General features: G+C 47.5%; 1 protein-coding gene across 1 annotated transcript; it reads right to left on the bottom strand.

Moving 5' to 3' along the window:
- Positions 1 to 5,717: 5,717 nt before the first annotated feature.
- On the bottom strand, positions 5,718 to 54,836 carry HCK (HCK proto-oncogene, Src family tyrosine kinase). Its single transcript, XM_010352777.2, has 13 exons — positions 54,554 to 54,836; positions 34,588 to 34,708; positions 32,978 to 33,020; positions 32,523 to 32,622; positions 31,617 to 31,715; positions 26,870 to 26,973; positions 22,723 to 22,872; positions 22,214 to 22,366; positions 20,266 to 20,445; positions 18,435 to 18,511; positions 13,107 to 13,260; positions 8,467 to 8,598; positions 5,718 to 6,257 (listed from the first exon to the last, which is right to left on the bottom strand). The coding sequence occupies exons 1-13, from the start codon at positions 54,811 to 54,813 to the stop codon at positions 6,055 to 6,057; spliced, it is 1,776 nt and encodes a 591-aa protein (XP_010351079.1). The 5' UTR covers positions 54,814 to 54,836; the 3' UTR covers positions 5,718 to 6,054.
- Between the last annotated feature and the right edge of the window lie 5,053 nt (positions 54,837 to 59,889).

Here is a 59,889-nt window from a genome sequence, read left to right as displayed (position 1 = left end):
ATTTGAAAGTCTTTCCCTGATCAGCAAAGAATTTGCTCATATCATTGACTAAGTCAAGTTCTGATATATGTCTTCTTTATTTCACTTTCATCTTATTCCTGAATGTAACCAAAACTATCAACCCACATTCATGTTAATACTATACCGGGAAAGCCTATTTGTCAAGCAAGTTACCATTGTGGGCAACTGAAGCTTAATCCCATGGAGCAGCTCTGTGAAATGATGCAAACCACACATCTTAGAGTTACCCCACCGAGGGGCAAGGGAGCAAGGCTGTTTATACACCAACTCCTGGAAGTCATTAGCTGACTACTGTTCCCAGAGGGTGTTAATTCCTTGGCACTTTCAGCCTTCTGGGAACACTGGCAGCTGAAGCTTTTTGCAGTTTAAGGAAAAAGTCCTCAGAAACAGTGACGCGGGATAATGACCCCTGAAAAGTCCACCCCACTCTAAGAGATACGAGTGGGGCACTGGCAGTGCATGCTGTACCCTTGGAGGTGAGAGTCTAGAGGAAGATTGTCCAGGCTGATATGGTGGTTGTGCCCTAAAAATGCTGTGTTCCACCTATTCATCTCTCTCTCCCTCCCACTGCCAGACCCCTGGCAACAACTGATTTTATGACTGCCTCCATAGTTTTGCTTTTCCAGAATGTCATATAGTTGGAATCATGTAATATGAAATCTTTTCAGATTGGATTCTTTCTTAGCAATATATATTTAAGCTTCCTGAATGTCTTTTCATGGCTGGATAGCACTTTTTAAAAAATTTCTTTTCCTTCTCTCTCTCTCTCTCTCTCTTTCTTCCCTCCCTCCCTCCTTTCCTTCCTTTTTTCTCTCTCTCTTTCTTGCTTCTTGCTTTCTTTCTAGTTTTGCTCTTTGTTGCCCAGGCTGGAGTGCAGTGGCATGATCTCGGCTCACTGCAACCTCCACTTCTCAGGTTCAAGTGATTCTCCTGTCTCAGTCTCCTGAGTAGCTGGGGTTACAGGCACCTGCCACCACGCCAGGCTAATTTTGGTGTTTTTAGCAGAGACAGAGTTTCACCATGTTGGCCAGGCTGATCTCGAATTGTTGACCTCAAGTGATCCACCCGCCTCGGCCTCCCAAAGTGCTGGGATTACAGGCGTGAGCCACCACTCCCAGCCTATTTATTTATTTTTAAATTTTCTTTTTGAGACAGAGTTTCACTCTGTCGCCCAGGCTGGAGTGCAGTGGCGCAATCTCGGCTCACTGCAACTTCTGCCTCCCAGGTTCAAGTGATTCTTTTGCCTCAGCCTCCCCAGTAGCTGGGACTACAGGTGTTTGCCACCAAGTCTGGCTAATTTTTTTGTATTTTTAGTAGAGATAGGGTTTCACCATGATGGCCAGGCTGGTATCGAATTCCTGGCCTCAAGTGATCCACCCATCTCAGCCTCCCAAAGTGCTGGGATTATAAGTGTGAGCCACTGTGCCTGGCTATTTATTTATTTATTTATTTATTTATTTATTTATTTATTTTTTGAGACGGAGTTTCGCTCTGTTGCCCAGGCTGGAGTGCAGTGGCCAGATCTCAGCTCACTGCAAGCTCCGTCTCCCAGGTTTACGCCATTCTCCTGCCTCAGCCTCCCGAGTAGCTGGGACTACAGGCGCCCGCCACCTCGCCCGGCTAGTTTTTTTTTTGTATTTTTTAGTAGAGACGGGGTTTCACCGTGTTAGCCAGGATGGTCTCGATCTCCTGACCTCGTGATCCACCCGTCTCGGCCTCCCAAAGTGCTGGGATTACAGGCTTGAGCCACCGCGCCTGGCCTATTTATTTATTTTGAGACAAGGTCTCATTCTGTCACCCAGGCTGGAGTGCAGTGGTACAATCACGACTCACTGCAGCCTAGACCTCCTGGGTAGTTCTCCTACCTCAGCCTCCTGAGTGGCTAGGACTATAGGCACCCGCCACCATGTCTGGCCAATTTTTGTATTTTTTGTAGATACGGGGTTTCACCATCTTACCAAGGCTGGTCTCAAACTTCTGGGTTCAAGTGATCCACCTGCCTTGGCTTCCCGGAGTGTTGGGATTACAGGCGTGAACCACCAGTGCCCGGCCAACATTAATTAATTAATTAATTAATTATTTATTTATTGAGACAGGGTCCTGCTGTCTTGCTGAGGCTGGAGTGCAGTGGCACAGTCACGGCTCACTGCAGCCTCAATCTGCTGGGCTCAGGTGATCCTCCTTCCTCAGCCTCCTGTGTAGCTGGGACCACAGCTGCATGCCACCACAACCAGCTAAATTTTTAACTCTTTGTAGATATGGAGGGGTCCCACTTGTTGCCCAAGCTGGTCTCAAACTTCTGGGCTCAAACAATCCTCCCACCTTAGCCTCCCAAAGTGCTGGGATTATAGGTGTGAGCTACTGCACCTGCACCTGATCAGCTCTTTTTTCTTAGTGCTGAATAATATCCCATTATATGAATATACCACAGTTTGTTTATCCATTCACCTATTGGATGACATCTTGATTGTTTCCAAGTTTTGGGATTTATGAATAAAGCTGCTATAAATATCCATGTGCCATTTTGTGTGTGTGTGTAGATACAAGTTTTCAACTCATATGGGAGCACAATTGCTGGATTGTGTGGTAGGTTATGCTTAGTTTGGTAATAAACTGCCAAATACCTTCCAAAGTGGCTGTACCATTGTGCATTCCCACCAGCAATGAATGAGAGTTCCTGTTGCTCCACATCCTCATCGGCATTTGGTGTCATCAGTGTTTTGAATCTTAGCTATTTTAGCAGATTTTTTTTTTCAATTGTTGGGTTTTAAGAGTTTTTATATATTGTGGATACCAGTCCTTCATCAGAGATATTTTTTGCAAATATTTTTTACAAGCTCGGGGATCATGGTTTTCTTTTCTTTTTTTTAAGACAGAGGTTTGCTCTTGTCACCCAGACTGGAGTGCGATGGTGTGCTTACTGCAACCTCCGCCTCCTGGGTTCAAGCGATTCTCCTGCCTCAGCCTCCCCAGTAGTTGGGATTACAGGCACCTGCCACCACACCTGTCTAATTTTTGTATTTTTAATTGAGACAGGGTTTTACCATGTTGGCCAGGCTGGTCTCGAATTCCTGACCTCCGGTGATCCACCTGCCTTGACCTCCCAAAGTTCTGGGATTACAGGTGTGAGCCACCGGGCTCGGCCATGTTTCTGTTTTCTTAATAGTGTCTTTGGCAGAGCAGAGTTTTTGATTTTAAAGAGGTACAATTTATCTTTTTTTTTTTCTTTTGTGGATCATGCTTTTGGTGTTGTATCTATCCCCATGTTTTGACCTGTCTTTTCGGTGACCAGAGGGACAAATCAGTGTTGGTTTGGGCAGTATAAATTGAAAGAGCAGAAAGCAGAAATTGATCCCTTAACCTTGTCCATAAGCAATAGGCTTCAACTCCTGAGATCGTGCCTCATTCGCTGTGGCTGTCACACTTCTATGTAACAAAACAACCCCGGAACACAAAGGCTTATTATCATAAGCATCTATTTCTCTCTCACATGTCCACAGGTCAGATGGAGTTCAGTTGATCTAGGCTGGGCTCAGGCCTGCAGGTTGGTCTAGGTCTGCTCCATCTGTCACTCATCTTCCTTGGACCATGTTCTTTTCAGGGCAAAAGACTGGAAGGCAAGCCCAGCCCCACAAGCACGTTTCAAGCCTCTGCTTGCATCACATGTGCTAACATCCCATTGGCTAAAGCAAGTCTCATGGTCAAGTTCAACACTGGTGGCACAAGGAAGTGTATTCCTCCCATCAGATTATTATCACAAATCATAAGGGCAAATTTCCATCAGAAGACCCTGGGCTCTGCTTTCATGTACCCAAGCCACATCCCAAACTAGACAGCAAGAAAGAAATTACCAACTAGGTAAGTTGAAACACTACTAGCTTTATTTTCCACTGTTCTTATATTCAGTTCCTAAGGTCAGAACCCCACCCTACTCAGAGGTACAGAATCAAGTTAGTGTAGGATTCCCTGGGACCCGGCGGGTATGTGATGTACAACCTTCAGGGGATGCAATAATATGGAAAGGTGGTGTTTCCTTTTTAACCATTGTCCACCTCTTTCTGTCTTTCTCTGTGTGATAATAACTAGCTGCCAGGGACTCTCAGCTGAGGCAACATTCGGGAAGCCCCCACCACTTTGTCTTTTCTGCTTCCTACGCAGGTCTCCCACCTCTCCACTGAGAGCTTCCTCTGTAGGGTACTAGATACTCTCAGCAGCCATATCTCCAGACCAGGATTCCTGCAATGGCAAATACCACCCCAACAAGTATGATGGCTGCTTGACCATGGGAAATGTCAGGTCTGCAGGCAGCCCCCAGCCCTGGAGGCAGCCCCCAGCTCTGGGGAGCTGTAAACTGACCAGCTCTTGTAGTAATGTGGCCTAACAGGAAAGTCAGGGTCCCAAATCATGAGAAACCATTCCTGTCATCCTGGAAGGCCCAGCTCCTTGGAGGCAAAACCCATCCAGCACCTGGATACCAGTGGAGAAGGCAGGACAGCGCCCCCCGCCGAGAGATGTTCATGCCCTATCCCTCAGAGCCTATGAAAATGTTACCTCACATGGCAAAAGGGACTTTGCAAAGGTGATTAGGAATCCTGAGATGAAACGATTATTCTGAATTATCCAGGTAGGTCCAAGGAGTTCTTACAAATTAAAGAGGGGGAGAAGACTCAGAGTCAGAGGAGAAATGATGAAAGCAAAGTTTAGAGTAATGAGTGAAAGGGGCTGATGAGTGAAGGAATGGGAGCAGCCTCTAGAAACTGGGAAAGGCATGGAAACAAATTCTCCCCTAGAGCCTCCAAAAGGAATGCAGCCCTGCCAACCCATTTCAGTCCCTCTGACTTCTGGAACAGTAAAGTTATACTTGTATGTATGTATGTATGTATATATGTATGTATGCATGCATGTATGTATTGAGACAGGGTCTCATTCTTTTGGAGCAGTAAGGTTATACCTGTATGTATGTATGTATGTATGTATTGAGAAAGGGTCTCCATCTCTTGCCCAGGCTGGAGTGCAGTGGCACAATCTCGGCTCACTGCAACGTCCACATCCCAGGTTCAAGCAATTCTCCTGCCTCAGCCTCCCCAGTAGCTAGGATTACAGGCACCCACCACCACGCCTGGCTAATTTTTGTATTTTTAGTAGAGACAGGGTTTCAGCATGTTGGCAGGCTGGTCTTGAACTCCTGATCTCAAGTGATCACCCACCTCAGTCTCCCAAAATGCTGGGATTACAGGCATGAGCCATTATGCCTGGCCCGGTAACGTTATGCAGTTGTGTTGCCTTAAGCCACTAAATATGTGGTAATTTGTTACAGGAGCAAGAGGAAATGAATACAGCCAGCAACTATTTTAGGACAGTTAGAAAACCTCAAGCATTGAACCCCACTTTTCTTTCCTTTCTTTCTTCTTCTTCTTCTTCTTTTTTTTTGAAACGTGGTCTCACTCTGTTGCTCAGGCTAGAGTGCAGTGGCATGATCATAGCTCACTGTGGCCTCGACCTCCTGGGCTCAAGAAATCCCCCGCCCCTCAGTCTCCCAAAGCACTGGTATTACAGGTGGGAGCCACTGCACCCAGTCTGAACCCCACTTGTCTTTGTACTTCTGGTCCCCAGGAGAGTCCTTCACACTTTCTGACTTGTCATACAGCAAGACGGCAAATAGATATTCAGGCATTGGAAGGACAAGAAAACCAACCTTTTGGTAAAGACTTTGGCATTTATATCTTCTATTTAAATATTCATTTCACTATTTTGAAAGTTTCCCTTCCAAATCACAGCTGTAACTAAAATCCGACCATTCCAGGAAATAGAAATATCAACTTGGGGGCTTCCTGAGAATGTCAGATTGTGGATTGCGAGAGTCAAAAAGAGATTTTCCAGTCCAACCCACTCACTGGACAGATGAGGAAACCGTGGCTGAAGCGAGGGTGGGTGTCTGGGAGTAGGAAGGGGGCATGGACCCTGGTGGATGGTGCTGGAGCCACCTTGCAGCCACCACCTGGGCACCCCCTGGCCCTACCCTGGTCCTCCCCATCATGGCTGCTGTTGGTACTGGCTCTCTGTGGCTGTGTAGAAGTCATCCAGCACACTCTGGATGTATTCGAAGGTCGGCCGCTCCTCCGGACGGTTCTTCCAGCAGCGCATCATGATGTTGTAAAGCTCCTCTGGGCAGTTCTCTGGGCGAGGCATCCTGTATCCACGCTCCAGAGCTCGGATCACTTCGGGGTTTGACATCCCTGAAAAGGAGCCGTGGAATTAAAAAAGGAAGCGGTTGGGAAATGAGAGCCCAGGGGTGGCAGGCCCTGTGGCCTCCCCAGCAGCCATCACTCCCCACCTCGCTTGCAAGCTGAGCCCCTCCCACTGTGAAAGCCAGAGACTTCCACCCTCAGCTTCACTTGCAGCTAGGTCATAGGCCTGGGACTCAGTCTGGGCCAATGGAAGCTGATGGGGAGGTCTGCTGGGAGAGTGCCAGGAAAGGTTTTCCTCCTGCTTAGAGGAGAGTCTTTGGAGAATGCACCCTTTCTGTCTTCCTTTGAACACTGTGAGATACTTATGATACTTGGAGCTGCAACAACCATCTGACAACATGGAGAAGACCATCACAGAGACAGGAACCCAGAGTCCTGACAGCTGCTGAACTGCTGAACTAACCAGTCACCCATGACAAATGGGGAGTAATAGCTTGCTTCTGTTTCAGTTACTCTTTGTCTGTTATTTTGTTGCTTGCTGCGGAACACATCCTAATGGATTTAGCTTCTATTGTGTGTTGCCTGGTTTTGACTAGTGCACCCTCAAGACAAAACAGTCAGGTGGCCAGATTCAATGTCAACCTATGGATGGGACTATTTTCTTGTTCAATTTAAGTTTTTATTAGTTATTAATAAGAATAGCCATTCAATATATGTGATCCCCAATTTTATATTATTAGTCTCAAACTCCAAACTCATGAACTCAAGTGCTTCCTTTACTTGGATGTCTCTATACTTAAGTCATCTCAAATTTAACAGAGCTAAAACAGAGGTCTCCAATTTCTGTCCCTAGACCATTACCCACCCTATGGTGCAAAGCCAGGGTAATCATCCCTGATTCTCTCTCTCTCACCTCCTAAGTCAGCAAGTCAGATCTTCTCTTCTTTTGAAACAGTAGCACCAGTTCATCAACGTATGCCAGTCACGAATGCCACCACCCTGTCCAGACCATCATCACCTCTGCCTGGGCCACTGCTGTGGCCTCCTCACTGGCTGCCACCCTGTTCCCCTTCCCTCCCATTCACTCTCCATGCTGAACCAAAGCATCGCTTAAAAATGGAAATCACCAGCCTGTCAACATAGCAACACCTTGTCTCTCAAAAAATTTAAAACATTAGCTGGGCATGGTAGTGTGTGTCTGTAATCCCAGCATTTTGGGAAGCCAAGGCTGGAGGATCGTTTGAGCCTGGAAATTAGAGACCAGGCTGCACAATGTAGTGAGACCAAGTCTCTACAAAAATATTTAAAAAATAAAAAATAGCCAGGCATGGTGGCACATGCCTCTGGTCCCAGATACTCGGGAGACTGAAGTGGGAGGATCACTTGAGCCTAGGAAGTCGAGGCTGCAGTGAGCTATGTTCGCACCACTGCACTCCAGCCTTGGTGACAGAGTGACACCTTGTCAAAAAAAAAAAAAAAAAAAGAAAATGTGGAGAAAGGACAAGATCTGAGTCACAGTTTAGAATTATCCTTCTGGCTGTAAGTGGAGAATAGGCTGTAGGATGAGGAGGGAGAAAGCAGTAAGACTGATGAGGAGGCTGCTGCCCCATCCATGGGAGATGACGCTGGCCTGGATGCAGTGGAGACTGTGGGGTTCAAAGTGGTGAGATGTGGGATATGTTTTGGAGTTGAGTGGCCAAAATCTTGTGACTGCTCCATTGTCACAGGGGTGCAGCCAGGCACGGTGGCTCACGTCTGTAATCCCAGCACTTTGGGAGGCTGAGGCAGGCGGGTCGCCTAAGGTCAGGAGTCGAAGACCAGCTTGGTCAACATGGTGAAACCCCATCTCTACTAAAAATACAAAAATTAGCCAGGCATGTTGGCGGGTGCCTGTAATCCCAGTTACTCAGGAGGCTGAGGCAGGAGAATCGCTTGAACCTGGGAGGCAGAGATTGCAGTGAGCTGAGATCATGCCATTGCACTCCAGCCTGGTGACAGAGCGAGACTCTGTCTCAAAAAAAAAAAAAAAAAAAAAAAAAAAAAAGTCATAGGAGTGAGAGAGAAGGAAGGGCCAAGGAGGCCCCCAGATTTCAGGCATAAGACATTGGATGGATGGAGGTGCCTTTAATTAAGATGGGAAAGGTGAGGGAAAGTTGGGGGTGAGGGTCAAGAACTCAGTTTGAATGGACATGTTGTCTAGATGAACCCATTGCCAGGATGCCCTGGAAGCAGCCTCAAGCTGATGTCCCTTCCCTACCTGGGTAAGGGATGCGGCCGTAGGTGACGATCTCCATCAGCAGGATACCAAAGGACCAGACGTCTGACTTGATGGTGAAGGAGCCAAAGTTGATGGCTTCAGGAGCTGTCCACTTGATGGGGAACTTGGCCCCTGCAGGGTTGAACAGAGCAGAGTCAGGGGAAGGTTGGGGAGCTGTGAGGGCTGGGACTCTGCTGAGGTGGGGGAACAGGCAAGGGCAACAGTTGCCAACATCTGCTCATGCAGACCTGCAATTCCCCTGTTACGTGGCCTCCCTGTGGAACCAAGGGACATCCATCCTGAGGACAGATGGCTAAACAAGGAGGAGTGGGCAGAGGGGCCTGGGGTATGGCGTGGAAGTTCACTCTAGAAGCCTCCTCGTTGATTCAGCTGATACCCGAGTTAACTACAACTCCGAAGAGTCGAATCCCAGAGGCCACAGCTCTTTGGGGACAGAAGGAGACTTCAGAGGGCCTTGAGTCCAGGTTGCAGCCAATGTCTCAGTCCTCTCACCCCAGGCGATGGGAAAAGGGAGGATTCTGGCTCCCAGCCCATGAGGTTTCCGCCAGTCACTGTGTGTCTCCCCCTTTACCTGCCCCTCCTCCCACCTAGTCTGACATGGGTTTAGTTAGCCTTTTCATTTTTTTTTTTTTTTCTTTTAGAAGCAGGGTCTTACTCTGTTGCCCAGGCTGGAGCACAGTGACACAATCATAGTTCACTGAAGTCTCAAACTCCTGACCTCAAGCTATCCTCCTGCCTCAGCCTCTCGCGTAGCTGGGGTCACAGGTGTGCCCCACTTTTTCCAAGCTAATTAAAAATTTTTCTGGCCAGGTGCAGTGGCTCACGCCTGTAATCCCAGCACTTTGAGAGGCTGAGGAAGAGGATCACCTGAGGTCAGGAATTCGAGACCAGCCCGGCCAACCCCATCTCTACTAAAAATACAAAATTAGCTGGGTGTGGTGGCAGGTGTCTGTAGTTTCAGCTACAGGCTGAGGCAGGAGAATTGCTTGAACCCAGGAGGCGGAGGTTGCAGTGAGCTGAGATCGCGCCACTGCACTCCAGCCTGGATGATAGAGTCAGACTCCGTCTCAAAAATGAAATAAAATAAAATAAAATTTGTAGAGACAGTGTCTTATTATGTTACCCAGCTTGGTCTCAAAACTCCTGGGCTCAAGCAATCCTCCCACTTTGGCCTCCTAAAGCACTGGGATTACAGGTGTGAGCCACCGGACCGGGCCTAGTTATCCTTTTTTAATGTTTATCTTAATTATATCATGGTTGGTGAACATGGTCTATAGAATATTGTTCTCTGGAATTTGTTGAGACCTGCTTTATGACTGAGTACACGGTCAGGTTTTGAAAATGTTCTGTGTGTGTGTTTGTGTGTGTGTGTGAGAGAGAGAGTATGTGTGTGTATATGTGTTTTCTCCCTTCCTCCTTTGGATCTAGAGACTTTTCTTGATTTCCTGCTTATCTTTTTCTGGTTTAGACATTATACATTCTAGGCCGGGCGCGGTGGCTCAAGCCTGTAATCCCAGCACTTTGGGAGGCCGAGACGGGCGGATCATGAGGTCAGGAGATCGAGACCCTCCTGGCGAACACGGTGAAACCCCGTCTCTACTAAAAAATACAAAAAACTAGCCGGGTGAGGTGGCGGGCGCCTGTAGTCCCAGCTACTCGGGAGGCTGAGGCAGGAGAATGGTGTAAACCCGGGAGGCGGAGCTTGCAGTGAGCTGAGATCCGGCCACTGCACTCCAGCCTGGACGACAGAGCAAGACTCCGTCTCAAAAAAAAAAAAAAAAAAAAAAGACATTATACATTCCACTTTTATTCCTTTAGTCATTACATTTATTTATTTATTTATTTATTTATTTATTTATTTATTTTTGAGACGGAGTCTCGCTCTGTCTGCCCCGACTGGAGTGCAGCTGTGCCATCTCGGCTCACTGCAAGCTCCACCTCCCGGGTTCATGCCATTCTCCTGCCTCAGCCTCCCAAGTAGCTGGGATTACAGGCGCCCACCACCACGCCAGGCTAATTTTTTGTGTTTTTAGTAGATACGGGGTTTCACTGTGTTAGCCAGGATGGTCTCGATCTCCTGACCTCATGATCCACCCACCTCCACCTCCGAAAGTGCTGGAATTACAGTCATGAGCCAACGTGCCTGGCCCTATTTATTTATTTTTTTGAGACAAGGTCTTGCTCTGTTACACAGGCTGGAGTGCAGTGACATGATCTTGGCTCACTGCAGCCTCAACCTCCTGGGCTCAAGCAATTCTCCCACCTCAGCCTCCTGAGTAGCTGGGACCACAGGCTCACACCACCATGCCTGACTTATTTTTAAATTTTTTGTAGAGATGGGATCTTGCTATATTGCCCAGGCTGGTCTTGAACTCCTGGGCTCAAGCAGTCTGCCCATTTTGGCCTCCCAAAGTGCTGGGATTACAGTCATGAGCCACTGCCCGGCCTAAAATTTTTTTTTGTTGTGTTATAACATACATGAAATATATGCACAAATCTTTAATATCCATTTTGCTGCAGCTTTATATATGTATATACCCTTGTAATCACCATCAGGTTGGGGTTTGGAACATTTTCAGCAATTCAGAAGGCTCCTTTCTGCCTCCTTCCAGTTAATACCCCCTTACTTAAGGTGACTGCAGGCTGTGCATGGTGGCTCATGCCTATAATCCTAGCACTTTCAGAGCCTGAGGCAGGAGGGTCACTTAAGGCCAGGAGTTTGAGACCAGCCTGGGCAACACAGTGAGACACTGTTATCTACAAAAAATAAAAAAAATTAGCTGGGCATGGTAGCATGTATCTGTAGTTTCAGGTACTCGAGAGGCTGAGGCTGGAGGATTGCTTGAGCCCAAGAATTGGAGGCTACAGTGAACTGTGATCTCACCCCTCCACTACAGCCTGGGCAACAGAGCAAGCACCTGTCTTTTTTTTTTTTTTTTTTCCTTTTGAGATGGAGTCTCACTCTGTCACCCAGGCTGGAGTGCAATGGCACAATCTTGGCTCACTGCTGCAACCTCCACCTCCCGGGTTCAAACGATTCTCCTGCCTCAGCCTCCCGAGTAGCTGAGACTACAGGCACCCGCCACCACGTCCGGCTAATTTTTGTATTTTTAGTAGAGACAGGGTTTCACCATATTGGCCAGCTGGTCTCAAACTCCTGACCTTGTGATTCACCTGCCTTGGCCTCCCAAAGTGCTGTGATTACAGGCATGAGCCACTGCACCCGGCTGCACCCATCTCTTTAAAAAATAAATAGGACTGGCACAGTGGCTCACGTCCATAATCCTAGCATTGCGGGAGGGTCAGGTGGGTGAATCACTTGAAGTCAGCAGTTCGAGACCAGCCTGGCCAACATGGTGAAACCCCATCTCTACTAAAAATACAAAAATTAGTAGGCTGTGGTGGTACGTGCCTGTAATCCCAGCTACTCAGGAGGCTGAGGCACAAGAATCGCTTGAACCTGGTAGGCAGAGGTTGCAGTGAGCCGAGATTGAGCCACTGCACTCCAAAATAAAAGATTGCCTGTTCTGGACTTTTCATAGAAGAGGAATTATACAATATGTGGGCTTCATGTTGACTTTCCTTTAGCATCATGTTTTAAGGGCCATCTTTGTTCTAGCCTGGCATAGTACTTCATTCCATTTTATGGCCAAATAATATTCCATTGTATGGATTTACCACATTTTCTTTATCTGTTCATAAATTGGTGGACATTAAAGAGCGTTGTTTCCGTTTTTTTGGCTATTAGGAAGAATGCTGCCATGAATGTCCATTTACGAGTTTTGTCTCTTTTTGGATTTCACAAAAATGGAACCAATCGGCATCTACTCTGTTTTTTTTTTTTTTTTTTTTTTTTGGTGTAATTTATTTCATTTTTATATTATACCTGTGAGAGTTACCCATTTTGGTGCATTTAGCATTGGTTTGTGCTTTTTTCTTTCTCTCTTTCTTTTTTTTTTTTTATTTGACAAGATCTTGCTCTGTCCACCAGGCTGGGTGCAGTGGCACGATCATGGCTTACTGCAGCCTCGACTTCCTAGGCTCAAGTGATCCTCTCACCCTAACCTCCTGAGTAGCCACAACTACAGGCATGCGTCACCATGCCTGGCTAATTTTAAAATTTCTGTAGAGACTAGGTCTCCCTGTGTTGCCCAGGCTGGTCTTGAGCTTCTGGGCTCAAGCAGTCCTCCTAAAGTGCTGGGATTACAGGCGTGAGCCACTGAGACTGGCCGGTTTGTGCTTTTCCATCACTGCGTGGTATTATATTTTGTGAATGTACCACAGTGTATACATCCATCCTCCTGCTATGGACATCTGGATATCCTCCCATTTTTGTCTGTTATGCACAAAGCTGCTCTTACCCTTAATTTCAACATATATTTGCCCACTTCCTCTAAAATCTATCAGTACTTCTCAATCTGATCTAAAATCTCCTCAAAATTTCTGGGTGAGACTCTGAAGTTCAGAACATTATCCAGAAGGATCCACCAAGCTCAAGAATGCACAGCTAATACGGGGGCAGACCCTTACATTTTACCAATCGCTCTCACAAGTATCAACTCTCAACACTCACAACCATCCAAATGGGCAACGTGGGGCTGCTTGGCAGCGTTCCCTACCTTCCCGAGCTGTGTACTCATTGTCCTCAATGATCCGGGCCAGGCCAAAGTCAGCAATCTTACACACCAGGGATGCAGAGACCAAGATGTTGGCGGCTCGGAGGTCTCGGTGGATGTAGTTCCTCTGCTCGATGAAGGCCATGCCTTCTGCAATCTGCACCCCAAACAGAGACACCTTTGTCCTCAGACCTGGCCTACGCCAAGATGGCCCCACCAGAAAGCAGCAGAGAGGTGTTTAAGTGGAAGAAAATGGGAAATGTCTGCACCAGCCCTCCCTCTTTTGTCAGGAGGGCCCCAGGGCTCAGGGTGGCATTCGTCCATCAATCCATTCAGGTTAGGGGGATCCCTAAGGCCTGGGCCAGTTTGGGGGATTCTCAAGAGTTCCAAGACTTCCAGAGAGCACTTTGAAATGTTCTCAGGGAAAAAGCAATGGGACTATTTCTCCGGGACCTATTCTTCCAGGAACACACACACACACACACACACACACACCCTAGGATACTATGAAGAACTTTCACCTTCAACTGTCTTTCTGGGGACAACCTAGGCTCATGTCATATTCTGCTATACCTCTCATATCTTCCTCATGCCCCAGCCTGGGTAAGGAAAATTCACCTATTTACTCAAAAGAAATCTACTGAGTGTCTTGTGGGTGCCAGACATGTTGCTTGAACAGGTGACGAGGTAGGCAAAGCTCCTGCAGGTGGTAAGCACCATAAAGAAAAGATAAAATAGGCTGGGCATGGTGGCTTACACTTGTAATCCCAGTACTTTGGGAGGCCGAAGTGGGTGGATCACTTGAGGCCAGGAGTTCGAGACCAGCCTGGACGACATGGCAAAAACCCATCTCTACTAAAAATACAAAAAGAAGATGAGCGTGGTGGTGCATGCCTGTAATCCCATCTGCTCAGGAGGCTGAGACACGAGAATTGCTTGGACCCAGGAGGCAGAGACTGCAGTGAGCTGCGATCGTGCCACTGTCCTCCAGCCTGGGTGACAGAGCGAGACTCTGTCTCAAAAAGAAAAAAAAATAAAACAGAGTAACAAAATATGACCTGTAGAGAGCTTTTTCAGATTGGGCATTCAGGGAAACCTGCTTTGAGGGGGTGAGATTTTAGCAAAGATCTAAATGGTGATATTAATAAGTGTGTCACATAAGAATATTCTAGGCAGAGAGAACATCAGGTGCAAAGGCGTGGAGGTAGGAAAGAGCTTGGGTGTTCATGGAACAGTAGAGGCCAGTGTGGCTGCAGAAGATGCCACAGAGAGAGTGTGGAGAGTTGAAGTGGAGAGGAAGGCCACCAATCATGAACTGCCTTGTAGGCCAGGAGAGGCGGGTGGGTTTTATTCTGAGCGTGCTGGGGAGATAGTAGAGGCCTTCGAGCAGGAGCGTGACATGTTCTGATGTACATTTAAAGATCACCATGGCTGCTGAGAGAATAACAGACTGCGTGGAGGATTCTTATTCACACCAGGGGCCCTAGAAGCCTCTAATGAAAACACAGGGATTATATCTTGCAGACATTTTTACTTACAAGGGTTTGGACAAGAGAGGTTGAAGATGAACCCTTAGATGCCCAGAAAGCAGCACTTTTGCTTTGCAAACTGGGCTATGAGCTCTTTGAGGCAGGAATGACCATGATCTCTGTTTTACAGACATGCACTTGTTCCAGATTACACCACCAGGAAAATTGTGAATGTCAGACTCAAACCAGTCTGAGGACTCCCAATCCAGTGCTTCCTGCTGCCTCTAAATAACCCAGCACTCCAGAGCTCCAGCGGACTGCAGCTGGGTGCAGTCTGATGAAATTATTCTGGAAGCGAGGGCATCTGACCAGACAGAACAATCAAAGCACCACCGGCGGGCTTCTCAACGTCTGAGGCAAATGGGTGGCGCACTTGCAAGGAGTGGACAGCAGGGGGCACCCGAGGCAGTTAGAAAGGACACCCATGCTTTTCTTTTTTCTTTTCTTTCTTTTTTTATTTCTTTTGAGACAGGGCCTTTCTCTGTCACGGAGTACAGTGGTGGGATCACAGCTTACTGCAACTTGTGCCTCCTAAGCTCAAGCAGTCTTCCCACCTCAGCTTCCCAAGTAGCTGGTACTATAGGTGCATGCCACTATGCCAGACTAAATTTAAAAATAACTTTTTTTTTTTTTTTTTTTTTAGAGAGAGACGAGGTCCCACTATGTTGCCCAGGCTGGGCTCAAAGGCTCCTCCTGCTTCCGCTTCCCAAAGTGCTGGGATTACAGGCCTGAGCTGTCAAGCCCAAGGGAGACCCAGAGACCCAGATTTTTCAATAAAAACTTGGAAGAGACTCTGATTTTGTTTGAAATAGTGGGGGGTGGGGATGAAATGGGGATGAGGTTGCCAGGGTGGAGTGAGACAGCATCTTGGCCCTCGGAGTGTGGGAAATTTATGGGTCCTTAGATGAACAGTTAACAAAAATTATTTAGCTGATGGAAGGTATCATAGCTTATTTATAAGATGATACTTAAACACTTATGTGACATTTACCATGTGCTTTAGAGGAGGCACTTTTGCTATCAGCCCCATTTCCACAGATAAGAAAACTGAAGCCCAGAGAAATAGGTAAGTGGCCCCAGCTTACACAGCTTGCAAGTTGTGGAGCCAGGGATGGAGCTCCAAAAGCGTTGCTTGGGGTCCACACTTATCTGTTACTCGGCCCAGCCTTTTTGCCTCGCTTTTCTTCTGGAGCAAGCACTAAACCAATGCTGGTAGTTACCACTGTTTGATCCTCACCGGCGGATGCCCATATGCTACTGATTTTCACAGGAGCTCAATGGGGCAGGGATGACACCCCACTTAGGAGACAGCAGAGGGTAATCGCTTAATGGCTCTGGAGCTGGACCAACTCAGCTTGAGCACTGCCACTCTGTGATGTCTAGCAAGTTGTGTCATCTCTCTGTACCTCGCTTTTCTTCTCTGTAATAGCACCTGGTTCCAAGGGGTCATGTGACGATGAATCCCCTAAGCCTACATCAAAGGCTTAGTAGAGTGTTTGGCACATAGTTAAGTATTTATTTCAAGAGTGGCTCTCAGTGCTCCCAGTGGGGGAAAGTGGTACTCAGAGAGGTTAAGCAACTTGCTCGAAGCTACACAGGCAGAGGTGAGATCAAAACAAAACTCTATGTGACTCCTAAGCCCAGATGCTAATGGTGTTGCTTCTCAAGGATTTGCTGACTGAATGAATAACGAGTAGGTTTATTGGGCCCAGGTGTAAGCACTGCAGGTTGATAAGGTGGTAAGATTTCATGACCGTCAAACAGCGTGCCTTGGAACTTGGTTTTGCTTCCAAAGGGAGTCACAGCATCAGAGCTGGAAGGACCTGTAGAGCTCTTCAAACTGAATCCTATGGATGCCTCAAGGTTGTATGAGTGGGGGAGACAAAAGAAAGGCCACAGATAAGCCCCCACCCTGCTTCAGTCAGAGCAGCTCTGTTTTGACCTGTTTGTATATATGCAGCTACTGCATAACATTTCGACCACAGAGCTGTGACCACAAAAACACCACATGCATGGTCCAGTTCTCTTATTTCCACCTGCTGCTCCAAGCTGCCTCTCTGAGTCTGGAGGTGAAGGCCAAGGCCCCAGGTGGGCTCCTTTCTGTCCCTGGGCTCTGAATCTACCTCTGCTTCTGGACAGATGAAGGCCCAGATCCTCTTTTCCTCCCTTGGTTTGTTTTCCCCTCTGTGAAATGGGGAGAGTGGCTCTTTCACAGTCTGTAACTGCTGCCCAGCAGGGTTTCTGCTAGTTCGAAGATGATAATTTAGCAACAGACCAGTCTATTGTCTCCCAGAGGACCTGGCCCATTGGAGTGAAAACACATTTCTGTATGCCTCTGGCATTCCAGGCTCTGAAAATAGGGTCTTTTGTTACACCTTGTGGTGTCCTATGGGCCCCTGGAATTTGCATACTCAAATGAGCCCTGCCCTGGCCCATCTCCAGCAGGCCCAGCTGAGGCCCAGGCAGGGTCTCACTCAACTCCAGCCACCCTCTGGGCTCCTGCTGAGTAGGCTGGACTCCTTCACCTACTTTTGCACAGGCTGTTTCTTTTGTCTAGAAGACCCTTCCCTTTTCTCTTCATTTATTGAACTTCTACTCATCCTTCAGGCTCAGCCTAGAGGCCACTTCCTCCAGGAAGCATTCTCTGATTGCTCCTGGACCAGGCTAAATGCTCTAGCTATGCACTCTAATACCACCCAGTCCTTACACTCTGTTTTTCCATACATCAGAGAGAGCATGAGAGAGGACAGAAGTAAAAAACTGCTCAGGCTGGGGGTGAGAGGAGCTGCAAGGGGCACGGGGAACATTAGAAAGAAAATGAGGTTTTCAGCAGTGTTTCTGCGATTTGCGAACATCATTTACTTTGTTAGATACTGTGCTGTTTTGACTCAGCCAGGACCACTTGGGTCATGGTCCCTAAGAGATTCAGTTATTTAATACCCATCTTCCCTTCTGGACTGTGAACTCTATTAGGACAGGAACATTTTCATTTTGTTCACTGCTATATCCCCCATAATTAGCACAGTAACTTATGCAAGCCAGTTAACCACACTGGGGCTCAGTTTCTGCATCTGTACTTTACTTCTGCTCTATGCCTCAATTTCCTATTCTGTAAAATGGGTTGTTAATTATCTACCTGTGGCCAGACTGTTATATCGGTGGAGGGGGTGTCCCTGGGATTTGTGTTCTTGGTCAGTCCCCTCCCACACTGATTCTGGGCATGGCTATGTGACTTGGCCAATGGGCCATTAGCAAGCCTGATGCAGGCAGAGGCTTACTGAGAGCCTGCTCATGAAGGCTTGGCTCCTGGTCCAGCTCCGTTTTGGAACCCAGCTGCTGCGCTGTGAAGAAGCTCAGGCTGGGTGATTGGGTGGTTAGGGGCCATGTGGAGATACCCTGGAGGCTGAGCCATGTCTTGGACATTCTAGCCTGGGCAAGTGCCAACAGGATGCATCCGCACCTCATTTTACCACGACAAGCAGAAGAACCACCCAGCTGAACCCCAGGCAACCCACAGGATCATGAGAAATAACAATTGTTGTTTCAAGCTACTAGGACTTGGGTGGTTTGTTATACCAAAATAGATAACAAAAATCCCAGCCTATAAAACTTATAGGATGATTAAATGAATGAATACATGTATAATAAAATACATGCAAAAAGCATAGTTTTATACTGAGCTCTCAATACATTTTACCCATTATTATTACTGCTGTCATCACAGTATGTGGTCAGTAAATATTTGGCAAATACAAAAACTGAATTCCTGTTTTCCTTCCCCGTTTCCTCGTTAGGCTCTCACCTGGGCTGAGAAATCAATGAGTTTTGGCAAAGGCTGCTTGCTGCCCTCATCACTTTTCAGAAAGTCCAGCAGGCTTCCTATATGGGGGAGAAGGGAGGAACATTTACTACTTTTACTATTTAATGGCAAAAACCACAATTACTTTTGCACCAATCTGATACTTTAGTGTGTGGTGAAGATTTTTCATAGTAGTAGATTTAAATACAAATATTTGTTTGCAATTCCTAGTGTTTGAGAAAGAGAATTTGAGTTTTTGTGAAGTGACTTTTTGATTGCTAGATGAATTCTGTGACTGAGACAGCCCTTGGGCCTGGATGGCTGGGATCATGCCTTCACAGGACTGGCATAATTGCACAGTTAAAATGAAAAAGGCTTGAGGTTTCAAATCGCCCTAAATGGGATTGTGTGAAATGATTCTGTTTATCAAAAACTGGGCAGAGTGGCTAGGCATGAGGCTCACACCTGTAATTCCAGCACTTTAGGAGGCTGAGGTGAGAGGATCACCTGAGGCCAAGAGTTTGAGACCAGCCTGGGCAACATAGAAAGACCCCATCTTTAGAAGAAATTTACAAATATGTATGTTAGGCCAGGCTCAGTGGTTCATGCCTGTAATCCCAGAGCTTTGGGAGGATCACTTGAGCCCAGGAGTTTGAGATGAGCTGGGGCAAGATGGTGAGACCCTGTCTCTAGAAAAAAATTTTAGAAGCTGGGCATGGTGGCTCACGCCTGTAATCCCAGCACTGTGGGAGGCTGAGGCAGGCGGATCACGAGGTCAGGAGATCAAGACCATCCTGTCTAACATGGGGAAACACGGTCTCTACTAAAAATACAAAAAAATTGGCCAAGCATGGTGGCAGGCGCCTGTAGTCCAGCTACTTGGGAGGCTGAAGCAGCAGAATGGCGTGAACCTGGGAGGTGGCGCTTGCATTGAGCCGAGATCGCACCACTGCGCTCCAGCTTGGGGAACAGAGTGAGACTCCGTTTCAAAAAAAAAAAAAAAAAATATTTTTTTTTGGGATGAGCTGGATGTGGTAGGGCATGCCTGTAGTCCCAGCTACCGGGGAGACTAAGTCGGGAGGATCCTGGAGCCTCAGAGTTTGAGGGTACAGTGAACTATGATCATACCACTGCACTCCAGCCTGGGCAAGCAGAGGGCAACCCTGTCTCTAAAAATAAATAAGTAAATAAATAAATAAAATTAGCTGAGTGTGGTGGCATGGGCCTGTGGTCCCAGCCACTCGGGGGGCTGGGGTGGCAGGATCACTTGAGCCCGGGAGTTATGATTGCACCACTGCCTGAGTAACAGAGCAAGACCCTGTCCCTAAAAAACAAACAAAAAAAATGTCAGGGGTTGAAAATGGTTGTGAAACAGTGGCCTAAAAAAATTCCCCAAGAAATCCTGAGTTGTGGCAGGGTGGGGGTGGGGGCAGAACTGCTGCTTTGCCAGCTCCCTCTCCCAGGGCATTGGCAAGTACAGGGAAGACGGCTGATGCGGGAGAGTGGCACCCCCACCACCCCACCACACCCTGGCCCCTAAGGCTCACTGTGAACCATAAGCCCCTTCTCCCATCGCCCAGGAGTATTCTGGCCCCATTCCCTTCTCCTGGGAGCCCCTTGTTCTCCCTTCCCCGGTGACCCCTTAACATGATTTCACCGCACTAACCAGAAGGGCTGAATTGTTGCATATTAGATTCTCAATGAGTACTTGTTGGAAGAGCTCCTGGCCAGATTGGGGCCATCTCAAGGGCAAGAACCATGTCCAAGCTACCTTTGAGCCTGCAATTGACCAGTATAGGCCACAGCCTGCACCCCCGGCCCTAGCATGCAGCACCTTTGGCCATGAACTCCGTGATGATGTAGATGGGCTCCTTGGTGACCACCGCATGAAGTTTGACTAGCTTGTCATGCTGTAGAGTTTTCATCAGGTTGGCCTCTGCCAGGAAGGCCTCCACCGACATGCTCCCTGGCTTCATTGTCTTCACTGCCACCTTGGTGTGCTTGTTGTAGGTGGCTGGAGGGGGATAGAGAGCAGGGAAGGTGATCAGAGCCCACTGGTCTCCCTTACCACCATAGAAGGCCCAGCTGCAGACCTGCCTCCTCCAGAAAGCCTTTCCTGCTTATCTCAACTCTCAGAGAGGGAAGCGAAGTCATGGGCTTAGGCCTCAGACAAATGTGGGTTGAAAGGCGGGTTCACCACTTCCCAGCTGTGCACACTAGGGCAAGTCGCTTAACCTCTCTGAGCAGGTGCGAGATGTGCTTCCTCAGCTTCCTCATCTGTAAAGTGGAAATGGTAAGCCTTGCCTTTGAAGTGCTGTTGCAAGGATTTAAAAATAGCTTTAAAATACCGCTCAGGTTATATCACAGACACACACTGCCCACTTTAATCTTAACATTGCTCTTAAATAAATGCCAGACTCACTATGACCCCCAGGCCCTGCATGGCCCAGCCTCGTCCTCCTCTCTAGCCTCATCAGCCACTAAACTCCCCTTCCCTTTTACGTGCCAGTCACCCTGCAGGTCACTCAGTCCCTCAAGCACCCAACTCCCCTCCCACCACAGGCATTTGGCACATGCTGTTCCCTCACCTCACCCCACCCTGCTTCATTTGGTGGGTCTTGTCAGTTTTATAATTGCCTGGGTTTCTATTTTGCCTTGGCTTCCAGGAAGCTCCAATCTAGAACCGTGGGCTTCCTGTAGTAGGAGTCTAGGGCCTTATATGATATTTTTGGCTTTCCAATCTCACCACTCAGATCTGTCTTACCTTCCTTTCCATATTTTCTTTTTTGTCAAATTCTTTTTAATTGTATTATTGTTTTTTAGACAGAGTCTCACTCTGTGTCCCAGGCTGGAGTGCCGTGGTGTGATCTTGGTTCCCTGCAACATCTACCTCCTGGGTTCAAACGATTCTCCTGCCTTAGCCTCCTGAGTAGCTGGGATTACAGGCTCCCATCACCACGCCTGGCTAATTTTTGTATTTTTAGTAGAGATGGGATTTCACTATATTGTCCAGGTTTGTCTCAAACTACTGACCTCAAGTGATCCACTCGCCTCGGCCTCCCAAAGTGCTGGGATTACAGGTGCGAGCCACCGTGCCCGGCCTTGCATGCAGCAGAATCTCAATAAATGCAGTCAAAATACATGGATTTCAAACTTATTTTATCTGGCTGAGTTGTTTGCATCCCTGTAAGTTGTCTTCGCTCCCATTTGGAACGTAGTGGAGTATTAACACAGCAGGGTCCCCACACTGGGCTGGGCACTGCATCTATCCCACACCCCTGCAAAGCAGGCAATGTTGTTTTTAAATTCTTGGGGAAAATCAGCAGTTGTGAGATGTGCTTTTCTGATTTTCCCACAAGACCCTAACAGTGCTGAGCACACAGTAGATGCTCAGAATAACCTGTTCATCAGTTGCCTGGAAATCTCCAAGCTGCATTTCCCCATTCTTAATTTTCATTATCTGAAAAGGTCTCTGGTTATCTCATTCCTAAACTATTAGGCAGTCCCCACTCTGTATGAGGGAGGGATTCCTCATCCGTCACACCTGCTTCCCAGAAGGAAGTTTCTGACCCCTACAGGACTGGTCTCAAAGGCAAATCAGTGTTTGCACAGCAAGACAATTTGGTTTGCTATCAGAGAACTGTTTCTTTATGGCTATTATTTAAATCTCCACTTCTGCCTTGGGTAGCATTCCCACTTTGCCATAAGGTGCTCCTAGAAGCAAGTGACCTCCCTCTCCCCTCCACCCTCTGGCCCTGTGGGCTCTGGCCCTGGGTCCTTACCCATCCAGACTTCCCCAAACTGCCCAGCTCCAAGTTTCTTCTCCAGCTTGAGGGATTCCCGAGGGATCTCCCAGGCATCTTTCTCCCAAGGCTTCTGGGGCTTGGAAGACATGCAGGGCACCGACAGTTTCTGGCAGAGCCCATCGCTCCCCTCTGGAACAGAGTCCCTGGTCAATTGAGAGCAACAAGCACCGAGCCAGCTAGCCAGAGGTTGCTCCTCGGAGGCCGCCCTGCCTGGTCCACTGGATCTGTCCAGTGTTCCACCTGGTTGCCACCATCAGAGACATTCCCAAGCAAGCAGAGTGTGACGGGGTGCCACCTCTACATCCTGGCCACCCCACCCTCCTGCTCAACAGTCCTAAGCCTTCAGAAGCACCCAGAGCATCTGTCTGGGGATGGCCAGGAAGAACACAGCAGGTCTCAGGGGCTGCAGTGCATCCATGACTAGGAGTCTCCAGGCCCATCGTGGTGGGGATGCCGCCGCCCCCCGCTCCCGGGGTGGGACTCACTCTGGTAGTGGTCCACCAGCTCCTGCAGGGTGCTGAAGGTGCTTCGGGGGGATATGTAGAAGCCACCATTGTCCAGGGTCCGGATTTTGTAATGTTTCACAGTATCTCCCTGCCGAGGGTCGTAGTCTCGCACGGACAAAGAGTAGCTTCCTGAATTGACCAAAAAGAAACCCCTCAGAATGGCATCTTGGAGGTCTGTCACCTTGCATTAGCACTCTCACACCCCATAAGGCTACCGCTGGCACCTCGGCAGAAGTGCACGAGGGTCTGAGTGGGCTGTGGGAGTCAGGCATCCTGGGCTCTCATCCAGGCTCTACCACACCCCTGCCCGTGAAACCTTGGCCACGTGACTATGTCACTTCTCTATGCCTCATTTTCCTCATCTGTAAAATGGGAATCATTTTCATGCCTCCCTACCTGATCCTATTGCCTGATGGCTAAAATAAGTAACCCCTGTAAACTACTTGGAAACTGAACACTCTGCAAATGTTGGCTATCATCATCATTATCTTCATTATTTCTGATCTATTGATCCATCTTTCTATCATCTACTCTACCAAAAGTCAAGAAACCATACTGTATTTTTTACTTTTTCATAAGAACTCAGGCTATGACTTTTCTGGAAAAAATCCAGAAATCCAGTTCAGTTATTGAAATGTGAACACGCTGTGGTAGGCTCAATAATGGTCCCTCAAGATGCTTATGCCCTAAACCCTGGAACCTGAGAATGTTACCTTACATGGTAAAAGGGACTTTAGATATGTGATTAAGTTAAGGATCTGGATCTGGAGATGGGGGGATTATTCCAGATGATCCAGGTAGCCCCAGTGTAATCACTTGGGTCCTTGTTAGAGGGAGGTAGGAAGGTCAAAGTGGAAGAGGTGAAGATGGAAACAAGAGCTTGGACAGATGTCAGGAAGGGGCCATAAGCCAAGGAATGCTGTAGTCTCTGGAAGCTAAAAAAGGCAAGAAAATGAGTTCTCCCCTGAAACCCCCAGAAGGAACCAGCCCTGCTGACATTTTGAGCCCAGTGAGGTCAGACTACTGATCCCCAGAACTGTTAGAGAATAGACGGGTGTTGTTTTAAGCCAGTAAGTTTGTATTAATTTGTTACAGCAGCAATGGGAACCTAACATACATATTAGGCTAGTGCAAAAGTAATTGCAGTTTTTGCCATCGAAAGTAGTGGAAAAAACTGAAATTACTTTTGCACCACCCTATATTATCACATAGACCAGAAACACATAAGTCTTTCAGCTCATGACCACCGTTTTGCCATTTGTGAGCTGAATGCCCTTGGGCAAGTTATTAGTCCTTATATCTCAGTTTTCTCTACCATGATAATAGCACAATGCCATAGGATTTGGGGAAGTTTAAACTTTTTTTTTTTTTTTTTTTTGAGTTGGAGTCTCACTCTGTCACCTAGGCTGGAGTGCAGTGGTGCAATCTTGGCTCACTGCAACTTCTGCTTCCCAGGTTCAAGTGATTCTCCTACCTCAGCCTTCTGAGTAGCTGGGATTACAAGCATGTGCCACTGTGCCCAGCTAATTTTTGTATTTTTAGTAGAGATGGGGTTTCACCATGTTGGCCAGGCTGGTTGCCAGCTCCTGAGCTCAGGTGATCCACCCGTCACAGCCTCCAAAAGTGCTGGGATTACAGGCTTGAGCCACCTCACCTGGCCAGTTTATACTGTTGAATGAATACATGCCAGGCAAGTTCAAAGCACTCGGCATAAATAAACAATGAATGAATAAGAATAACATTCATTATAATGAATTATAACTACATAAATTATATTATTTATTTAATGAATGAATAACTTCCTGGGGTAGGGGTTTTATAATATCATCATCCTCATTTATAGATGAGGAAACTGAAGCCCAGAGAGGTGAAGTAACTCACCCACAGTCACACAGCTAGTAAGTGGCACAGCTGGGATTCAAATCCAGGCAGCTGGCTCCAGAGCCGCTCTTAGCCACTCTGTCCCAGTTGTGGGTGAGACTGGCTTGGTTGCGGCTGGATGGGGCGTGGCACGATCCAGGAAGCAGCAGGGTGGGATTCAGGGGCCTCATGCTGCAACTGTTATTACATCGGCTACACTTCCCACCATGCCCCATCTCACAGGGCTGTGAAAGCTGGACCGGGCTCATTTTCCTGCCCCACAGATCTGTGATGGTTTCTTTGATTTCTTTGCCCTTGTCTGCAGAATGGACCAGCCCAAGCCAAAAGCTGTCCTGGGCACAGCTAGAGAGGAGAAGCGTTGGGCTGTGCACAGCTTTGTCTTTTTGTCTCCTTTTTTTTCCCCCTGGGGGCTTGAACAGGGCTCGCTGGGTGGGAGGAGGCAAAGCCCCAGCATTTACTGAGCTGCCACACTGACTGTGAGTAGCATTATCCTAGCCACATGAAAGCGTCGCCAGTTCAGATAGCTGAGGGTCAAGTAGAGGGCCACACGAGGAACATGCCTTTAATCAATGTCCCCAAATCTGTTTGCTTCAGGGTACCGTGAGGTCACATTTTATACAATGTACTTGGCTTATTTGAGTCAAGCAGTTGTGAACCTAAATAGTAAAGGTGGACTTAGCGCATGGAATCTGAAATCACAAGAATCCTACTGATGTTCATTCCTTTGAGGCAGTGAGCCTCAATTGATGCCAGTTTGAGCTATGCAATGTTTTCCAGGCCTGTTCTTGCCATCCATGCACCCAACCAGCATGAATCCACCCTCGCAGCACAGAAATTCCAGGAAGCTGGTCACCTGACATTAAAACTTCCAAAAGCTTCCAAGGAGCATTTTCAGCAGAGTCCCAGAGAAGGCTGGCTTGATTCTCTTCTGGTGACCTCATCCTACCTCATTTCCTTACAGAGGAAGGAAAGGAGGAAGGAGGCTTGTGGATAAGATATATTGTAATAGGTATTTTATTTTTTTTTTTAGAGATGGGGTCTTGCTCTGTTGCCCAGGCTGGAGTCCAGCGGCTCCATTATGGCTCACTGCAGCCTTAAACTCCTGGACTTGAGAGATCATCTGAGCTCACCCTTGCAAGTACTGGGGAGTACAGATGTATGCCACCACGCTTGGCTAATTTTTCAAATTTTTTGTAGAGATGGGGTCTCATTATGTTGCCCAGGCTGGTCTCAAACTTTTGGGCTTAAGTAATCCTCCTGCCTTGGCCTCCCCTACTTGGTCTGTTATGGGTATTTTTAAAAAAACAAAGCAAAAAACAATCCTGATACTTTGTAATCCTGACACTTTGGAAGGCTGAGGTAGGCAGATTGCTTGAGTCCAGAAGTTTGAGACCAGCCTAGGCAACATGGCAAAACCCTATGTCTACTAAAAAGAAAGACAGACAGACAGATAGAAAGACAGAAAGAAAAGATTAGCCAGCGTGGTGGCACCTACCTGAAGTCCCAGCTACTCGGGAGACTGAGATGGGAGATCATTTGAGCCCAGGAGGCAGAAGTTGCAGTGAGGTGAGATTGTGCCACTGCATCCCAGCCTGGGCAACTGAGTGAGACTCTGTCTCAAACAGAACAAAACAGGCTGGGCGCAGTGGCTCACACCTGTAATCCCAGCACTTGGGAGGGCGAGAGGGGTGGATCACAAGGTCAGGAGATCGAGACCATCCTGACCAACATGGTGAAACCCCATCTCTACTAAAAATACAAAAATTAACTGGGCGTGGTGGCAAGTGCTTATATCCCAGCTACTTGGGAGGCTGAGGCAGGAGAATCACTCAAACCCGGGAGGCGGAGGTTGCAGTGAGCCGAGATCGCGTCACTGCACTCCGGCCTGGCAACAGAGCAAGACTCTGTCTCAAAAAACAAACAAAACAAAAACCAAAACAAATGAAAAACCAAGTTAGTGAAGATCAAGCTTCAGTTGGATGTTTCTTTGTTTTCAGGGCCTAAGCCACATGGCACTAGTGCCACTGACCTAAACTGGCAGCTATGGGGAATTAGAAGGGCCAAGCCAGGCACAGAGCCTCAACCCTCCTTGGCTCAGGTGGTCAAGAGCAGGAGAAACCTGGCAGCCACAGCACCTGGTTGGGTTTTTCAGCCTTTGCTAAGGCATTTTCCAAGGGAAGGGTGGTGGCCAGTCCCACCTGGGACACCTCTGCAGGGAAGACAGTGTGGGGCGGGCTGGTGTCACCTTTAGTGGTCTCGCTATCCCGGATCATGAAGGAGCCCAGCATGTTGCCAGGAGCCAGGAGTTGGCGTTCTGCGTCCTTCCGGCTGATGCCCTTGAAGAACCACCTGATGGAAAAGGGAGGGGACAAATGTGAACTTGGGGTTGTGCAGTCCTGTCCTGCCTACACAGGGTGCCTGTGGCCATGCAAGTCCCAGGGGGATGTCAGGATACAAAGGGTCTGGCTTCCTGCAGCATCAGTTTTACTCAAGGATTTTTTTGGGGAGAGAGGGGAAAGCAGCCACTCTTTTGATATCAAAATAGACATTTTACCAAGGTGAATTCTGTTGCTGAGACTGAAACCTATGCAATTTGGAGTGGGGGAGCTTCCTTTAAGAAAAATAATACAGCATTACAAGTGCAAAAAGCTGACGGGTCATTCCGGTGCCGCTTGCTGTGAGGGACAGGAAGACAGAGTGGAAACAGACAGCAGTCTTAACCAACTGTGGTCAAAGTCTTACTTTTGCAGATTTCACAAGGCTGCAGGCTTCTTGGGACCTTGGAAGCCTGTGAAGGGCCTGAGTTTTGTTAGCTTTACAACCAATCCTCCTCTGCATATACAGAGTTGAATGTAAAGTTGGCATGAACTTCTAAGCTACAACTTGAGATTGGAAAGAATTTTATACTTAGGATCATATCCTGGGATCTTTTCTTTATTCTTCCTGAGTATTGGAGATACTTGGGTGGAAAAGTTCAAGCAGCAGCAGCTGAATCCATTCTCATCTTCACTAGGGTGAGGAGCAGTTGGAAAAAAGCCGCAGACCTGACCTCAGCCCACCTTGGCCCTGCCACAAACCTGCAGTCTGACTTTGAGCAAGTTGCCTTCCTCTTTGGGCCTTTGGTTCCTCTGTTAACAACTGGGGAGAAAGTTAACATCTATCTTGCTGTCTACCCAACAGCTCTATGGAGTTATCACCTGTATCATTTCCCTTTTTTTTTTTTTTTTTTTTTTTGAGACTGAATCTTGCTCTGTCACCCAGGTTGGAGTGCGGTGGTATGATCTCGGCTCACTGCAACCTCTGCGTCTCAGATTCAAGCGATTCTTTTGCCTCAGCCTCCCAAGTAGCTGGGATTACGGGCATGCACCACTACACCCAGCTACCTTTTGTAATTTTAGTAGAGACGGGGTTTCACCATGTTGGCCAGGCTGGTCTCAAACTCCTGACCTCAGGTGATCCACCCACCTCGGCCTCCCAAAGTGATGGGATTACAGGCGTGAGCCACTGCTCCCGGCCCCATTTTATGGGTGATGAAATTGAGGAACAGAGAGGGCAAGTAATTTGCCTAGAGTCACACAGCTGGGAAGTTGTAGAGGCAGAATTTGAAGCTAGGCAGTCTAACTCCAGAACCCAAGATCTTAATCACCATGCTATGTTGCCCATCTACCTTCTTTGCTTTCATGTTGTAAAGTGACTTGTGCCATGGTAAAATATTCAACAATGTAGAAGTAAGAACTGTCTCCCTGACAATTCTGCTCCTAGGAAGTTATCCCATGTATCTTGCACAAGGGAGAAATGACATATACACCAGGGGATTCGCTGCAGTACATGACTGGAAACAACTTAAGAGACCACTGTATGGGGCAGAGGTTAAATGGACATCTACGGGACAGACCCCCTGTGGTATAAAAAGGAAGGAAGTGTCCGGGAGCAGTGACTCACGACTATAATCCCAGCACTTTGGGAGGCCGAGGCAGGCGGATCACCTGAGGTCTGGAGTTCGAGACCAGCCTGACCAACATGGAGAAGCCCTGTCTCTATTAAAAATACAAAATTAGCCAGGCATGGTGGTGCATGCCTGTAATCCCAGCTACTTGGGAGGCTAAGGCAGGAGAATTGCTTGAACCCGGTAGACGGAGGTTGCAGTGAGCTGAGATCGCACCGTTGCACTCCAGCCTGGGCGACAGAGTGAAACTCCGTCTAAAAAAAAAAGGAACGAGGTGCTGCATGGAAGGTCTGAACGAGAGGTATGGAACAGTGTGTGTGGTATCTACCACTTGTGTGAGACAAGTGGGAAGAGATGTCTGTTCTTATATAAGGAAGAAGCATCTGGGAGGACTCACGAGAAACTGGTTGCTTCTGGGGAGGGGAAGTGGCTGGTTGGGGACAGGGTGGGAAGAAGACTTTTCACTCTCTCTTCTGCATGCTTCCCCACATTTGCATTTTGAAACATTTGAAAGTATTGCCTATTTCAAGGGGGAATGAGAGAAACTAAGATTCCATCCCGCCCTGATTCCCAAGGTCCCAGTTGTGCTCCCCAGAGGCAACCTCTGTTAGCAGTTTCTTGATTCAGACATAAGGACCCCTGAGTGCCTTGAAGACAGATATGCATGTTCATTTTTAATTTTTATTATTATTTTTTGAGATAGAGTCTTGCTGTGTCGTCCAGGCTGGAGTGCATTGGCGTGATCTCAGCTCACTGCAACCTCTGCCTCCCAGATCAAGCGAATCTCGTGCCTCAGCCTCCAAGTAGCTGGGATTACAGGCGCCCGCCATCACACCTGGCTAATTTTTGTACTTTTAGTAGAGGCAGGGTTTCACCATGTTGGCCAGGCTGTTCTCGAACTCCTGACCTCAAGTGATCTGCCTGCCTCAGCCTCCCAAAGTGCTGGGATTACAGGTGTGAGCCACCACGCCTGGCCACATATGTGTATTTAGATCAGTGGTTCCCAAGCTGGGTCCTGGGAGCAGCAGCAGCAGCAGCTACCTCACCCAAGAACCTGTTAGAAATGCACATTCGGAATCTGACAGTGGGGCGCCGGAAAGCACTTGTTAGCCAGCAATCCGGGCGATGCTGATGCTGCTCATGTCTGAGAAACCCCCACCTAGGTTATTTTGCCTTTGTTTGCAAATGATAATCTCCCATTCATGTTGTCTACACTCTACATTTTCCACTTAGCAATTATGTTGCCTTTGAGAAATAATACCAGCCATGCCTCCTCCAAGGTTGCTGCAAGGACCACATGAGGTGACCCAGGCATTCTGTAAATGTTCAGACCCTGGAGTGGAGAAACAGAGAATGGGATGACCCAGGGCAAAGCCTGGAAGAAGGAGAGAGAAGCAGCTCAGAGCCCCCAGTTCCATGATCACTAAGAAGGGGTGGCATTATTATTATTATTTTTTCTTTTGACAGAATATCGCTCTTGTACCCCAGGCTGGAGTGCAGTGGCGTGATATCTCAGCTCACTGCAACCTCCGCCTCCCGGGTTCAAGTGATTCTTCTGCCTCAGCCTCCTGAGTAGCTGGGACTACAGGTGTGCACCACCACACCCAGCTACTTTTTTTGTGTTTTTAGTAGAGATGGGGTTACACCATGTTGGTCAGGCTGGTCTCAAACTCCTGACCTCAGGTGATCTGCATGCCTTGGCCTCCCGAAGTGCTGGGATTTCAGATGTGAGCCACGATGCCCAACAAGAAGGGGGCAGCTTTATAATGGGAAAAGCCCAAACGTTTTCATTTTTAACAGGCAAGCATCCCAAACCCATAGTACCATCTAGCCAGAAAGAGGAGGCAGAAGAGACAAAACAATGGGGACTGTCATTTGTCAACTTCTGATTGGCTGGTTTTTAATGGGATGCACTGCCACCCCTCAGTGTAGTCATCTTTTTACTCATCAACCTCATCCACCATACAGATAACATCTCCACCGGGGAGCCCCATCTGAGTCATCTTGTATCCCTGGAATAGGGAATCAACAGGTATCTGTTGGATGATGGATGGATAGATGGATGAATGGATGGATGGATGGGTGGATGGATGGATGATTGAAGTATATTTTTAGAGTCAAGCTAGACACAAGAAGAACCCACAGCCAAGAATGATGGGTTACGGGGAGCTCCTTGAGGGTAGGGAGATATCTTATTTGTTTCCACAGCCCTTAGCCTGGCACAGGGCTTGAAGAGTCATGGGCATGTGTTTGTCGAATGAATCAAATGAGGGATGGGCCAGGTGCGGTGGTTCAGGCCTATGATCCCAGCACTTTGGGAGGCTGAGGCGAGAGGATCACTTGAGCCAGGGAGTTTGAGACCAGCCTGGGCAACATAGGGAGACTAAAAAATTAGCTGGGCATGGTGATGCACACTTGTAGTCCCAGCTACTGGGGAGGCTGAGGTGGGAGGATCACCTGAGCCTGGGGAGGCTGAGGTTGCCGTGAGCTGTGATGGTGCTACTGCATTCCAGCCTGGGCAACAGAGTGAGACCCTGTCGTCTCAAAACAAAACAAAACAAAACAAAACAAAACAACAAATGAGGGATGACTGGCCAGGTGTGAGCTGTCTCACCTCTCCAGAGACCCTTCTTGGCAAGACTATATGCTTCATTCAACAATATTTACTGAGCACTGACTGCATGCCAGCCTGTGCTGAGGATGAAGCAGCAGACAAAGTCCTTGCTCTCACCAGCTCTCTTCCTTGCAGGGCAGGCAGGGAATGCACGTGTAACCAACCAAAGAAACAAGGTCGTTTTGCTAGTAAAACATGTTCGGAAGGGAATAAAACAGGTTTCCACAAGACAGAGTCACAGCGGGGACCCACTTTAGCCTCTCTTCCCTGACTGGAAGGATGAAACCTGAAGGAAGAGAAGGAGCCAGTCAAGCCCAGAGCCCTGGGAAGAGTATGTGCCAGGCAGTGGTACAGTGTGTGCAGAGGTCCTGAGTTGCAAACAAGGCTGACTTTGCTTGACTCTTTCTGGAAGGTAGGAAATAGGATACTTACTCCTCTGTCTCCAGAGAGTCAACGTGGGCGACATAATTGCTTGGGATGTAGCCCTCCTTCCGGGTGGCCAGGGATCGAGCCTTCCACCACTCCCCGGATCTGAGGGACAGGAGGGAGTAAAGGTGTTAGGGGCAGAAGGATCATTCTCCAGTCTCCTCAAGCTCCCCAGCATTGACCTAGAAAATCCCCTGCCTCCAGAAAGTCAGTAGGGTAAGGGACAGGGCTGTGACTATGTCAGCCCCCCAGCATGTGCCCATGATTAGGGTAGGGATCCTTACGACAGTTCCTGTTGTGCATCTGAGGGTCTGGAATCACCCTGTCCACAGCCCAGAGCCCTGGGTATCTGGCTCCACTCCTCTTCCCTGGACTTGTAACTTTGGTCTTATTGGCTATACCCATGGCAGGGTCCTGCGCCCATGGAGACTCAGAATGGTTCAGCTGGGGCTGATAATAGGGGAGAGTGGGCTTGGGGGCCCAACCAGGCATGACCTCTCCCGTTCTCAGGATTCAGCACATACTGGACACTATACCCACGATGGTGAAGGCTGTAGGAGATCGGAGGTGGCAAACTCAGAGATCCAAGGATTTCCGAATGCAAGGTCACCTTGATGGGGCCTGGTCCACAGGTAAAAACCGGTGGCTTAATCACAGGAGCCCTAGGAAGGCTTCCCTGAGAAAGCTTCACCTGTTCATCCCAGGCTGGATGTGCACTCTTAGTAAGTGCACAATCCCCTTCATCCAGGTTGACAGCAAACCCTTCCTCCACTATTGTGATTAGCTTCTCTTTAGACATTTGTACCCAGGATAAGATAGCCCATCTATCAGGTTCTTTATGGAAGCACAGAAGAGCACATAGTTGAGTAGAGGAGGCAGGTCTGTCTTAGGGGGAGTGGGATGGGGACTCACTCCTCTAGGACGACCATCTGGTCCCCCTTCTGGAAGCTGAGGTCTTCGTGGTGAATGGCCTCATAATCATACAGGGCAACCACGATGATGTCCTCAGAGCCTGTTGGGAAGGGAGACACACGGAGGGTGAGGTTTTGTCTAAGTGCATCCACAGGCCTGGGTGACCCTCGCCTGGCACCTGGCACAGCTCTGCACCCAAAAATATGTGGCTCCTAGTATAAGTAGGCATCTCACCATGCTGGGTGTGATTCTCAAGTTTAAAGCTAAATATGTTTTGTTCATGTTACTAAACAGCGTTCTAGAAACACAATAGCCTGTGCAAAGTACTTCAGAGGAAATTTCGGGGATTCTCGACGGGGGTTTGACTGTTTGGTATTTTTGCCTCAAGCTGAGTGAGCCTAGTGGAATCTTCTGCAGGACACATGACTCCACTGCATCTGCTCGGAGATACTTACCCTCCCCGATTCCTGGTGTGTTCCTGTTGTTGCTATTAGGCCCCTGCGGGGAAGAAATGGGAGAAGGGAATGAATCTGACCAATGTGTGGGGACCCACGGAAGGTCTGTCTTGAGAAGGATACCCAAGACCATCTTACCCTAGCCCTGTATGTCATGGGAGGAGGCCCACATAGGGCAGGGGACACGCCTGGCACCACACAGCACATTAGCGGCAGAGCCAGCAAACAAAATGATCCAGGTTTTTGTTTTTTGTTTTTGTTGTTGTTGTTTGAGATGGAGTCTCACTCTGTCACCCAGGCTGGAGTGCAGTGGAGTGATCTCAGCTCACTGAAACCTCTACCTCCCGGGTTCAAGTGATTCTCCTGCCTCAGCCTCCCAAGTAGCTGGGATTACAGGCGCACGCCACCATGCCCAGCTAATTTTCTGTAGTGTTAGAAGAGACGGGGTTTCACCATGTTGGCCAGGCTGGTCTCGAACTCCTGACCTCAGGTGATCTGCCCACCTCGGTCTCCCAAAGTGCTGGGAGAGCCACCGTGCCCAGCCAGGATCCAGGTTTCTTGAGTTGTGGCCTTGGCCTTCGGTCTTGGACATACTGGGGATGCTGCTTGACCCTTCCCCTCAAAACACAGTGAGGGGGTTGGTCCAGATCAGTGTTTTCTGACTACATTTGAAGAAATCATAGGCCCACCAATGATTTATAGTCCCTAAATAAAGGCTCCATTATGTATGTGAAATAATCTAAGTGTCCATGCATAGGGGAAATGACACCTAAACTGTGGTGTTCTAAGCAGCTTCTCTCTTTTTTTTTTTTTTTTTTTTTTTTTTTTTTAAAGAGACAGGGTCTCCCTGTATTGCCCAGGCTGGAGTGCAGTAGTGTGATCATAACTCATGCAGTCTCGAACTCCTGAGTTCAAGCAGTCCTCCCGCCTCAGCCTCCCAAAATGCTGGGAGTACAGGTATGAGCCACTGCACCTGGTCTGTGGTTTCATTTTTGAGAAGAATGTATTTGTGTGTCACACAGTAGGATTATTGTAAGGATTAGGGTGCTAATAACCGTAAAGGCTTAGAACAGTGCTTGGTTCATAGTGAGCTCTGTATAAACATAAAAGAAGTTGGTAAATACCTCTCCTAGCATGACTGCTTCTCTTTTTTCAACTCTTGCTGTTGTTCCTGCTGCTACTCTTGGTCTTATACTCGTGTAATTATGGTTGGTACTATTACTATGACAATTGTTACTGTATTTTTGCAGTGCTGCTGATACTGCCATTACATGGTCACTTCAGCTGCTATCATGACTGGTCACTCATTACTCTCAGCACTGCTTTTGCTTCCACCCAGGCCTGAGGCCTGAGATGCTCACTCAACCTGTTTGGTGGAGCCCAGGCTGACGGGTCAAACCTGGGCTGCAGGAAAAGAGAGGTGACTTCCTTGTCCCTATGCATGCTGGCACTGCATCCCGGAGAGTGGAGTCAGGTCACTGTTGGTGGCCAGTCAGCTCCCTTTCACTCCAAGCTCACCCTGCCCAGCCTTGGGAAGACAGGAGGCTGTTAGGGCAATGTTGGGGCAGCATCTGGCAGCCCACAGGGAAACTGGGACCTCCCCTACTCACCGGCTTGATGGTGGATGTGGGATCTGGCACGTACACAGGGCAGTGTGGGTTGGCGCTGGTTTCAGTTTTTGAGAATATATTGCCTCCGGCCTGGAGGAACTTGGATTTCATGCACCCCATCCTGCAGCAGACAGAAGGGAGGTGAGCCCCGGTTACCAAGAGCCTCACGCGGGGAAGTCTTCTGATGCTGGCATTCCAGGTCCCCTGCCCCCAGACTGGCTCCCACTGGCCTTCCCAGTATTAATTCCCCTTCCAGCTCCATGCACCCTCATCATCCCCACACGGAGCCCACTCCATCCTTGCCACCTCTGGGCTTCCCCATGTCCACGTGCCATAGCACTGGCCCAGGGCTGACAAGCTGTCATTGTCATGGGTACCAAGGACCAGCGTGATGGGTGTTTATTCAGAGGATGGCATGAGGATAACAGAAATGTAACAGGTCGGCCGGGCGCGGTGGCTCAAGCCTGTAATCCCAGCACTTTGGGAGGCCGAGACGGGCGGATCACGAGGTCAGGAGATCGAGACCATCCTGGCTAACACGGTGAAACCCTGTCTCTACTAAAAAATACAAAAAACTAGCCGGGCGAGGTGGCGGGCGCCTGTAGTCCCAGCTACTCGGGAGGCTGAGGCAGGAGAACGGCGTGAACCCGGGAGGCGGAGCTTGCAGTGAGCTGAGATCTGGCCACAGCACTCCAGCCTGGGCGGCAGAGCGAGACTCCGTCTCAAAACAAACAAACAAACAAACAAACAAAAAGAAATGTAACAGGTTGAGCTGTTGGGGGGCAGAGCAGGTGGTGGGCACTGCCGGCTCTCAGGTCAGAAAGCCTCAGCTGATCCTTGGCCCCTCCACCCCAGCAGCACCTCACTGACCACTTTCCTGCCCCCTACCCACCTCTTGGGTCTTCATCGGCAAAATGGGGACAATAATAAGACCTACGGTGGGGAAACACTCAGTGCAGTGTCAGGCTCAGAGCAAACACTACAGAAAAACTACAGTGTTATCAGATGATAAATTGCCATTTTTATATTAAATAACAAGATGAGGTCACATAACATGGCTCAAACAATCTAGTTTGTCAAGGCACTGTATTCCTGGTATCATTTTGTAAATGGCTTATAACTCCTTCCCTCCCTCCCTCCTTCCTTTCTTTCTTTCCTTCCTTCCTTCCTTCCTTCCTTCCTTCCTTCCTTCCTTCCTTCCTTCCTTCCTTTCTTCCTCCTCCCCCTCCTCTCCTTCCCCCCTCCTCCCTCCTCCTCCTCTCTCTCTTCTCCTTCTTTTTCTTCCTCTTCCTCCTCTCTTTCTCTCTGTCTCTCTCTGAGTTATTTGGTAATTCATTCATCCATTTACACAGCCAACATTTACTGGGCACTTTTCTAAACTGTGAACAAGGGAAGCAAGTTCATGCCCTCAGGAACTCAACTGCAGCCGAATGGGACACAGAGACAATAAACAGGCCAACAAATAAATAACAGGACAAATAACAGGACAAATTGAGTTAGTGAAAAGTGTGAGGACAGTAAGAGAGGATGCTACGGGAAACAACAGGTCTGGCCCTTTTAGGCAGGGCATTTGGGGAAGACCTCTCAGAGGAGGGGATACAGAACCTGCGGTCTAAATGACATGAAGGAGCCAGTCAGGGGACACTCTGAGGGAAAAGTGTTCCAGGCAGAGGGAACAGCAAATGCAAAGGCCCTGAGGCTGGCACGTGCTTGGAGAGAAGTTGGAGGCACTGAAAGCAGGAGAGTGTGGCTGAAGCTCATGGGCAGGGGAGAGGGTGGTGGTGATGAGGCCACCACACCCTGTAGGGGCAGTGAGGACTTTGGATTTTATTCTAAGGATGATGGAAAGTTTCTGACAGGAGAATGATGGAATTCAGTTTGCACTTTAAATAATCCCACCGGTGGCTGAGTGAGGCATGGACAGTAGGGAGCAGGGGAGGGAACCCTGTGAGAAATCTGCCGAAATGTTCAGGTATGAGATGATGGTGGCCCAGGGCAGGGTGAGGGCAGAGAGGAGTTAAGCATTGGACAGGTTTGGGGAACATTTTGGAGGTAGAGCTTGCAGACTTTGCTGCTGTATTCAATTAATTTAAGGATGCTTAAACAAAACACATTTACTCCGAGTAGAGTAAAAACATAATTGTAAAAGTGGAAGAAATGTTTCATTTCTTTTCTCAAAATGTGCACACACATTTGCTGAGAACGCAGGCTGTGACAACCACATAAGGAAGTGCTTGCTTTTCTCATCTCTGCACAATTGCCATTTTCTTCTAAAGCAGTTAGAACTCAGTTATATTTATCTTGTTAAAATAAACATGTGTTGTGGTTTAGGAAAAAAACAAAGAAAAAAAACGCCCAAATTTCTAGGCTTAGACGAGTTACTTTTTTTTTTTTTTGTTCTTTGTTTTTTGTTTTGAGACGGAGTCTCGCTCTGTCACCCAGGCTGGAGTGCAGTGGCCGGATCTCAGCTCACTGCAAGCTCCGCCTCCCAGGTTCACGCCATTCTCCTGCCTCATCTCCCAAGTAGCTGGGACTACAGGCGCCCGCCACCTCGCCCGGCTAGTTTTTTGTATTTTTTAGTAAGAGACGGGGTTTCGCCGTGTTAGCCAGGATGGTCTCGATCTCCTGACCTCGCGATCCACCCGTCTCGGCCTCCCAAAGTGCTGGGATTACAGGCTTGAGCCACCGCGCCCGGCCAGACGAGTTACTTTTAAAAACGAAAAAAGATTCCTTTTATTTACAAGGATTTGCCTCTTCTGGTGGGAACTGGGAAAGATTTGCCACTTCAAGACTTGAGCAGTTCTGCTTCATTTGTCTTTTGGAAATAAAGTAAGGAACACATTCAGACTCTTGGAGTGCTGGATCATTAATTTGAAAAATTATCACAATTAATCACAGATTTATAATGTACTTGCATGCAGTTAAAACTGAAACCAGCACCTCTCTTTGAGATAAATATCTATGACAGTTCTGGGAAATTAAACATGCATCTTGTGTGGCGTGTATGACATAAAATGATCTCACATTTCGTATGTTTTGGTCAGCATAAAGATGTTCTGGGAAGAGCAGCGCTGTGTGAGGTAGGACAGCTCACTCCGTCTCTCTGGGCACCCACCGATCTGCAGCTGCGAGCGTTGTAATTCCCAATCCACACATGTTGAGCACCTCGTATGCTTCACTTACGTGATCAATGTACATATTCAAGATGGTCACAGGGTCCCGAGGGAGGGGTCTCGGAAGACCTGTGTTCATTCACAATCCAAGGCCACCTCTGAGAAAGGGTGGCGAGGGTTCTACCTCACAGGGTGGTGGTGAGCATTGAGCAAGTTGATGAGTGTCAAAGTGCCCAGCATGCAGTAAGCACTGCAGAAACATTAACCACAACCATTTCTGTTTACTGGCAGACGTGGCACTGCCCCAGAGCATGAAGCAAGCACAGTTTGCAATTCCTCTGACTCACAAGCCTAGATACTGCAACACTGGAGAAGTTCGCTCTTTTTAAAATAGGGAATTCCCATGAGTTCCATTTTCTCACTATAAAGCGTGATTTCTTTTCTCAGAGACAGTCTCGCTCTGTCACCCAGGGTGGAGTGCAGTGGTGCTTACTGCAACCTCGACCTCCCAGGATCAAGTGATCCTCCCACTTCAGCCTCCTGAGTAGCTGGGACGACAGTTACAAACTACCATGCCTGGTCAATCTTTTAAAATGTATTTTCTGCAGAGACAGGAGGCAGAGAAGGGGGCAGGTCTCACAATGTTGCTCAGGTTGGTCTTGAACTCCTGACCTCAAGTGATCCTGCTACCTTGGCCTCCCAAAGTGCTGGGATATGAGCCACCACGCCCAGCTGAAAGTGTGATTTTTCTAAAAGTGATACACTGGCAGGAGTCAAATTTGTGTAAAATGTGATTGTCCCCCTAAATGAGAGAACCATGTCTACTGCCTGGTGTGGACCGGGCATCAGAAATGTCCATGTTCATGGTCACTAGGCCCAGAAATGTCATGCGAGCCACAAATATAAGTTGAAGTTTTCTACAGCCTGATTTTTAAAAATTAAAATTTTATTTTATTTTATTTTTTCCTTTTTAAAAAATTATTTATTTTTATTTCCCTTTTAAATTTATTTTTAGTTTCTATTTTTTAAATTGTATTTATTTATTTATTTTTTTGAGACAGGCTGGAGTACAGTGGTGCAATCTCCACTCACCACAACCTCTGCCTCCCGGTTCAAGTGATTCTCCTGTCTCAGCCTCCTGAGTAGCTGGGATTACAGGCATGTGCCACTACACCTGGCTAATTTTTGCATTTTTTAGTAGAGACACGGTTTCACCATGTTGGTCAGGCTGGTCTTGAACTCCCGACCTCAGGTCATCTGACTGCTTCGGCCTCCCAAACAACTGGGATTTCAGGCGTGAGCCACCACGCCCGGCCTATTTTTCATTAAAAAAAAATTTCTTTTACAGTCAGGTTTTTAAAAGTAAAAAGAAACAAGTGAATTAATTTCAAGATGTATTTATTTTACCCAATATATCAAAATTATTAACATATAATAAATAAAAAATTATTAATGAGATACTTTACATTCTTTTTTTTGTACTAAGCCTTCACATCTCAGTGTGGATTTTACTCTTGGAGCACATCGCAGTTATGACTCCATCTGTGCTCAACAGCCGTCTGTGGCTCAGAGCTACCGTATCCAAACATGCAGAGAGAGAATGCTCCCATCACTGCAGTACAGGAAAGGCTGGTGCTCACGCCTGCATTCCTCAGTGCTTAGCCCAGTGCCTCCTGGCACACAGTAGGAGTGTCATGCACAGTGAGTGAATGGCTGCATGCCTGGCGTGCCACGCTTTATGTAGTAGGAAGTAAAAGCGTCTGTCAGCACCATAAGACAGGGCAAAAACAAAAAAACAAACAAACAAAAAAGAAAATAAAAGCATCAGGACATAGTTCCTACGACCGAGTTGAAAAAGGGAGACTGGACACACAATTACATTCCGAAGCCACATACTAAGAAGCTATTAGGAGATACAGAAAGTAGAATGGTGGTTGCCAAGGGTTGGGGGAAGGGGGAATGAGGAGTTAGTGTTCAATGGGTGTAGCGTTTCAGATGAAATGAATTATGGAGATGGATGATGGTGAGGGTTGCACAACATTCTGAATGGATTGAATACCACTGAAGTGTACATTTGCAAATGATTAGGACAGAAAATTTGTTATATGTATTTTACCACAATTTTAAGAATGAAAGAAAAAGAAGCTACTAGGGAGTGCTAAAGATAGGAGGGGCCATGCAAAGATTGCTAAAATACTTATTGGGTGAAAAACGCAAACTGCAAACATGTACAACATCAAACCACTCTTGTAAAATGAATGTATGTGCCTATGTGTATGTTAATAAGTTCATATAAAAAGCAACCTGTTTATAATAATAATTGAGCAGCAAGATAATGAGTTGGGTTTTGAAGAACAGGGAGGATCTGAATGGATAAAGATTGGGGGAAAGTCAAGAATATTCCAAAGAAGAACTGACTTCCAAAAAGGATTTGAGGGAGCTTATAATATTAAACCATATACAGAGCACTGCAAGTCTAAAAAAGGGTTACTCTGCACCATATAGAAGGGAAAGATTATTGAACTAGAAGCCCAGGATGGGACTGCTACTACCATTGAGTACTAGATTTATCTCTGAGCTTCCTAGTAGCCAAGATAAAAATGGAAACTTGTACAACATCACCATAAGATCCCAGGAAGCACAACAATTTGTCTGTTGACAGAAACAAGTATTTTTTGAGTATAAATTCAAGACAATTTGTTCTGTGGCTCCTCATAAGAAGGTCACTGGGGCTGGGTGCGGTGGCTCATGCCTGTAATCCCAGCACTTTAGGAGGCCGATGTGGGCAGATCACTTGAGGTCAGGGGTTTGAGACAAGCCTGGCCAATATAGTGAAACCCTGACTCTACAAAAATGTAAAAAATTAGCCAGGTGTGGTGGCGCACACTTGTAATCCCAGCTACTCAGGAGGCTGAGGCAGGAGAATTGCTTGAACCTGGGAGGCAGAGGTTGCAGTGAGCCAAGATCATGACACTGCACTCCAGCCTGTAAAACAGAGCAAGACTCTGTCTCAAAAAAAAAAAAAAAAAAAAAAAAAAAAAAAAAAAAAAAAAAAGTCACTGGAGGGCACAATGGACAATTTCTTCAACTGTGATTTGTCAGCAGAATTTATGGTATGTTGGTGAGTGGTTCCCAAACAGATGGCGCTGATATTATTTGGGTGGGTTTGGGAACAGGCGATGGGGTGAAGGTGGGGAGAGAATGATGGAAGAAAGAGGTTTATGTAGTCCAGGGCCTCTCTGCAGAGTGCCTTGTGACAAAGTGGATTGAGTGACTTTAGAAATGCAATATGGTGCTCAGAGTGTGGCTAGCCTGAGAACCAACAGCCTCAACCTCATAGGGGAGCTGTAAGAAATGCAGAATCTCAGACCCCACTTCCCAAATCAGAATGTGCATTTTAACAAGGTTCCCAGGCGATTCATGTGAACATTCTAGCCAAGAAGCCTAGAGAACCTCTTTTGCTCCTGCCTCCTCAGCATCTGTCCCTCTTCAGATAACAGTACCTGGATTTTCCTTTGGAGCACCAGTCTTCTCCCACTTAGTGCATGAGGTTTGGTGGGGCGGATCCCACCCTTGCCTTCAGGGATTGGCAACTTGACACAGGCCTGGCCAATCAGAGAATCCCGTATCCTCTGGCCCCCTGGCTATAGATATTGGTTCAGCTATAGGCATATACGTCCTCCTCACTGAGGCAGTCTGCCCTGGGATTTTGCTGGAAAAATTAGGGAAAAAGCACCCTCTTTCTACAAGGATTGTTGAGATGTAGGAACCTCGAGTTCTTGGAAACCACCTCAACGTCATCAAGGTAAAAGCTGCTTTAGAGTGAAGCCACCAGAGAGGACAACAGAGCTGAGGTATGGAAATTAAGTAATTCCTGAAGATAAATTGAGCACCTGGGTCCAGCTGTGCCTGAAGCCTATACACCTCAGGATTTTTCCAGTCCACAAGCAAATAAATTCTCAGTTTTGCTTAAGCCAATTTGAGTTGGGTTTCTGCCATTTGAACTCAAAAAGTCTTCACTGATTCTTGCATATTCTTGGGTCACACTCTGGATTGAATGAACCAGTGTCTGGGAGTGAGGGCCTGGAATCTGTAGTTCTAACAATTCTGCAGGAAATTAATATATACACTAAAATTTGAGATCCACCAATGTAGCAGAATGAAGGCTGAACTTGGGAGTCAGAATACTTGAGTTTGGATCGCAGTTGTGCCACTGACTGGGGATGTGACCTTGAGCAAGTCATTTGCCCTCTCTGAGCCTTGTTTTTCTTTCCTGCTAAATAGCAGGCCTTGCTTCTCAGGCTTGGCCTGAGGTCCTATGTGACTAGGGATGTGAAGGATTGTGTAAAATCTCTGCATATGCATTTCTCGTCTAATGTGCTTCAAAAGCAGGCTCTGAGAGCAGAAGTAGCCCGCCTGGTTGCACACCCACTCAGAACTGCTGATCCCTGGTAAAGACACTTCCTCAGGCCACTGCTGACCCTGGGAACCTGAAACCTGCTCCTCATCACCTCAGCCTCTGCTGAGGGAAATGAGAGAGGTCGGCTTGCTTGTGCCTGGCTGCTTCCCACGGTCACCATGCTGGCTGTGGAGGCCTCAGAGACTCGGCCTGTGCTCTCAGAGTCAAGCTCAAGGGGGAGAGGCCAGGGCCTGCCTGAGCATCCACGCAGTGGGCTGGAGATGGTTTTCTGGGAGCTTCTATGCTTAAGCAGAAGCCTGCAAGGGCTGGGGGTGTGAAGCCCTGGATTGTGGTCCCATATCTGCCATAAGGTCATTGTGTGACCCTAGGCAAGTCTCAGCTTGTCTCTGAGCCTCAGTGTCTCCAAATGTGAAATGAGATGTTGGATGAGAAGTTCTCTGAAAGAAGCAGCTGTAGTTCTTTCTTGCATAGAATCCACTCCCCCTTCTTCTAACAACAGTTGTCCAATTTTCGTTTGGGAATTACTCCTCCCCTCGTCTCAGTTTACGGCTTGGGATAGAGTTGACTCCAACGCCTGGCTGTAGAGGTGGGTCTGTAACCAAATCTAGCCAATGAGAGTTGCAGTAATAGAAGCAGAGATGGGTGTCTGGGCGCAGTGGCTCCTGCCTGTAATCCCAGCATTTTGAGAGGCAGAGGCAGGTGGGTCACCAGAGGTCAGGAGTTCAAGACCAGCCTGGTCAACACGGCTAACAAAAAATTAGCCAGGCGTGGTGGCAGGCACCTGTAATCCCAGCTACTTGGGAGGCTGAGACAGGAGAATTGCTTGAACCTGGGGGGTGGAGGATTCAGTGAGCCGAGATCGCGCCATTGCACTCCAGCCTGGGTGACAGAGCAAGACTCTATCTCAAAAAGAAAGAAAGAAGAGAGAGAGAGAGAGAGAGAGAGAGAGAGAGAGAGAGAGAGAGAGAAAGGAAGGAAGGAAGGAAGGAAGGAAGGAAGGAAGGAAGGAAGGAAGGAAGGAAGGAAGGAAGAAAGAAAGAAAGAAAGAAAGAAAGAAAGAAAGAAAGAAAGAAAGAAAGAAAGAAAGAAAGAAAAGAAAGGGAGAGAGAGAGAAAGAAAGAAGCAGAGATGGGCATGTGATTCAATTCTGGCCAAAAAGAGCCAGCCTTTGGTTTCTAGCTGGAAAAAAAGGCCTGCAGCAGCACGGCAAAGTCAAGAATTAGAGAAATATAGACTCCCAGCCTTGGATTAAGCCTTGCCTGAAGCTGATATCTCAGGGATTTTCCAGTAACCTCCTTCTGCTTGAGCCAGTTTTGAGTTGGATTTATTCCCCCTTAAACATTGAAGAGTCTTGCCCAAAGAGTGCAGAGGGATTTCTTATAAGGGATTGTGATTCACACTTAAGTGTGAATGACTGATGGCAAAGACCTCCCTGATACCAGGTTTTGGTAGAAGAGAAGGTAAGATGGTACTAACCTATTAGAGTAGGTGAGGATGGGAGGAATACGGATCTCATTAAGCTGATGGCACTGCAGCTATGCCTTAAAAGGGTCTGGTTATAAAGGCTGGGTGCAGGCGCTCATGCCTGTAATCCCAGCACTTTGGGAAGCTGAGGTGGGGGAATTGCTTTGAGCCCAGAAGCACGAGGCCGGTCCTGACAACATAGTGAGACCCTGTCTCTGCCAAAAAAAAAAAATTAGCTGGGCATGGCGGCATGTGCCTGTAGTCCCAGCTACTTAGGAGGCTGAGGTGGGAGGATCACTTGAGCCTGGGAGGTTGAGGCTGCAATGAGCTGTAGTCATGCCACTGCACTTCAGCCTGGGCTACAGCCTGAGCAAGACTGTCTCAAAAAAAGAAGCACCTGGTATCTAATAGGCCCTCCATACACATTTGCGGAATGGATGTATTATGTTCTACTCTCTATAGGCCTCATCATACTTGGCTAAAGTCAACAGAGCAGAATTATGAAGTTATTTTTCATATAGGGAAATGGAAGCCCATGGGAAAGTGGGTCCCCCGGCTAGTCAGTGGCAGGTCCAACTGGCACTCAGCTCTCCTGCCTCTCATCATACACTGAGGTCAGCCCTAGAGGCTGTGGGCAATGAAGGGGAAGGGGAGAATGAGGAACCCAAACAGAACTCTCAAGAAGGCAGACCGCTGGGGGCCCAGGGCTTAAGGCTGTTCAGTTACAGGAACTTTCTCTTCTCAGAACAGCTCAGCCATGGTGGTGGGTGGGAAAAATGTATTTCCCCAACAGGAGTCAATTTCCTGAGCAGTGCCTTAGGGGTGCAGAGTCTAGCAGCTCCCTCTCCTCAGGTTCCCTGACTGTCTTCTGAATGAACTGTCTTTATCCCTGAGTGACTACTGTCCCTAATAAACAGTTAGGGGTAACTCCTGACTTCTCACCTCTTCCCTTTACTGAGCCTCAGCTTCTTTCTCACAGAGCTCAAAACTTTGATTTTGCAAGCAGGAAGAAACTTGGGAGATCAGCATTTTCATTGGACAGGTGGAGTAACAGCCCTAAGAAGCTGTGTGGGCCCTGGCTCACATGATGGCAAGCGACAGAGCAACATACTGAAGGAGAACTCAGGGCCTTTGGTCATTTGCCTGGCTCAGCCATAGGGTTGGCTCTGAGATGCATGTGTTTCAACCACTTGTTCAACCACATATGAAACTCATAGCATGTTCAATGTTACTTTTGGATCCCTTGGTCAATTTCAGAATTCCAGAGCAACTGTGAACCTCCTTGGAATGATTTTATCTCCAAAGTAGGCAGGAGGCAGGGCAGTTTGAAAACAGAGCATGAGATTTGAAGTCAGATGGAGCTGGGTTTGAATCCTTATTCTGCCTCTTACAAATAAGTGAGTCTTTTAAAATGTAAGTCATCCTGAGCACTGTGGCTCACAGCTGTAATCCCAACACTTGGGGAGGCTGAGGCGGGCAGATCACCTGAGGTTGGGAGTTGGAGACCAGCCTGACCAACATGGTGAAATCCCATCTCTACTAAAAATACAAAAATTAGCCAGGCAAGGTGGCGCGTGCCATCACTGTCTAGCCTGTTCCCAGCTATAGTCTTCATACCCCTAACCACCTCTTAAACATGGTGGTTATGAGGATGCACCTCTCAGATCTCCAACTGCAGGAGTACGATTGGAGAAATTGATCAGCGGCTCAGCTGCTATGCTTCAGAGCTGCTCTCATGGGCTCCATCACTGCTGTCATGGGCTGCTCCCAGCCAATGACTGAGTGTGGCAGGGAGACTGAAGCCTGCCCATGTCTGGGGGACCTCTGTCAAGAGACTTTGGCCAAAGGCTCCTTAACAGCCTTGACAAACTTTCCTTAGAATGGCATGGCAGCAAACGCCTGTAATCCCAACACTTTGGGAGGCCGAGGCGGGTGGATCACAAGGTCAGAAGTTCAAGACCAGCCTGGCCAACATGGTGAAACCTCGTCTCTACTAAAAATACAAAAATTAGCCAGGCATGGTGGTGCATGCCTGTAATCCTAGTTACTCAGGAGGCTGAGGAAGGAGAATTGCTTGAACTCGGGAGGTGGAGGTTGCAGTGAGCCAAGACTGTGCCAGTGCACTCCAGCCTGGGCGACAGAGTGAGACTCTGTCTCAAAAAAACAAAATAAAGCAACAACAGAAAAAAAAAAAAATGGCACGGCAGTCCAAGACACATCCTCCTTTTATTCCTTTCTTCTTCCTTCCTTTTTTCCTTCCTTTTCTTTTTCATTCGTGGCCAGAGGTGCCTCAGTATCTGATGGCTGTCCTGTCTTCTCCTGGTTTCTTCCCATTTTCTCTCATAGCCATTTCCTCCAATAAATGTCTTGCACATTTAATGCTATGGGAGTCTGCTTCTCAAAGGACTTGAACCATCTCAGGGTATGCTGAAGTTAAGTATAAAAATAAAATAAAAAGAAAATAAAAAATAAAAAAGGACCTGGACTAACACACCTAATGTATTACCTGTTGATTTGTTTATTGTCCATCTGACCATTAGGATGTGAGATATGACAGTAAGGACTTTGTTGTGTTCACTGCTATATCCCCAGTATGTAAAACTGGAACACAGCATGTGCTCGATAAATTCTTATTGAATGAAGTCCCCTTTAGCCTGCTGGATGCCCCCAGATTTCCTGTCTAAACAATAGCTATAAATAGGCCAGGCGCAATGGCTCATGCCTGTAATCCCAGCACTTTGGGAAGCTGAGGCGGGTGGATCGCCTGAGGTCAGGAGTTCGAGACCGGCTGGCCAACATGGTGAAACCCTGTCTCTACCAAAAATACAAAAATTAGCTGGGTGTGGTAGTGGGCACCTGTAATCCCAGCTACTTGGGAGCCTGAGGCAGGAGAATTGCTTGAACTCGAGAGGCGGAGATTGCAGTGAGCCAAGATTGTGCCACTGCACTCCAGACTGTGCAACAGAGTGAGACCCTATCTCAAAACAAAAACAAACAAACAAAAAGAAATCCAATAGCTATAAATATATGTTTAAACTGAGAAGGGTGATGCACATTTGCTCGCTTCCGCTGGGAGAGGAGCAGTCTTTCCTTGGCTGCTACTCAGTGGAAGTTTCCTCCTCCAGAGAGGACACAGTGGCCAGTTCACCACCAGGGCCACTTTTCACTTTAACCTGCTGTGATACTGAGAGGTCAGCTGCCCCCAAACCTGTCCTCCACAAATGGAATCCTCAAAGCCACAGGAACACATGTGCTGATCCTTTTACTTTTTTTTTTTTAAAAAATAATTGACAAAGCTCAAGGTCTCAGTTTCTTTCATTTTTGAAGGGTATGTATTTTGTTTTCAAAATGACCTTTTACCACCTAGTAAAACATTAGTGCATCCTTCTTGTTAAAAATTAAACCATTGGCCAGGTGCAGGGGCTCACGCCTGTAATCCCAGCACTTTGGGAGGCCAAGGTGGGCGGATCACGAGGTCAGGAGATCGAGACCATCCTGGCTAACACGGTGAGACCCCGTCTCTACTAAAAATACAAAAAATTAGCCTGGGCATGTTGGCGGGCGCCTGTAGTCCCAGCTACACAGGAGGCTGAGGCAGGAGAATGGCGTGAACCCAGGAGGCAGAGCTTGCAGTGAGCGGAGATCGCGTCACTGCACTCCAGTCTGAGTGACAGTGCGAGACTCCGTCTCAAAAAAAAAAAAAAAAAAAAAATTAAACCATTACAGGCCGGGCATGGTGGCTCACATCTGTAATACCAGCACTCTGAGAGGTCAAGACAGGAGGATCGTTTGAGCAGAGGAATTTAAAACCAGCCTGGGCAACATGGCAAGACCCCATCTCTATAAGATTTTTTTTTTTTAATTAGCTGGGTGTGGTGGCATGTGCCTGTGGTCCCAGCTACTCAGGAGGCTGAGGTGGGAGGATAGCTTGAGCACAGGAGGCTGAGGCTGCATGAGCCATGATAGCGTCACTGCACTCCAGCCTGGGAGACAGAGTGAGACCCTGTCTCAAAAAGAAAAAGAAAGAGAGGGAGAGGAAAGGAAAGAAAGAAAGAAAGAAAGAAAGAAAGAAAGAAAGAAAGAAAGAAAGAAAGAAAGAAAGAAAGAAAGAAAGAAAGAAAGAAAGAAAGAAAATAGAAGCAAAGAAAAAAAGCAGAAGGAGGAGGAGGAGGAAGGAAGGGAAAGGAGAGAAAGAAAGAGAAAGAAGAAAGAAGAAGATAAAGGAGGAGGAGGAGGAGGGCGAAGGAAGGAAGGTAAAGAAAGAGAAGAAAGAAAGAAAGAAAGAAAGAAAGAAAGAAAGAAAGAAAGAAAGAAAGAAAGAAAGAAAGAAAGAAAGAAAGGAAAGAAAGAAGAAAGAAAGAAAGATAGAAAGAAAGAAAGAAAGAAAACAAGAAAAAAGATAGAAAGAAAGAAAGAAAGAAAAAAAGAAAGAAGGGAAGGAAGGAAGGAAGGAAGGAAGGAAGATTAAAACATTACAGATACATTTAGGACACTCTTGGATTACTAATTCTCTAAGCCCTCCATGGCCGCCTCTTCCCCGACCCAGCTAGCCTCTGCCAGCATTTGGCCTCGGCCTCTGCCTCTGCAATTACAAACATGTATGTTGAAGCAGAGGCTGTCAGTGCCCTGCCTCTATCACTCCGCCCTTTACCATTTCCGCACATTCTGGCTGGACTTCCAGCTGTCGGCACCGTCAGAGATTTCTCTGTGGCTACTGGGTGCCTGCTCTGCCTGTGGGCTTGGCAAGCCGAAAGTGCTAGAGAATTATCACACCGCCAGGAGTAGTTTTCAACTAAAGACAAGAGTGGGTGGACAAATACCCCGGTTCCCTCACCTCTGGAGTCTGTTCTACCCTGGCTCCCACAGTTCCTCAGTGGGATTGAGCTCGAGGTGCCTGCAGTGGTAACTGGACTGAGAAGACACCTTTACTGACTGCCTCTTGTTCTCTGCCTCACTTCCTTACTCCCCTAGAAGGGTCTCTGGAATCAGCTCTCAAACAAACTATTTGCGTTTGAAACCTTGCCTAGGGTCTGCTTCTGGAGAAACTCAAACTAAGACATATATGCTATGATGGACTAGTGTGTGTGTGTGTGTGTGTCTGTGTGTCTGTGTGTCTGTGTGTTTTGACATAAAGGGAATCATGCTGCAGAAATCATGAGTAGTATCCTTCTCGGTTCTTCTTTTTTTTTTTTTTTTTTTTTTAAGACGGAGTCTTGCTGTTGTTGGCCCGGGCTGGAGTGCAATGGCATGATCTTGGCTCACTGCAACCCCGCCTCCTGGGCTCATGCCATTCTCCTGCCTCAGCCTCCTGAGTAGCTGAGATTACAGGCACTCACCACCATGCCCAGCTAATTTTTGCATTTGTAGTAGAGATGGGGTTTCACCATGTTGGCCAGGCTGGTCTCGAACTCCTGACCTCAGGTGATCCACCTGCCTCATCCTCCCAAAGTCCTGGGATTACACCGCGCCTGGCCTCAGTTCCATTTTTTTTTTTTTTTGGATGTGGAAACTGAGGCTCAGAAAGGGAAGAGATTTGCCCAGTGCATCACAACCTGTCTTTGGCAGAGCTGGCACTCAGACTCGGGGTCGTCTACTGTGCTGTATTGACTGTTCTTCATTTCTCTGGTAGAGATGAGGCGGGGACTCCTGTTCTCTTGGCTGCACTTATATCTCCTGGGCCAAAGGATTTCAGGGTGATGCCTGGAACTCAGGGAGGTGACCCGAGGGGAGAGTCAGGAGTGCACGTCCTAGCACAGTGCCATCCAGAAGATGCAGCTTGTGGGACCACAACCAGGGGCCAAGACCAGGGCACATTTACTCTCAAGCACAGGCTGCTTCTGCATCATTACCCACTCCTCTGAAAGCACATTCAAACTCCCAGTCCTGTGGGGGAGGAAACTGGAGAAATGGGATGGGGAACAATATATGGTTGGGGTTTATTTAGAAAGGCAGAAGCTGATTGCTTGATGACTTGTATAGAAAAAGAAAACTAACAAAAAAAAAAAAAAAAAAAAGATGTAAGAAAGAAAGACAGAGGCTGAGAGAGATTGTGCCACTAACTTGCTGTGTGACTTTGGGAAAGTCATTTACCCTCTCTAGGCTTCACATTCCTTTTCTTTTCTTTTCTTTTCTTTTCTTTTCTTCTCTTCTCTTCTCTTCTCTTCTCTTCTCTTCTCTTCTCTTCTCTTCTCTTTTCTTTTCATGAAACAGGGTCTTGCTCTGTCACCCAGGCTGGAGTGCAGTGGTGCAATCTTAGATCACTGCAACCTTCAACTTCTGGGCTCAGGCGATCCTCCCACCTCAGCCTCCTGAGTAGCTGGGACTACAGCCATGTGCCACCACAACCAGCTAATTTTTGTATATTTTGTAGAGACAGGGTTTTGCCATGTTACCCAGGCTGGTCTTGAACTCTTGAGCTCAGATGATCTGCCTGCCTCGACCTCCCAAAATGCTGGGATTACAGGAGTAAGCCACCACGCCCGGCCCTTCATGTTCCTTTTCTTTAAAAAAGGAAGCCTTGTCATGACCCAAAGGGTGGGGTTTGTAAACTCAAATGACTGTAGGGACCTGGAGGGTTCTGCGCATGAGCTAAGTGGGCCTGGCAAGGGCCGTGCAAGCTGGACAGCCCAGGGCAGTCCCCGGCTCCACTGAGGTTGTCTGAGGAGAACTGGAGTCATGGATTCTAGTCTCAGGGCTGCTAACTCTTCTAATTTTTTAGGAGACAGAAATCCAGATTATGTGAGCTCTCCTGAATTTAAATGTTAGCAACTAATTAAAAATAATCACTGTGGGTGGAGGGGTGTTGGGGGAGAGCAGCTGAAATATCTCAGGCAAGGCAGGGAGGAGGTTGTCCAACATTCATTACGTTTGCCCCTTCAGTGGTTTTTTGAGGTCCTACTATGTGCCAGGTGCCAGGCATTAGAAGATACAGTGGCTTATAGGACAAACATGTTTGTGCTCTTGTAGAATGTACTTTCTAGGAGAGTTTAAAGTCCAAGCCCTGGCTAGTCCTTAGAGTGTAGACAACTTTCGCCTTACTTCCTAGGGGTAAGAACCCCCAGAGGGCAGCCTGGTTTGAATGAGTTTAAGATTCATGCTTTCTGTACCCATTAGAATGGTAATAATAATAATAATAATAACAGTAATAATAAATATAGTAGGCATTGGCAAGGATGTGAAGCCAATCGAAACCCTTGTATGTTACTGGTGGAGATGTAAAATGGTGGAAAACAGCATAGCACTTCCTCAAAAAGTTAAAGACAGAACTTTTGTTTGAACCAGTAACTCTACTTCTAGGTATATACCCAAGGGAATTGAAAACAGGTGCTCAAACAAATACATGCATGCACATGCATGCTCATAGCAGTATTATTCGCAACAGTCAAAATGTGGAAACAACCCGAATTTCCATCTGCAGTTAAATGGGTAAATAAATTGTGGAATATTCATACAATGGAATATTATTTGGCCACAAAAGGAGTAAAACACTAATAGTTGCCACGATGTGGATGAACCTTGCAAAACATTATGTTAAGTGAAAGAAGCTAGACACAGAAAGTCACATAGTATGCTTCGATTTATATTAAATGTCCTGAATAAATTAATCCATAGAGACAAAAAGCAGATTGGTGGTCGCCAGGGGGATGGGGGAATGGGGGTAATTGCTTAATGGGTATGAAGTTTCCTTTTTCAGGGGTGATGGAAATGTTTAGGAGCTATTGAGAGGTGCTTGTACAATGTTGTGAATATACCAAATGTCACTGAATTGTTCACTTAAAAATCATATAGTTAATTTTATAAAGTTATGTGAATTTCACCTCAATTAAAATATTTCTAAAAATTTTGAACTGTATAAAAGATTGCTGGCCGGGCTCAGTGGCTCACACCTGTAATCTCAGCACTTTGGGAGACCGAGACAGGTGGATCACGAGGTCAGGAGATCGAGACCATCCTGGCTACCATGGTGAAACCCCGTCTCTACTAAAAATACAAAAAATTAGCTGGGCATGGTGGCGGACGCCTTTAGTCCCAGCTACTCAGGAGGCTGAGGCAGGAGAATGGCATGAACCCAAGAGGCGGAGCTTGTAGTGAGCCAAGATCGTGCCACTGCACTCCAGCCTGGGGAACAGAGCGAGACTCCGTTTCAAAAAAAAAAAAAAAAAAAGATTGCTCTGTTAGAAACGTTAAGCAAATTATAATACAGGCAAACAGTGGAATATTATGCAGCCACTAAAAATTTAAGAACATTTTAATGACCTGGAAAATGCTGCAATGTAATACAAAGCAAATAAGATAAATAGAATCTATGTGTAGCATTATATTAATTATGTTAATTTAAAAGTGCATAGAGAAGACTACATAAAGATATATGAAAATATTGTTATTGTTCCCTCAAAAGATTCATGCTTCCATTTTCTTGAACACTCACTAAGTGCTAGGCACAGTGAGTAAGGCAAGTGAAGCGCCTTACAGCAGAGAACATGAGGCCTGGAAAAAGGGCCATTGATCCAGAGACAGCTGGGAGGTCAGCAGAGCAATATTCTTTTCTCTTCTCTGCCCCAGAGTCCCTGGGTAACCCTTCGGGCTTCAGTACTCCTGTCGCACAAAGGGGAGGGTGACAGGTGCCCTCTCTGGGGAGCCATCCATCCTTTTGGTGTTTTCCTCAAGAAACACCTGTACATGGGCCGAAAGCTACATATCCAGGATGCTCCTGGCAATATTGTTCGTTGTAGTGTACACCTAGGAACAACTTGAGTATTTACCCACAGGGGAATGAGAAATACTGTAGAGTGGTCACCTGCTGGGATACTCTGCAGTAGCTGGAAGGAATGAATGAGGCCTCTACTTCTATTTCTCATCCTGTATAGATTTTGACAACTTAATGATAAGAAGGGGCAAATATGCTCCTCTGCTATCCCCTTTCTCAGAATTGCAGAAAAGTTTCACAGTTAGATAGCTTTTTTTTTTTTTTTTTTTTTTTTTGAGATGGAGTTTCGCATTTGCTGCCCAGGCTGGAGTGCAATGGTGTGATCTCAGCTCACTGCAATCTCCGCTTTCCCGGGTTCAAGCCATTCTCCTGCTTCAGCCTCCCAAGCAGCTGAGATTACAGGCATGAGCCACCGCATAGATAGCATTTTTAAAGCACACAAAACAATAATATGTGCTGTTTATGCATACATTTATACAAAATCCATTTTTTAAAGGCACGGCCTGGAAGGACTGTAATCATGACAGCGGTTGCCTCTGGGGAGGGAGAGAAACAGGACTGAGAGTGACACAAGGTGGGGAGACTTCAAATTTTTCTGTTACTTTTAGTAAATTAATTTTTTAAAATCTGAAGCAAACACAACAAAAAGCTATCATTTGTTAATTCTGGATGGTGGATTCTTAAGATATTTAATATATTATTCTCTTCACTTTTCTGTATTTCAACCTGTCACCCCCTCCCCTAAAAAAAAAGGACCATAAAGAAAAAACCATGGGATAAGGCAACTGATATGTATTGAGGCCTTTCTCTGTGCCAGGCACAGGCTACTCCAGTGGTTCTCAAAGTGTCATCCTTGGATCAGCAGCAGCAGCATCACCAGGGATGGAAGTTCTCAGCGTCCTGCACAGAGCTACTGAATCAGAAACTCTAGGATTCCGCCCAGCAATCTGTGTTTTCACAAACAGTCCAGGTGATGCTGATGTAGGCTGAAGTCTGAGAACGCGGGGCCATGTGTCTAGCTAGGGCAATGTTAAGATACATTAAGCCTGTGTACTGTCAGACAGTACTCTCAGAGCTTTCCTTCAGTACCTTTTCTTTTCTTTTTCTTTTTTTTGAGACAGAGTCTCTGTCGCCCAGGCTGGAGTGCAGTGGCCCGATCTCAGCTCACCTAAACCTCCGCCTCCCAGGTTCAAGTGATTCTTGTGCCTCAGCCTCCAGAGTAGCTGGGATTACAGGCACGTGCCACCACGCCCGGCTAAGTTTTGTACTTTTAGTAGAGACGAGGTTTCACCATGTTAGCCAGGCTGGTCTCAAACTCTTGACCTCAAGAGATCCACCTGCCTCAGCCTCCCAAAAAGCTGAGATTACAGGAGTGAGTCACCCTACCCGGCCCCTTCAGTACCCAATTAATCTTCTAAACAACCCTGTGAAGGAGGTACTATTACTCTCCCCATCCTGCAGTTGTGAAAACAGAAGCAAAGAAAGGCCAGATCCTCTACACCAGGCCCAACAGGCAGTTTGCCTCCAGAAGCCCCCTCCCCTACCCACTAGCCTAACTGTCTCTCACACGCACCACCTCTCACATACTCCAATTTCCTGCATCCTTGCAAGAAAGACTTCATAGCTCCGTCTTACAGAATCCTGAGAGGGAGAATTCGTCCAACAAGGAGGAAAGTGTCAGGGCATGCAGCAGTCTTGGGCCAGGAGGTTTAGGGGTTTGACCTAGACCTGCTGTGGGAGGAGGGGCAGAGAGCCGACCAGCTGCAGCCGGCCTGGGTGTGGCTCACACGTCAGGCCTCCGCGCATCTGCCCCCTTCCCCAAGCCGGCTGCCAACCCGGCGTGACCCGGCCCCCACCAGGAACCGTAAGGGCCTTCCCCTCCCGGGCTCTGTGAAGCCCCATCCTTTCCTTCTTCTTTTTTGTTAAAAAAATTTTTTAAAAATCCACCCCCACCCCGCCGCAGAAGGGGAACCTGGACAGCCCAGAGAAGTGGTGGATAAAGTCACTGCACGGGCCTCCCCTCCCCTCCCCTCCCCCGGGCATCCACCAGTCCGCAGCAGTGCCGCCCCTCTCCTGGGCACCCTCCCCTGGCTGTCGACCCCTCATCCCGCAGGCTACCCGCGGCTCCCCCGACGTTCCCGTCTCCCCTGGCTGCCCTCAGCAGCACCGGTAACCAGCCCTCCACACTCCCCTGGACTCCCTCCGCCGCCTGGGACCCCCTCGCGGGCCAGAGATTCCCGGTCCCCTGTGCGCTGCACTCACCTGGGCGCCCGCTCCTCGTCTCGCGGGCAGCCCGGATCCTCGCAGCTCGAGCGCCCCCCCAGCTCGGCAGCCCCCGGGGTTCCGGGGTGCCAGTGCTGGGAAACTGACTTTCTAGAACTAGAGGCGGGGGCGGCGCTCGGAGGGGCTTTGGTGCCGCGGGCGTGTCTCGCCCTGCACTGTCTGGGTCCCTTCCCACTGCCTCTAAGGCTCCGACGTGCTCCCGGACTGGGACCAGGGACGCGGTGGTGCCCGCAGGCCATCTGGGCGCTATAGCCGCGCCCTGAGCGATGCTAACTCCGCCCCAAGTGTCCTAACACCGCCCCGAAGATTCACAAGCCACCCCAGGATCCTAACCGGCTCCCCAAGGGTCATAGCCTCCGTCTCCTGCAAGCAGGATCCCAAACCCGCCACCAAGAGAGAAAACAAAAAAAATTAGCACCATCCGTCGGAGGCTTCTAACGCGTCCACCAAGGATGCTAACCCCCATTCCTTCCGCTCTACTCTCCCTAACACCTCCCCATCCCACCGCCCAGCGTCCTACCGCAGTCTCCGAAGGATCCCAAATGCCACCCCTAGGGATTGGAACCCGCCCGTCTAAGAACCCCAGCACCCGCCCCCATGCTCCCAAGATCCTAACTCCGCCCCGCCAAAGGATTTTTAAACTAAACTTGCCCCCAAAGATTCTAATCTGCCCAATGGAAAGATCCGAACTCTCACTTCAGTGGATTCTAACCCTGCCTTAAAGATTTAGAACACTAACCCCAGGATTCCAATATCTCTCCTGCTCCTGGGCGATCCCAATCTCCTGCAGCCTAAGAGTTTTAATCCCCAGGGGTCTATCCCACCGGTCCAAAGACTCCAACCCTGCCCTTCAGGGATCCTAACCCCACCTATCAAAGGATTCCTGCTACAGTCTTCAAAGATTCCAACCCCACCCTGGAAAGGCCTTACCCTACCCCGGAAGCATCGTGATCCCCTTCCCCCACCACTCCGACCCCTCCCTTCTGGCCCAGCCCTCCCCAGCGCCGCGGCCCGAGACTTCCAGGCCTGTCTGTGGTCAGCGGTTTCCCTTCCGCAGGCCTGCTCCATTCAGACGCCATGCAAAGTTCCTCTCTCGAAGGAACCACCGTGGCCATGCAAAGTTCCCCGACCAAAGGAACTACCCTGGCCATGCAAAGTTCCCCGCCCGAAGGAACCACCCTGGTTTCCTGGCAGCTCAGAGGACTCCCAAACTGGGGGAGGTGGTCTGGGGAGGTGAGGAGTCAGGCTGGAGGGTGACTGAGGCCCCAAGTGGATGGGATTGTGCCCAGCTCCAGGCAAGGGCAGAACACACCCTCTCCTGAAAAGACAGGGGCTATCACCCTAAATTCTGTGTAACACACCTCCAAAATCTCCAAAATGTACAAGAATCATACTGTGTCTCTCTATTCCCGTTCTACCAGCTGATCAGGGCTACCGTCATTTCTTCATTCATTTCTTCATTCATTCATTCATTCATTCATAATTCATTCAGCAGTGCTGTCCTGGGGGCTGGGGAATGCAGGGGTTCTTAACTTGGCACTATTGACATTTGGGCCACGTAATTGTTGTGGGGGACTGTCCTGTGAATGATAGGATGTTTAACAGCATTCCTGGGCTCTACCCACTAGTTGTCTATAGCGTCCTCCTCCCTAGTTGTGACAACAAAATGTCTCCAGACATTTGTAAAATGTCCCCTGGTGGGCAAGGGGGGAAGAACCATGAATGGGAAAGACAATGACCCTACTCTTACGTTTTTGGTATATGTGCCTTTTTTCCTTCTCTTTAGCCTACAGTGCTATTTTAAGGGGGTCTCCCATCCAAGTACTAACCAGGCTTGATCCTGCTTAGCTTCCAAGGTCAGACAGGATCAGATGCGTTCGGTGTGGTATGGCACAGATACATTTAAAAAAAAAAATAGAGATGGGGTCTTGCTATATTGCCCAGGCTAGTCTTGAATTCTGGGGTTCAACTGAACCTCATGCCTTGGCCTCCCAAAGTACTGGGATTACAGGTGTGAGCCATTGCACCCAGCCTGTATATGCTTTTTATAAAAACAGATAATGTTCTGAATGTATGTTTAATGTTACTCATAAATTTTTGTACATTCCCTCCCACCACCCCATCACTGTTGTTAATATCCAGCCATGTTTCCAAAGGTAGTGCCCATATGTGTAGTCACTGTTTACATCCTTCACATTTTATTTATCCATTCTCCTAGTCATGGACACCTAGATTGCACACAATTTCCCACTACTGTAAATAGTGCCACAGTGGACATCCTCATACACATTACCGTCCTACATTAGAATTTTGTAAGGACTTGCTTTGCCAAGAATGACAGGTGTTTGCAGAATCGCCACTGCCCCACTCTTTCTCCCATCATTTCCCCTTATCTTTACTAACCCTTGGTATTATCCATTGGTCTTAATTTGAGTTCCCCAGAAGCAGACCCTGGACATGGATCCAAGTGAAAATAGTTGATTTAAGAGATGCAGAAGACAATAGTAGGGGAGTAGGTGGATGAGACAGGGAAGGGAGGGAAGCCAGTTAAAAAGAGTATCATGAAGCCAGTTACCATTATGGGCAACTGGAATTCAATTCTGCAGGGGATCTCTGGAGATATACCCACTTCAGAGTTACTCCACCTGTCAGATGAGGGAGCTGGGGCACTTACACACCAACTCCTGTTGGACACCGGATGAGGGGTACTTCAGGGATACTGACCCTCCAGCATTTTGGCCTCCCTGATGCATGCTTCAGCCACCAGAGGGTCTCCAGGAAGAGAAGTGCAGCTCTTAGTAAAGGCCCAGGGGGCAGTAGAGGGTCCGCACTAGCATCAGCTACATTTCCTTCCAAAAGTTTGCTATTCTGATAGTAAAGAACAAGAGAGCTGACACATGATCCTGTTCATGGACAGTTTCCCAAATGTTTTGTCCTAACAGTAATGCTACAATTGAAATCCTTGTGCATTTTCCCAAAGCTTCTGTCAACTTTATTGTCGTGAATAAAATCTACCATCATAAATATTCAGCTTGATGAGTTTTAGCAAATATATATACCTGTGTAACCACCACCCCAATCAAGATATAGAACATTTCTATCACCCCAAAAAGTTCCCTTATGTCCTATTGCAGTCAACTCCTCCCACACTTAGGTAGCCTTAGGTAACCACTGATTGGCTTTTTGCCACTATACATTAGCTTTGTCTTTTCTAGAATTTCTCATAAATATAGTCATACAGTATGTTTCTTATGTGTTTGTCTTCTTGTACTCAGAGATTTTTCCATGCTGTTGCATGTTCCAGTAGTTTGTTCATTTTTACTGCTGAGTAGTATTCCATAGTATAGAAGTAACACTATTTGCTTATCCATTTATTTGTTGAGAGACATTTGGGTCATTTTCAGTTTGGGGCTATATAAACAAAGCTGCTATAAATATTCATGTACAAGTTTTTGTGTTGGCATATTTTTATTTCTCTTGGGTAAATACTTAGGATTGGAATTGCTGGGTCATATAGCAAGTGTATGTCTAACTTGCAATAAATAGCTAATTTGTTTTTCTTTTTTTTTTTTTTGAGCCAGGGTCTTGCTCTGTCACCCAGGCTGGAGTGCAATGGCATGATCTTGGCTCATTTTAACCTCTGTCTCCTGAGTTCAAGCGATCCTCCCACCTCAGCCTCCTGAGTAGCTGGGACTACAGGTACACCACCATGCCCAGCTTTTTCTTTTTCTTTTTTTTTTTTTTTTTGTAGAGATACAGTCTCACTGTGTTGCCCAGGCTGGTCTTGAATTCCTGGGCTCAAGCCATCTGCCTGCCTCAGCCTCCCAAAGTGCTGGGATTACAGGTGTGAGCCATTATGCCTGGCCTAAATTGGTTTTTGAAGTGGTTACACCATGTTGCATTCCCACCAGTGATTTATGATTTCTAGTTGTTCCACATCCTTGCCAACATTTGGCATTGTCATTCTTTTCAATTCAAAAAATTCCCATCTAACCAATATTTGCATCAAAGAACATTTATACAATTACAAATTGTATTCTAAAACACCCCCTTACAAGTCTTTGGGGGTGGCAAACATTTTGTCTACTCAATTATTCATTGGTTCATTGTCATGGAGACTATAGCTGACCACAAAAGTGGTGCTAAGGGCCAGGTGCGGTGGCTTACGCCTGAAATCCCAGGATTTTGGGAGGCTGAGGTGGGCAGATCACCTGAGGTCAGGAGTTTGAGCCAGCCTGGCCAACATGGTGAAATCCTATCTTTACTAAATATACAAAAATTAGCCAGGTGTGGTAGCAGGCATCTGTAATCCCAGCTACTCCGGAGGCTGAGTTACTCGGGAGGCTAAGGTGGGAGAATTGCTTGAACCTGTGAGACGGAGGCTGCAGACAGCTGAGATCATACCATTGCACTCCAGCCTGGGTAACAAAGCAAAACTCTTTCTCAAAAAAAAAAAAGGGGTGCTAAATGCTCCATCATCGGAGTCAGACTAGAGTTCAAACCTGGCACTGCCGTTACCAACTGGGTAATGTTGTACAAAGAGGTGACTTGACTGTCACCTCTTTGAGTCACAGTTTCCTCATCTGTCAAGTCGGAATACTACTATTACTTACCTCAGCGGGTCATTTTGAGAGTGAAATGTAAGTAAAGTGCTTAGGTATGCTATATATAGATAGTCAATATCATTAGTACAGCCTAATCATTAAGATTTCAAACTGCTGCTCAGGCACTGATTCAAGTATAATTTCGAAATCGCTTTTGTTTCACTCTGCCTTGTTCCAAAGATAAAAGAAGGAGCATATAACTTTAAAAAGGAAATATTGCCCTGTGGGTAGTGGACCCTTTTGAACATGGAATAAAAGGAACTCTGAAATGAGGGTGGACTTTGCTGTGACTTAAGTCTGGAGAACAAACTGTGTCCTGGGGCAGGGGGCCAATTCTAGATCAGGAGTAACAAGGCCTAGATTCTAGTGCTCCTTCCATCTCTAGACGTGTAGCCTTGAGCAAACCGTTGGAAGTCTCTGATTCTCTCACTTGGTCAGCAAACGTAATAATGGGCACATACTGCGTGATGAGTCTTGAGTGTTAAGGAACACAACAGAGAATGAGGCAGCCAAAATCCCTGCTCTCATTGCGTTTTCCCCTTACTGGAGGGCATTTGACAAATGGTTGCCCCAATAAAGGCAGGTTGGAATTGCAACAAGCACTATCGAGGGGTGGGGCTCCATACAGGGGCTTTGAGAGGTTAACAGGGGAAGGTAGGGAAGGTCCCCCTGAATGGGCAATATCTTTTTTTCTTTTTTTTTTTTTTTTTG

Source organism: Rhinopithecus roxellana, chromosome 13, assembly GCF_007565055.1.
Source record: "Rhinopithecus roxellana isolate Shanxi Qingling chromosome 13, ASM756505v1, whole genome shotgun sequence".
In the NCBI taxonomy this organism is placed as follows: Eukaryota; Metazoa; Chordata; class Mammalia; order Primates; family Cercopithecidae; genus Rhinopithecus; species Rhinopithecus roxellana.
The sequence above is the reverse complement of the archived record's forward strand: the minus strand, read 5'-3'. Positions and strand labels throughout refer to the sequence as shown.

Excerpts from the sequence above, each read along its gene's own strand:
- HCK (XM_010352777.2), bottom strand. The coding sequence starts at position 54,813 with ATGGCCTGCGGGCACCACCGCGTCCCTGGTCCCAGTCCGGGAGCACGT. Across the intron at positions 20,446-22,213 it reads GTTTGGGGAAGTCTGGATGG|CCACCTACAACAAGCACACC; the intron begins GTAAGGACCCAG and ends ATCCCCCTCCAG. Across the intron at positions 8,599-13,106 it reads TGAGTACACAGCTCGGGAAG|GGGCCAAGTTCCCCATCAAG; the intron begins GTAGGGAACGCT and ends TCAACCCTGCAG.